General features: G+C 37.3%; 4 protein-coding genes across 5 annotated transcripts in view; 2 read left to right on the top strand and 2 right to left on the bottom strand.

Moving 5' to 3' along the window:
* Window positions 1–118, top strand: part of LOC137643285 (uncharacterized) — a 35,269-nt gene extending 35,151 nt beyond the window's left edge. The window contains exon 6 of the mRNA XM_068376124.1: window positions 1–118. This exon is cut by the window's left edge and continues 119 nt beyond it. Within this exon, the coding sequence (XP_068232225.1) occupies window positions 1–118 (118 nt within the window).
* LOC137642735 (titin homolog) overlaps window positions 1–24,795 on the top strand; it is a 29,868-nt gene extending 5,073 nt beyond the window's left edge. For both annotated transcript variants that reach the window (XM_068375566.1, XM_068375565.1), the window contains exons 2-5: window positions 3,367–4,843; window positions 5,233–5,423; window positions 10,333–10,447; window positions 15,104–24,795. In XM_068375566.1, coding sequence (XP_068231667.1) covers window positions 3,410–4,843; window positions 5,233–5,423; window positions 10,333–10,447; window positions 15,104–23,395 — 10,032 coding nt within the window. In that variant the 5' untranslated portion in view covers window positions 3,367–3,409 and the 3' untranslated portion in view covers window positions 23,396–24,795. The remainder of the gene's footprint in view (window positions 1–3,366; window positions 4,844–5,232; window positions 5,424–10,332; window positions 10,448–15,103) is intronic.
* Window positions 24,796–49,129: 24,334 nt separating this feature from the next.
* On the bottom strand, window positions 49,130–65,246 carry LOC137642733 (mucin-3A-like). Its single transcript, XM_068375563.1, has 5 exons — window positions 65,147–65,246; window positions 63,620–63,919; window positions 60,510–60,721; window positions 54,949–58,166; window positions 49,130–49,563 (listed from the first exon to the last, which is right to left on the bottom strand). Exons 2-5 carry the CDS (start codon window positions 63,785–63,787, stop codon window positions 49,538–49,540), a joined length of 3,624 nt encoding a protein of 1,207 aa, XP_068231664.1. The 5' UTR covers window positions 63,788–63,919; window positions 65,147–65,246; the 3' UTR covers window positions 49,130–49,537.
* Window positions 51,539–54,938, bottom strand: LOC137642734 (uncharacterized). The gene has a single exon (XM_068375564.1). The coding sequence runs from the start codon at window positions 54,887–54,889 to the stop codon at window positions 51,641–51,643; it is 3,249 nt and encodes a 1,082-aa protein (XP_068231665.1). The 5' UTR covers window positions 54,890–54,938; the 3' UTR covers window positions 51,539–51,640.
* Window positions 65,247–72,089: the final 6,843 nt, after the last annotated feature.

Raw genomic sequence — 72,089 nt, 5'->3', positions numbered from 1 at the left:
GATGAAGTCAGGAGTACCTCATACCCCTCGAGGATTATTAGGTCTTACCTCTCCAGATAGCGAAGTTGCTAATACCTTCTCTCCTAAGAGGTCTTCGTCTCAGGCTCACAAAGATTAACGTATTGTATTACGTTTGGAGCATCAACCAAGAGTTGGTTCTGGCTCTGCAAAGCGTCCACAGTCCTACAAACTCTCCTCCCGTCCACTCTCCCACAAGTCTTCAGAGATGCATCCGCTATACTACAATCCTATCGAATGCGGCCCAGTGTTCGTGTTTTAGAAGGACACACCGCCGCTTCTAGTGTTTGCCCCCCAGCTGTTTGCCCGATGGATCATCATTCTGTACGGACTCCGTCTTCCCCTCCAGCCATTTGGTTATAAGATAATACTCGTCATTCAGGTTATTCACAACCTCGTTCGACCTTTCATAAGCATGATGCTTCAGTTTTAGGAGTATCTCCCTTACCGCAAACTACATGCAGTATAGGAAACAATGCACTGATCCTTATCCTCCGTTTCCTTACCTTATTCCTCTTGATCGGGTGATTGCAGCCCCTAAGAATCTGAGACCTCTCTCGCCTCCAGAGCTGCTACAAGTTTATAGCCATCGACCTCATCCCCGCATCACTACTGTTGATAAAACGGAACGCTTAAAGGGGAATGTAGGTTGACAAGAATCTATTTCTCTTTTACTCCAGTTAAGAACATTAAGACTTATCCTCCTCCCCCAACTTGACATTCTGACCCTACTTCTACTGATCGTGTGGCTAGATTTAGTCGTTCATGTTCTTCAGTTTCTTCAACTCACAACAAAGGATATTCCGGTGGTGTAAGAATCCTTGCCAGTTTCCTAAACAGGACCCTTCTCATATTCCACCTCCATCAGTTAGACCTAGGGTCGCTTTGCATAGCTCATCATCTCCCATCATCATCAAAAACTCTCCAAAGTTTCCTCTCGAGGTGAAATCTTCTGACCACACAAGAGTTGTTTCTCTAGAGGTTCCTACTTCAGGCATAGGGAAAGAGTTGCTGTACCTCAGCATCATTAGACAAATTAATGGCATTAGGGAAGCCCCCCTTGAACCTGTTGTTTGGAGATGTACTCTCTCAGACGGGTTATTCCCGAAAGTTCAGTATTCACAACATAATCTAGATTATCCATGGTCTCAACAGGCTCTTGACACCTTGTGAGGAGAGGAGAAGTACATCATCAAACAAGGAGGCTCCATGTCTCACCTCCTTTGTCAATTGGTGGTGGGGATGCATCATTGGGTGTTAATGAATGCCATTTGCCTCACAGCCTGTTTCATCCTAGGGAAGAAGAACATGTTAGCAATCTAAGCTGACTAAGGATAATACAGTAGTTGGTTCAGAATGATCTTTGAATCAGCTAGTGGCGAGAGAACACCTGACTGTGGGGTTCCCCGATCATCAATATGTTTACTACTTACCTCAACCACAAACTAGAGTCTATTGTTCTCAGTTCAGGATTCAGCAGCAGTGATGGAAAATGCATTCCAACACAACTAGGATGGATTGAATATTTACACCTTTCCCCTGTTCTGTCTGATTTGCCAGGTCTTGAAAAAATCAGAATGTCACAAGACCTCAGAGTAATGCAAGTGCTACCAAGGTAGCCTCAAGTGGAATGGCACCCGTACCCTCTAGATTTGCTCAGAAAAGTTCCACAAGAACTTCCAAATTGGTCTACCCTTCTCTGACAACCACATGTGAAAACGTTCCACATAGCAGTAGAGTGCCCGTCTCTTTCACGTCATCATATCGCCAAGGGTTGGCAGAAGATCTTACCATACAGGAGGAAGTTCAGAAGGTCTACGACAGCTCTCCTGGCTTCTTCAGTAGACTCTTTCTTGCAAGGAAGGTGTCTGAAGGCTGAAGACAGGTCATAGACCTCTCAGCGCTCAATAAATTCATCTGTCAAACATCCTTCAGGAAGACTACAGCCACAGTCAGGCAAGCAACAAGTCCTCAAGACTTTCATGATGACCCTCAATCTGAAAGACACCTACTTTCAGATCCCAGTTCATACTCCTTCCAGGAAGTACCTCTGGGTAGTGGTAGAAGGGAAGGTCATCGGGTTCAAGGTCCTCTGTTTTGGCTTGTCGACAATGCCCAAGTCTTCACAAGGGTCTTCAAGTTAGTCTCTTTGTTGTCGCACAACAATGGGATCCTGCTCCATTACCTGGATGACTGGTTGATTTTGGTGGAGTCGGAAAAAGAACCCTTCCGTGCCTGATTCCAGATTTCTATCGTTTCAAGTTATGAGTCTTAGGGACGTAACTGATGATCCCGACCAGCTTTTATTGTTTCCTGAGAAAATACTAAGGTTCTGTCTCAAGCTTACGAGGACTGTAAGACCTTGCCTGCAGCCTCTCTTTGTGAGCACGAGGAGATCCAAGAAGATATCTAGGAATACAATCTCGTTCTGGCTGAGTGGGTATCGATTGATAGCTCACTTCCCTTTTCCAAGAAGGCACATGAGTTAGAGCTCACTACATGAGAGGTATAAGTACCTCTCTAGCCTTCAGAAGGAATTTCTCTGTGATGTAGTTCTCCAGCCAAGGGCCTGGAAGCATCAGACAATATTCACCGCCCACTGCTACTTGTAGGACCTGACCCATGTGTCCCTAAACGCATTCTCATTAGGGGCTATTGTAGCTGCTCAGCAGGTGGTATAGCTACTTCAGCTCCTCTCACATGACTAGTAACTGCGGGTCGATGGCTGAGGGTCGTATAAGACTGGGATGAAAGTACAATAAAGAATGATTGGCCTTTTCTTTTTTGGGGTACAGCACCAAAAAATTTCACTAGCAAGACTTGATCTCACAGTCAGGAAAGCCCAATCTGCTCATATGTACTCCATCAAGCACGGGAGTCTTTTCCCCCACACTCCTTAAGAGGGTGAGTGTGATGTAGCCAGACAAACCCATAACCATAAGTGGTCTTAAAGTCTCAGCATGCACAATTACTGTACTTGTTAGGTCTACTGCATACAATTCTAGTTCAAGTACAACATTTTTTAATGGCCAAAAACGTGCAAACCTGGTGGTTTTCGTTTGAGAAATCACTAAGTGTAAGGGACCCCTACTCTCTTAAGCATCCACGATGTTTGAGTTTCAAGTTCCCAGGTTTAGTTTCAAACCAGTTGGAAAGGGGACTTCCTTCCACTTATGGATGAGTCTCCCAAGTAAGGGATGATGGTTTGTATTCATGTATTTGCTGCATTCTATTATCCTTAATAAAGGACTCAGATTTGTTCTTTATAGTTAGGAAAAATACAAACAACTGTACTTTCAAAATGTGATACTTTTAGATACTGTATTTATGTTAATATTTTTCTTACAGACTTGGTTTTACTAGAACAAGATAAGTCCTTCATGAATAGAAAATGGAGAATCATGAGTCGAATGATGACGATCTCTTAGACTCTTCTACAAGCCGCAAACTTCATGAAGATTTGAGAAATAATACCAATGATTCTATAGACGATACTGATATATATTTTGAACTTGGTACATATCCTGCAGATGGTGGAGGAACAGATGTACCACAGGTGTCTTTATGTGAAAATAACACCAAAGCTGTAGAGATAGGTGATGCAATACATAATAATGATATTCCAAATGAGAAAAATGAAAAGGGTGGAAAGTGTCACAATACTAACGATGAAAGAAAAGATTCATCCACAGAACAGAAGGGAAATCCAGATCAAATGAATGTTGATAACTGTGTGAGTAAAAAGAAAACTGAAAATAGTAAAAGTAACAATACTGATGTAAGATATGTTACAAGGTGTGCAAAGAGAACAATTTTAAAAGAGAAAAATTCTGCAGCTGGGGAAGAAAAACTCCAAGGTAAAGAACACCTATCAGCAAAATGTGTGGAAAAAGAACAGCATACTGCAAGGAAGCATATTAAAAATGCCCACAAGGAAGAGAGAAAAATTGCCCGGCCTAAAAATAATGACATAGAATTTGTTTTATCTCGTCTAATGGAAATTCATGAATATAAAGCAGTTGACAATAAAACCAATTCTGAAAAAGTGGCCATAGAAAAAACTAAGACACCAGAGAATGAAAATGTGACTGCAAAGTCTGATAATGATAATCTACAGATTACCACGAATGACAGAAAAGCAAGTCGTACAAGGAAGGAAGACGGTAACAATAGTTGTGATGTGAATTCGAGAGATAGACGTAAGAGTAGTGATGCAAATATGACGGAGGAAGATGGAAGTACTACAAGAATATCTCGCAGGACTAAAACATCTAAAGAAGGCAATAAAACAGTCGTAAGAGTAAGCCCAAGGATACAAGCAATGCAAGCTTTGAAACTTAAAATCCATCAGCAGCAAAGTCAAAGTTCTAGCAGCAAAAACACTTCAAAAGACATTAGCAATAACACTGCATTGCCTTCTAAGGCAATATGTATATCTGATAAGGATCAGGCTAAGGCATCAAACATTACTATAAAAAGTCAACCAGACACCAAAGTTCTGTCTGAATCATTTCAGGCTATCAATAAATTACTTGGTAATATCATGGAAACTCCTTGTGTAAAATTACCAGTAGCTGGTAATGCTAAAACAAGTTTAGAATTAGAGAGTGTTCAAGATTCCTCAAAACCTGATTCCAAGGCATTAAAAAATAAACTGGAACTCATGCATGAGAAACCTGTAAGTAGTACTTCCCGTGCTATGTCTCCACGAAAGAATCTTTTTGCTGAACCACAGCCTCTGAGAAGAAGTCCCAGGAAGCAGATGAAAAACACCCAATCATTGGATCTTTATGAAGACTTCCTAATCACAAGAAATGAAGAGAAGGTTAGTGTTTTTTCTCTTACATTTGTTATAATAGAAAATTTCCATGTTTAATCATAGGCAGCATAAATTGAATTATATACTTTATTTGGGTCTTATGAATTATGAACATACAAATAGTTTAAAATTTTACACTGTGAAAAGAGCTTAATAAAGTTTATGTTTATTAAAGTATCAGTTTTCTGTTCGATAAATAAAGTATTTGCACATGTAGGAAGTACAGACCATTGCTTTCAAGATCCTAACATTATTATGCTTTAAAGGAAAACTACCTCGAGAATTTACATGAAACAGTTCCTATGCTTCTAGGAAAATCTTGTAATTTTTTAATTTATTATGGTTATTGTCTTAGTTATTTACTTTGAAAATTGATTATAATATACAATTTTCAGAAAGAGAAAGCATTGTCTGCCAAGCAGTCTGAGATCGCAGCTATTCAAGCAAAGTTAGACGAAGCATTGGCAAGATGTAAAGCGTTAGATGAAGACAACAAAACTATTCTCACAAACATGTCATCTCTATGGAAGACAGCTATGGCACAGCTTCAGGAAAAATGTAGAATAATAAACCATCTGCAGAGAGAGTAAGTCATGTCACTACATTACTATATTTTTCTTCATTACATATGCTTTTTGACTAAGGATGGATTTTTCATTGAACCCAATAACTTAAAAAAAAAAAAAAAAAAGTTGGGTTGCATCATTGATATGTGAATGCTGTTTTGTGATAAAGTATAAATTGAATTCTAAAATTCTGTCATCCAATTAAATTTGGCCTATTCTTGATGAATTCAAATTAAAACAGGCAGCACCTCGTCCAATTGAGTATTTCCCACATTCATCCATGAAAAGGAGTTAGTACTTGTTAGTATCACTCATTAGCTATACAAATTAGCTTATGGAATGTTTAAATTATATTTGTGGTTATTTTTCAAACAGATCACATTATTGTATTTCAACTTATTATAGAAATACTGGTAATACTAATTGAATGCTTAAATCATCTTAGATGAACATCTTTAAACCCTTAAGTAGTGATCCCAAAACTTTTTGGATGCCTTTCCCTTGGGCTTCAAGGCCACAACAGTATTTGACCAACTCCAACCCCAATACACACTTATGAATTATATACACCACCTTCTTGTTTTAAGCATAGGGTTAGTGCTTAAATGCTTCAGGTTTGCATAGAACAAGTGGGGAGTGATTAACTTCCAGGAAGGTTTCTGCAAATTTCTTGAATTTCAACACCCTGTCGGCAGATGGAAATGCTCTTGCTTCGGCCAAATCAGTTGCCATACCTAGATATCTGATATTTTAAGGGATGAGGCTGGACTTCTCTAAGTTCAGCTAAAACCACAACTCCTTACAGAAGTCGATGAGGTCTCAGTGCTTTGCAAGCAAGGCTAAAGACCCTACCAGGAGTAGCCAGTTGTCCAGATACCTTAGAAGCCTGATACCCATGGCATGAGCCCAGGTTGAGACAAGGGTAAAGCCCTGAGATGCTGTGGAAAGGCCAAAGCACAGCACCTTGAAGTGGAAGATCCTGTCTGAACGGGAACCGCAGGTACTTCCTTAATCCTGGATGGATGGGGACCTGAAAATACGCATCTTTCAGGTCTGTAATCAACAGGAATTTGTTCTTCCTAATGGGCCGAAGAAGAGTGGCCGAAGTCTCCACGTTGAACCTTGTTTGGAAGACAAACAGTTTTAAATTGGACAAGTCTTTGACGTTTCTCCAACCTCCCGTCCACTTCTCTACTAAGAAGAGATTGCTGAATAAGCCTGGGTAGTCGTCTAAGACTTCCTTTACGGCTCCTTTGGCCAACATCTTGGACACCACCTCTTGTAAAAGTAGGTCCTTTGCTAATCTCAAATAATATGGCACATATAGACATGTTAGCCTGGACATGTATCAAACATGAAATTAAAGAATGTGTATTGTTACAAACAACTTACGTGCAGTTTGCTTGGAAGGAGCAGAATCAACAAAACTACTTGGAAAACTCAGTCTAGCCAAAGTCATTTCTTAAGACTTGCATATTGGCTATCTTTACATTTTTATAGGTTTTTAAATCTTTGTATTTTTCTGTTGAACACATACCTTTGTGTTTATTTTATCATTTCCTGGATGCTGTAATATGTACAATAAAGTTTTTTAAAAGGCCCCAAATGATTAGTTATATTTTATTATAGGATTTCCATTTCTCATTAACCCTAACTTGTCACTTCCATCAATCTCATCAAAGTCTAGTTTGTCCTTGGAGTGATTTTCAAAGAAAAATTTTTGACAACTCTTTAAGGCTTGTGTCTCCCATAGAATGAGGTTGTAACTTGGGTGATGGAGGAGAGCGAGATTGTAGTATGGGAAGTCAATGCAAGCAAGGTTATAAGTTGGGACGTGCAAGGACCAGATCTGGGAAGCTGAGGGTTTTTCTGAGGTAAACAAAGCCATTGACTTAAGGGGGTTAAGCAGCTTTTGTCTTTCCCTCACCCTCCCTTCCAAACCTTCGTCGTTCACAAGTATCATTGCTTCCTGAATCATCAAAACGCTCATTGTGATAATACTGTACAGTAAATCTCGCCTTCACAAAAGTAGTTTTCAAAGTGATGAAGGTGTAGATCCCTCCATGTTCATTTTAGTCTTCATCGAATAAATCTGAAATTTGCCAAGTGTGATTTTCTCCACACTCTTCGCCATTACTTTTTTCTCATCAGCCATGTTTTCTATTTTATTTAATATACAGTACTTCAAACAGTATTCAAGCATATCAGAAAACACTTTGCATCAATAAAAATTGCAATAACATTCAGAAATGCCAGAAAATATTCGACAAAAAAAAGTTATGCAAAAGCTCTCCAACAACAACATATTATTATTATTACTAGCCAAGCTACAACCCTAGTTGGAAAAGCAAGATGCTATAAGCCTAAGGGCTCCAACAGGGAAAAATATCCCAGTGAGGATAGGAAATAAGGAAATAAATAAATGATGAGAACAAATTAACAATAAATCATTCTAAATACAGTAACAACGTCAACACATATATCATATAAAAATTATAAAAAGACTTAAGTCAGCCTGTTTAACATAAAAACATTTGCTGCAACTTTGAACTTTTGAAGTTCTACTGATTCAACTACCCAATTAGGAAGATCATTCCACAACTTGGTTACAGCTGGAATAAAACTTCTAGAATACTGTGTAGTATTGAGTCTCATGATGGAAAAGCCTGGCTATTAGAATTAACTGCCTGCCTAGTATTACGAACCAGATGAAATTGTCCACGAATATCTAAATGTAAAGGATGGTCAGAGTTATGAAAAATCTTATGCAACATGCATAATGAACTAATAGAACGACGGTGCCAAAGATCAATATCTAGATCAGGAATAAGAAATTTAATAGACCGTAAGTTTCTGTCCAACAAATTATGATGAGAATCAGCAGAGGAAGACCAGACAGGAGGAAAAATACTCAAAACAAGGTAGAATGAAAGAATTAAAACACTTCAGAATAGATTGATCACCGAAAATCTTGAAAGACTTTCTCAATAAGCCAATTTTTTGTGCAATCGAAGAAGACACAGACCTAATGTGTTTCTCAAAAGTAAATTTGCTGTCGAGAATCACCTAAAATTTTTTAGAGTCATACAAAGTTAAAGAGACATTATCAATACTGAGATCCAGATGTTGAGGAGCCACTGTCCTTGACCAACTTACAATCATACTTTGAGTTTTGTTAGGCTTCAACTTCAAACCCCATAATTTGCACCATGCACTAATTTTAGCATGATCTCTATTAAAGGATTCTGCAACCCCAGATCTAAATTCAGGGGATGGAATTGTTGCAAAGAAAGTAGGATCATCTGCATATGCAACAAGCTTGTTTTCTAGGCCAAACCACATGTCATGTGTATATAGTATGGAAAGTAATGGGCCACGAACACTACCCTGTGGAACACCAGATATCACATCCCTATACTCACTTTGGTGCCCATCAACAACTCTTTGAGATCTATTACTTAAAAAATCAATAATAATGCTAAGAAACAACCCACCCACTCCCAACTGTTTGAGTTTGAAAACAAGGGCCTCATGATTGACATGGTCAAAGGCAGCACTAAAATCAAGGCCAATCATACGAACTTCCTGACCACAATCAAGGGCATCTCATGCTCCAAGGCCTTTACGAAAACCAAATTGCAAACTAGGGAATAGATGATTACCTTCAGCAAACCTATTAAGATGTTTTGCCAAAAGACATTCAAAAACTTTAGATCAAGCAATAAGATAAACTAAATGAGTGGATGGAGGCCTACTGCACATACACTACTGCTATCTTTTTTCCAACCGGTTACGCTGGAGTTGTCAGTCTCGTTTTCTTGGGATTTTTCTCACAACATAAGTATTTGATAGAGCACTCACAGCAAAAAATTTACGGACACAGAAACAAGTCATTGGAACACCTAGGGTTAATTTTAAATTTACTGAATAATTTTTCATAAATAGTTGTCGAGTTGCAATTGATGTTACATTACTAATTTCAGCATTTCCATTACCACCCTTTCTACCCATTCAGATAGCTATTACTTGATATTATAATGGAAAAGCAATGTTATATTTATTTCCATGAACCTACTTCTTCCTAAGCATTTCAGTCATTCATAGTCACAGCTTTTGCTTTACTCAACCTTTTTTGCTCATTATGACAAGTTGGCAATGACATTACAACCAGATGTGTTACGGAAGGTGTGTACTTAAAAATGTTCATGTTTGCAAATATTCATTGTATTTTTGACAACTTTGCTTATTAAGTCAGTCCCATGCTTATTGTGATATTTTGTGATTTCTTTAATAAATACAGTGCTGTTTTATTACGTCCGTCAACGAAGTTTGGAGGAGATTATGTTTTTGCCCCTGTTTGTTTGTTTGTGAATAACTTCCTGTCCACAATTTTAATCATAGCATAGTGAAACTTACAGGTATTAATTGTTATGCAGAGACGTGGAAGCGATTCAATTTTGAAAGTCCTAGGTCAAAGGTCAAAGTCGAGCAAAAGGTCGACTGAATTAACCCTGACCTTAATCCCTAGTTCACACATGGTTGTCACACACGGAAAGGCATGCTGGTTTTGAGAAATGAGCTGCCATGGCAGAGGTCTGCTGTCTGCACTCTGAGTTTTAAGTTCTTGCTATTTTTCTTTCTTTTTTCCTTACTGTGATTTAAATGGGACAAAGTCAAAGATGTGTGAAACACTGGTTTTTACTACAAAGACTTTATCTTTAAATTTTAGTTTGTTCCGTAACTGGAATACAAACCTATGCTATTTATTTAGGGGTATTACTTTCTGCGAAGCTGAAAATAATACCCCTAAATAAATAGCAAAGGTTTGTATCGTTAGGAAAAAGACAAATTATCTACGAATTTGCCATTTTTATTCCTCTAAGATATAGTATAGTGTAGAGTCATTTCATATATTTTTTTCCTTTCCAGGAAAGAAGGTATTATATTTCGACGTGCTATGCGCCAAGTTCCCCGAGACGAATTGGATAGGATTATTTCTCGTATAGCTGCCTACAATAATGAAGAGATAGCATCGTTTTTGGAGGTAATATTCATGTATTTTTACATTTTTTCTTTCATATTTTTCTGCTACTTGTTTCCTAATTCTAAAGTTTTTACTCTATTTTTCTCTCAAAATTAGGACCTTGTGTTGTCAGACCTGTAATCACTGAATCATTCCAACTAATAGATCCAAGGTGTTTCTGGATATCTGTTGAGTGTAAATATGTAGTTTATTCTAAGCCAACCCTCCCTAATCTATTTAGAACAGATACTAATTCAGTAACATAGCTCGTAACAACTCTCTAGCTCTCATATTTATAAAAATTTAAGGAATAAACAGTAAGACACATACATATTAATGTAAAGCTTTAAAGCAGGGGTGGCCAACCTTTTGTTTCCCATGCACCAATTTTTTTCACTTCCAATTCAGATGCGCCACACAAACTTTAACCCCCTTTCGATCCCTAAGTATGGTGATTTGGACATATCTGGTGGTTATACATATAATAATTTGTATGTATATATATATATATATATATATATATATATATATATATATATATATATATATATATATATATATATATATATATATATATATACACATGTATATGTATGAGGACAGATGTAGCAGCTGTGAAGGAAATGATTTAACATGGATACAAGATAAACTGTACTTACTTTATTGACACTGAATTTGCAACGACAATATTCATTATTTATTCCTGAGAGTTCTAATAAAAATATATGAACATAATTAGCAGTTTTAAAGAGAAGTAATTTCACATGCAGGAAAAATAAACAACTTTGTTTAATGAGACTTTTGATTTTGCTTTGCTTTCACTAAATCTGTAATATTAGGAGTTAAATTAGTAACCGTGAGCAACAGACAGCTCTTCAGATTTGAATCGGATAGTCGTGACCTCAGTTCTTGATCATTTTCAGTGATGAAAACATTTGCCCGCATCTGTATGTTGTTCCAAAGCGACAGGAATAACTTTGGGTAAATTTTCTAAATCCTGGAAAATGATCACCTGTTGACAATCGCCAAAAATTAAACATTTCAGACGCACTTGGAAGTGAGGGAAGTTCATTAAATTTACTCTTCAGCATTGAATTTGATTTTAGATCAATAAGTTCCATCTGTATATTACTAAGCATCTTCAGAATGTTATGTTTAGTAAGCGAAACTGGATTTATAAATGCAAGCATGTAAAATCACTAAAACGGCTATCAAAGGCTGCTAGTAGTAATATGATTTTTTCAATGAATATTGTAAAGTTGGTATATGATGAAGGTATTATGTGTGTCTAAACTCTAACACAAATATAGAAATTTTGTATTTTGAGTAATTAGAAGAAAAATTGCAGGACATAGCGGAAGGTCCCCTTAAATTATTTTTGTATTTTTTCAAAAAATCAGTTTTATTATTATTATTTTTTTTTATGAGCAGGCTTGTTTTTTTTTTTCTTTTATTATCTGTTGGGTATAATGCGCCACTTGTAATCGTGCAATGCGCCATTGTTGGCGCATGCGCCATAGGTTGGCCACCCCTGCTTTAAAGTGATTAAAATATAATATAACTACACAGTGCATCAAAAGCAAAAGCACAGAAAAGGAAAGCTTTTGAAAGTGTATGATCTTAGTGTGTGAATATTTGAGGCTGGCGTACGGTAGGAAGATCGCAAAACAAATTATGAATTGGAGGAGAGATATGGTGTCCAAAAGCTGGGAAAAAGGCTGTTATCCCAAACAATGGGAAGGTCTGAACTTCTGATGAGAATGTTTGAGGAACAGTAGGACTGAAAAGCAGTAGGTATGGAAGTTGAAGAAAAAATACCCAGGAAGGACTTGAAAATTGCAGAAAATTCAATAGATGAAGACCTCGACTTGATGGTAATTTAAGCAGATAGAATACAGCATGGAGAGAATGTATTTCACATCTAATCCCATACATGGAAGAGCTTGTGTAAAAAAAAAATTTTTGATGCTGAGCCTCATGACTGAACACACACTTGATAGATACGATTCATCGTGTGACATTAAATTTCTAAGCCAAGATAAAATAGAGTAATGGAAATATACTGTACATCTACATACATAATATTCCTGAGTACTGTATTGGTATTCGGCCGTATCAATACAGTATTCTTATTTAAACCAGTGCTGAAGTTCTACGAGTTTTATAATAAACATCCTTCAAAGAACGCTGAATTAATAACAATACTGACAGCATAAATTAAAGTTGTCAATGTGAGAGCCAAAGACTGTATTGAAATATATGACATGACAGGGGCAAAAGACCCAGATGGAATTAGGAGTGGGAAAGCAAGCATAGCTGAAGAAGAAGGAGTCATTTGGAGTAGTATTAAAGCTCCTGGTAACAACAGGTTAGTAGACTGAGAGTGGGATCAACATAAAAAATGTCAATGAGCCAGGCACTGTGGGCAAGCTAGCACTGTTCCTGGAGCAGTCTATGTAGTAGCCATAGCAGGCATATAAGCCAGAAACATTGGGGTTGTCTTCTCAGTATGGCAGGAGCCTGGCAAAAGGGCTGGTTGGCTTGCAGACAGCAGAACATCACCAGGAGATAATAGTCTTACATTCACAGAAAAGCCAGACATCAAGCATGGCAGAAAAGATTACAATGTGGAGAACAGTAGTATACTTGCCCTTATATACCCGATACATCATTGTCGGGTGAAAGAACATCATCATTTTATCTATCTCTCAATACTTACCACCAGCTGACGCTAATGGTAGTCAACAATAGAAAAAAAAATACCATCGAAACTAATAAGAAATAAGGGTTTTGACGAAAGGAAAAACTTTTTTGGCCGTGTTTGCGGGATCCCCTAACACTTTACAGTAAAGGCTAGAATAAGGAATCCAATACAACGTGATATGCTAAGAAATATTGTCTTCCCTGTCCTGTGTTCAGTGTGCTGTATCAATGTGCAAGGCACAGACTCGGTGAGTATAAGGGAGGCCTACTTCTTTGGGCTCTATTGACTCTATCACAGCAAATTTAAAGCTGAATTCACCTCCCAACTAACTGAACGTCATATAATGAGAACTTTTACAGTATTAATGCTGAAGACAAAGCTTACCCAGGTGTTTGTGTGCACCCTGTAACCAACTCTTGGGTAAGCATTGTATTCAACAATAGTACTTGTTCTCAGTGGGTAAAGTGTAGTCATTCTCGGTAGGTGAAATGTAGTCAATCAGCAGACAAACTCAGCATTGGAAATAAGCTGACGAGTTCAATAAAGCTTGAACCTGTGGGTTTCCCTTATACACAATGATTCCATACCTTTACATTGATATACTGGTGTAAAGACAGAGAAGACAATATTTCTTTGGTATACAGTATTGGATTCCCTATTCTAGCTTTTAGAGGAAAGTCTTTGGGAGATGATACAGCAGCCCAACCGCAAAAGAATCTGATTCATAAAACTTTGTGCAAATTTTTTTTTAATTTTCTTTTTTTTTCAGTAGTACAGATGCAACAGCATAAGTAATACAGATAAAACATTTTTCATCTGCCAGTGGTGTGACACATATAGTTGGCATTCCTTATCCCTGGATATTATGTTCAGAGGCCCCTGTGGATGTCAGCGGATAATGGGAATGGAAAATCTTTGTATAGTTTAGTAAAAAGATATCTTAAATTTACATATGTAGTAATAATAAATGTAATACAGTACCTTATAATAATAATATTGCTGGTGATATTTTTCATTTTTTATGAAACAAATATAATACTCAACTTGGAAGCAGGGATCTCTAAAACGTTGGACATCTTCCAAAAAACACAGAGCAAAACAAAACACGTCTGACCAACGTAAGTGCTGAGGAGGAATGAGGATGGGGGGTGGGGAGATGTAGGGGTAGAGAGGGGGTATGTTGATGAAGGAGAAGTCTAATTGGTGAGGGATCTATGGTCGTGGTTCAATCACGTCCCATTTTTCTATACCGACACTCAAAGAGTGAGCGAGCTAGGTTTATTCCTGGCATTCCATGCATCTCTTTTTCTCTGGTATATTCAGCAATAATTATGCCTTAGAAATGGTGCTAGAGGAGCATTTCACGGAGCGTCACAGGTCCCTCGCCCAGAAATAGATTATTCCTTCGTCAAAATCCCCTTTTTAAACAAAGCCATTAATTACAGTATACAGTATAGTTGTGAGCAAATACTTCCAGTCCCATGAGTCTTCTATCTCACATACAGTTTAAACAGAAAGTGAGGTCGGTGACTCACATACCTATGGATCCATATGGCACATGCATAGTAAGACTATTTTCAGAATGACAAACAAAGGACATTTACGACACAAATATATGCATTTACAGTACATAGCCTACAGTAGTTGTGATTGTATTGAAAAAAAAAAAAAAAAAACTTCTTGTATTATTAAGCAATGACTGTGATTTTCAGGGGTCAGAAAAATTGCAATTTACAGGTTGCAGTACAGTACAGTACATATTTTACGGTGTTTTTATGAGGGAAAATATATACCATAAGTAAGTGATTCATTGATATTCTGGAATTAATTTTATCACAAAACTTATTACTTTACTTTAGCTCACTTTTGCATCACATATAAATAGGCCCTGTAGAAGCAATGAGTTTGTTATGAGAAAAAAAATTGTTCTTTTCTAATTAGTTATTCATAAATTTTCTTTTACTTTGTCTCAGAGCTTCGGAAAAGAAAATCCTGAATGCAATTGTGGAGCCACATTGACGAAACCTGTCGAGTCAAAGATGACAGCGAAGAAAATTAAAGAGTCTGTTATGGGCAGCAAAGTTAATGACCTTACAGAAAGTCAAGCTCGTTTACTTCAGTTGTCTCTTGGGAAACAAGGTGAAAAAATTTCCACTTCTGTGAACACCGGTAAATTCAAGAGCCCCAAAACCCCCAAAATTAAAGGAAAAGAGGGGCATTTTGTAAGATATTCTCCAAGAAAATGTAAATCTAGTAGAGGTAACTCTATATATGAATTTAGAAAAGGTAAATCTAAACATAAATTATGTAGAGCATCTTTAGAGAGGAGATTTTCAAAGAGTGTAGAAAAGCCTTGCAGTAAAAGAGTAAGAACAAGAACGGATTATGAAAATTTCGAAAGACATTCTCGAGAAGATGCGGATAGGAAGAAAAACAGGGCAGATAATGAAAATTCTGACAGAGTGTCTCGGGAAACTTTAGATTGGCGAAAAAGCAGAACAGATTTTGAAAATTTGGATAAACATTCTAGAGATGATGCCGATACCAGGAACAGATACATATCTACACGACAGGGAAGGAGGGAGGAAGAATATTCAGGTGAAAGCAGTTACACCAAAAGTAGAAATGATCATTCTGACAGGCAAACAAGAAAAGGTGAAAGGGATTTCCCTTCTGGGGTTAAAGACAGAATTAAGGATCTGCATGAAAGTGCCTCTGTTGAACACAGCAGTCATTCTACAAATAGATCTAAAGATGACAGAGAGTTTTCAGAAACTGTCAAGAAAAGTCAAACGAGACAATATGATGGTTATGAAAACAAAAATGACGCCAGTATTAGAGATCAGCGTGTACTTGAGGATAAAGAAAGCTTAATTAGAAATAGCAGGCAATTGGAAAGCCAAAGAGGCACAAATCAGAGGGATCCACGTTTGAATAATCTTAGAGTTTCACATCAAGAAGCTTTAGAAGCTTCTTTAGCCGAAACGAATGTTCTCTGCCAATCATTGTATGGACAAAGAATGTTAAAAAAGCTTGAAATGGAGAAAAAACTTAAATCTCCTGAGGAATGCCTTAATGTAAGTAATATAACAAGCATATCAGCCAATAAAACATTATCTAAATCTGAAGTACATGTGACAAAGCAGGACTGTAACCAGAGAGAATCAAATGAAAAAGAAGTAGAAAGCCATTCCCAGAACAAAAAAATACCATGTGCTTATACACCAAATGATCAGAAGACAGATCAGTTTGTAAACGGAAAACAGACAACTAATGCAAGTTACGATGACAAAGGTAACTTTAGAGAAGACAGTGAACTAAAGACAGCAGATAGGGCTGCTGAAAACGGTTGCAATACTGTAATAGAAAGAGTTGTCAGAAGTAAATCATCATATAAAATGAACCAGGAAAAAGATTATGGACTTGAAGGAAGGAAATGGGAATGTAACAATGCTTCTAGTGAAACAAGAGGCAAAAATAGTTCTAATAAAGAAACAGAACTGTGTTTGAGGCGAGAAGATCTCTCTATGAACCAGGAAAAAGATTATGGACTTGAAGGAAGGAAATGGGAATGTAAAAGTGCTTCTAGTGAAACAAGAGGCAAAAATAGTTCTAATAAAGAAACAGAACTGTGTTTGAGGCGAGAAGATCTCTCTATGAACCAGGAAAAAGATTATGGACTTGAAGGAAGGAAATGGGAATGTAAAAGTGCTTCTAGTGAAACAAGAGGCAAAAATAGTTCTAATAAAGAAACAGAACTGTGTTTGAGGCAAGAGGATCTCTCTATGAACCAGGAAAAAGATTATGGACTTGAAGGAAGGAAATGGGAATGTAACAGTGCTTCTAGTGAAACAAGAGGCAAAAATAGTTCTAATAAAGAAACAGAACTGTGTTTGAGGCGAGAAGATCTCTCTATGAACCAGGAAAAAGATTATGGACTTGAAGGAAGGAAATGGGAATGTAACAGTGCTTCTAGTGAAACAAGAGACAAAAATAGTTCTAATAAAGAAACAGAACTGTGTTTGAGGCAAGAAGATCTCTCTAATGTTGCACGAGATTTTATTCCAGCTGAAGTTGCTCATAAAGCTGACAAACAGCCTTTGAAAAACAGTTTTGATAAGTCATGTAGATCAAATGACAAAGTATTCAATCAAATTATTCCAGAGAATGAAAATTCAACTAGGCTGTTAAATAATGTGTGTCCATCAGAGGAAAGAAGTGCAAGCCCTCCAGAATCTCAACGAAGAGATGATTTTAAACTGACCAAATTTGTGACTCATAAGAGTAAATCAGTTGTTTTACCTGAAGATTTGAGTAAAGCCTATGAATTTCAGACAACCTGTTCAGAGATAGAAGGTACAGTTGACAATGATACACCTTTTCAAAGTAACAGAGATAGGATGTCACAGATCACAGTTGGTGAAATGGGACATGTTCACATTTGTTCAAATAAACAAACTGGAATTACCTCTAACGATGATTCAAGTTGTATGGAAAATTTGTTTCGTGGGGGTGAATTTGACCAAAGTAATTTGGTATATAGGGAAAGTTGCTCTGGGGAGAATCCTGTCAATTCTCTTAATGTTCATAATGAAAGCATGGATTCAGCCCCTAGTGGTGTTAATATAACCCCTGATTTACTCTCTCCAAATGAAGATCCTGGAGAAATTGAAGTAGTGTGCGAAGTTATAGTTAATAAAGATACCTTGTCAAAATTGTCAAAGAGTCGTAAGAAGAGAATAAATCCAGTGATAAATGCTCAAGAAGTCACTGGTAAGTCAAGCAGAGAAATGACAGTATTTCAAATACAAGAGGAGGAAAAAACTCTTAATCAAGCATTTATGGAAACTGTTTTAGATACAATACAAATTATAACTAGGGATGAAGATGCTCAAAATGACTGGGTAGATATTGAAACACTCTCAGATGAAGAATCATCAGATTATTTGAAGACTAGAACTACCAAAGTAAGTGAAAGAAATGAGAATTTGGTTGAAGGTGGAGCTATGTTTTCAGGGTCTGTTGAATGTGATCTTACTACAAGAGAAAAAAATACAGAAAGTCTATGTGAGATTGAGAACAACACAGTTGAACATTGTCAAACAAATAACAGAGAAGCAATGGATGGAGAAAGACCTACTTATGCATTGGAATGTCCTCAAGCAATGCAAATGCAAGCCTCGGAAGTCACTGATCGAGAGAAACTATGCACTGTCAGGGAGATCAGTGGCAGCAAAGCAATTGATATTAATGCTCATCTGAATGAAGGAAATGAGGTTTTAGATATTGAAAAATTGAAACAGATCATTGATTACAGTAAAGAATTTTATCTGGATCCAGCCAACAAACAGAACCATAGAATATCAGATGAAAGAAATATATCTCAAAGGAAACTTAATGATAATAATTACCAGAAGATGTTGCCAGAATCTACGGTTAAAGATACCTCGATAGGTAAGGGATATAGTAGAACTAGAAATCAAACCGGGAGCTCTGCAGAAACAAGAGGATTCAAGGAAATGACTGTTTCTAAGGAGACTACAAATGAGTATATAAATATGCCTGGAGATCATTGCAACATACTTGAAACCTCTACTTCCAGTGAAGTGATTAAGGGCCCTGTAAATCTTGCAGATAATGTGAATGAACAAGTAGCAATTCTTTCTAAGATAACAGAACTAGAGAAGGAAAATGAAGATCATGAGAGACAAAAGCTCGTTGACAGAACAACTTCAATTCCTACTGCTAAGAATGTAGTTGAGAGAGACACACAATCAACAGAAAAGGAAGGTCAATCAAGACATTTACGGACTGGAGAAAGAAAAAGTACATCCCCTGATTTGGATAGTACTGCTCAGAGTAGAATGAAATCATTTCCCGATGTTTCTAAAACTTCAGTTTCTGCAGATGCAAGAGGAAAGTACAAAAATGATAGTGGAAATGAAGCAGTATCTTTATCAAAGACTAAGGAAGCAAAAGAGAAAATTGCTTCACATGACAAGGAAAGTATTGATCAAGATGAATCAAAATTACATTGTGGTTCATCAAAAACCATTCCAGACAATATGGATCATTCTGACTCTGAAGATGATAGAAGATACACAGACATGTTTAATGAAATGAAAGCATCTTCCACCTTCCCAGAGATAAACATTATGAAGCTTCCTAGAATAAAGAAACTAAGTAAAACTTCCATAGATGAGCAAAAGATGCAAAAAGAAAGTCAGAGTCCATTAATTTGTGGGGAGAAGATTTATAGAGAAAAAAATCCTAGAAATATAAATAATTCCCATAAGAGAGGATTTTCTCCACCAAAAACAAGGAGGTCTCCTGTTAAGCCTTCAGAACCACAAAATTTGAAGAGGTGTTCATTGCGAGAAAACCCGCGCTCGCAACCATCCAGGTCTCCTAGTCCTGTAAATTCTGGGCCCCAGATAGGATCACATGGGCAAGCCAATCGAAAGCTCTCACCTTTGAGGAATTCTGATAAGGGAAGATCATCAAATTCAAACCCTGAAAGACTATTACCATCTAGAAGAAGTAAGGGAAGTCAACTCTCTCAAAAGGATGAACAACAAGGAAGAATTAAACCAAAGGGCAGAAATAAGAGAGGAAGAAATCCGAGACCAAATGAAAAAAGACGTCCGATATCTCCAAGTCCTGAGAGACCTAGAACCCGTAGTAATGTACGTTCTACAGAAAGTGAACAACATGAGAAAAGCAGGAAGAGAAGGCGAAGTCCAAGTCCAAGAAGAAATGATACCTCGACATCTGCTAAAGGTCATGAAAGAACAAATGATACAGATAGGCCGACAAAAAGAAAAAAGATGAATGGTAAAGTCTCTTACCGTGAGATCTTCGGGTCAGATGATGAGTTGGAAGACTCTCCTAAACAAAGACTTCATCGTCGATCAACATTACAACAATCTAACAGAAGAAAAATGAGCCAGAGGCTGAGGAGTGGAGAGGAAAGACATTCTCCACAAGATGAATTTAAGTGTTTAGAAGAAAATAAGAAAAAAACTCTTAAGAGAGAGGATAAGGGCAAGGTAGAATACCTAGATGAAATAGAAAAGAAAAGTGATATTGCAGGAAAATTAACTTCCAAAGTGCTTCCTGTTGATAGAAAACTTTTGCAATCAAAATTACACCATCTAATTCAAGGAGAACATGGAGGTGAAAAAGAAGAAGGTGAACTTTATGAAGAGGACGAGAAAGAAGAAGGTGAACTTTATGAAGAGGACGAGAAAGGAGAACGTGAACCTTATGAAGAGGACGAGAAAGAAGGTGAACTTGAGGAAGAGGAAGAGAAAGAAGAAGGTGAACTTGAGGAAGAGAAAGAAGAAGGTGAACTTGAGGAAGAGGAAGAGAAAGAAGAAGGTGAGCTTGAGGAAGAGGAAGAGTCTGATGAAGAGTTAAAAAAGAAACTTTCTAAATTATCTAAAAAAGTGAGAAACACAAAGGCCGACAATACTAGACACAATCATAGATCTGAAAAAGTGAGACACACAGAGTCCACCAAAAATAAACAAAGTCACTCACTTGAAAAAGTGAGAAGCACAGAGTCCACCAAAAATAAACAAAGTCACTCACTTGAAAAAGTGAGAAGCACAGAGTCCACCAAAAATAAACAAAGTCACTCACTTGAAAAAGTGAGAAGCACAGAGTCCATCAAAAATAAACAAAGTCACTCAATTGAAAAAGTAAAAGGCACAGAGTCCATCAAAAATAAACAAAGTCACTCAATTGAAAAAGTGAAAAGCACAGAGGCCACCAGTAATAAACAAAGTCACAGACTAATTAACAATAGCAGAGATCATGGTAATCAAGATGATGCTCTAAAAAGTATAACTAAGGACGACGATTGTGAAAAATCATCGAGCAATAGTTGGGATGCAGGGAATTCTAATAGTAAAATTAAGGAGGGCCAAAGTAATATCCACATCACCAACCATCAGATCAGTACACTTGAATTGGAAACAAAAGCTGTAAATCAACAGCATCAATTATCTAAAACTGAAATATCTGTACAGAAAACAAGTCCTTCAGCTAAAGATATGCTGATAACAGATGAAGTTGAATGTGTTAAAAAATCTCAAGGTGCTCATTCAAAATCAAAACCATTGAAAAACTTGATGGAAGAAGATACTACATTTTACCCCAATGATCTGTACCAAACAAAAGTACCTGATTGCATCCCTAATCAAATTAATTCCACTAATAGTCGCACATCAGGAAGTGATGATACCATTGACATGATAATGAAAAAACATAATGAATCCTGGCCGCAAGATATTGTGGACTCAAGCGATGATTCTGAAATGTCTCTTTTGCAGTTTATCGATGATAAACCAGATGGAGAGGGTGAAGAGAAAATAAAGTCAATAGTAAACAAAGATCAAGTTGGAGAATTATGTAATCCTGCAGAAGCAACATCCATAAATGAAAATTGCACTAATGAGTTTTTCAGAGTTTTTGATACAGGAAGCAGTTCAAAAGCAAAAGTTGATAATCATGTATCAAGAGAATGCCCCGAGACACTTGTAGAGGACTCGCATGGATCAGAATTAAGTAGAGAGTTTACAGAAGAAAACAATTTCACAGAGAGGGAACGCTATGTAAAAGATGTTAGTCGTCTAGAATTTGACTTACAGTTGAGTAATTCACTAACACCGCCAGGAGATGTGAATGATGGAATTATATTTCAAGAAAAAGAAGATAATGAATTGAATACGAGGACTCAACGTTTAGGAGTAAACAAGAAAAATGAAATTCATATCTCATCACATACTGAGACTGTCATAGAAACAGAAGATAAAGCCACTGAACTTAATAACCATGTAAAAAATTCAGGAAATCTTTGTCAAGATAAAGAGGTGACAGGTGATAATGTTGATGAAGCAGTTATCAGAAATATTCCAGATACATTTGTTGATAATTCAGAGGGTTCTGGTATTTTAGAACAGAGTGGTCACATAAACCTTCAACACTTGCATGATGAAATTCAGGGTAATATACTTCGTTTAGTGGAAGGCTCCCATGGTATTTCTCAAATGCCGCTTTGTGAGGAATCAGAAGGTAGTCTTGTTTCTCCAAGCAAGGTTACTGAGGCAAATTTAACGCCTATGCCATCTCCATTAACAGATGAGGATTCTGACAGCTCAGATACAAGAAGCAGTTGCAGTGGATGTAGCAAATGTGGCAATGAAGATAGTGATAGCAGTAGCAGTGACAGTAGCAGCAGTAGTGCGAATTCAAATTCAAATATTGGAGGTGGTGCGGATGGAAATTTAGATCATGAACTACAAATCCCTTATCCTCATATTCACCATACTGAAAAATCACTGGACAAATCAAGTAGACGGACTCCAGTAAAATCATCTCACCAGAGCTCCCATAAGTCTCCAAGAAAAACACCCTGCAAAACACCACGGAAGACACCCTGCAAGAAAACTAATAAAACGCCAGCAAAGTCCTCCCCATCAGTTTCAGGAAGTGAGAAAGATTCCAGGCATATTGATGCATCTGATACAGAATCAAATAAATCCACACCAGCTGAATTAAACACTATCTCCATTTCCGATTACAATGAAGGTATTAAGGACACTTCAGATAACTTCAATAAGAAATCATATGCATATATAGAGCACAGGGATACAAAGGTATCTCAAGAGAATGTGGAAAATGCACAAAGTACATCAACCAGATCATTATCCAGTGAAAGTGCTCAGGTAACTTATTCAGATTTACCAGTTTCATCTCAACCTGTGACTTTTAAAAATCGTGTTGGTAAAAAAACAAATCGACCAAATCTTGGAGTTAACTCAAATGCTAGTCTCATCAAAGTTGTATATGATGATAACTCAGATTGGTCCAGACCTGTCACACCTGCCAAAGAAGTGGAAACATCTTTTCAGAAACGGAAACTGTCACCAACGAATTCAGTGGAAATGGAAGGTCCAGTTGGCAAAAGGATAAAAGTTACTTCATCTAACTTGCCAGAAGGTAAGAATGAAAGTTTCTCAAGTAGCTTGAACTCTTCAGGAAAAGAAAAAAAATGCACTGAAATTAGTCATACTGATAGCAGATTAAAAGATGAAAAAGTTATTCAAATAAAAAGGAAAAATGTTCGACGACAGTTGAACTTGGGTTTCTCGACTTGCGACTCTTCCCGTGTTATGGTTACCGCAGTACAATCAACGTCTCCCCAGAAATCTAAGGCAGTGGGTTCCCCCAAGAAAGATAAGTGTAAAGAACATGATTAAACCACTAGGGAAATTCTAAGTGAGAGATGAGATTTTTATTTTATCAAAAATGTTGATGTTTCATAGTATTACCTTGACTTAGTTGTTTTTCATTTAAGGTGTATGGTTTATAGCAGATACTGTTTTTGTTTGTGGTGGGTTTGAAACCAGTGAAACTTTACCAGTTTTGGCTTATTTTATTTTAGCAATGACATACTGTACTGACTTGCAAATATTTAGGCTACAGTACAGTATATACATGAAGGGTTACATAGATATGTGTTCCAAGTATGTATTGATTGCATGCACATAATGATACATCTATTAGATTGCTGCACATGTTTTAATTGGATTTTGTTTTGCCTAACCAAACTTATATGTCCTGAGTTGCAAGCTTTTGAAATATTTACACACACAGGTACTATACTGTATATAGGAGGAATGAATAGTACTTTAGTATGATATTCCATTGAACAGTTGGAAATAATATATTAGGCTGAAAAACTGTGATATTTACATTTGTGTGTGTGTTTTTTTTAGTGCCTGTTATGGCACATTTTAGTGCAGAGTCAAGTATTAGATAAAAGGAACACAGGATTAAGTAATTCCCTTTGCTAAGTATCCCACCAATAGATAACTCTTGCTTTGTGTGATTTAGTTATTTCATCCTAATTCTTGTTACTGTATTAATGGATGCTCTTTCTTTCCTCACCTCTTCATTTCTTTGCCTTTACATGTTTCGTGCTATGCTTTTGTTTTGTGTCAGTGACAAATTATACACATATTTTTGCAATTTTTATGCCCAATAGAAGGTAGAAAGCAAATTCTTTGCATAGAATGCTTTATAATTCTCCATTTGGTTTCACATACTAACCAGATGATGTATCAAAAAGGTATATGGAATTTTTTTATTTGTACATTAGTACGGTAGAAGGGTATTTCGGATAATTAAGGTTTTGCCAAGGTTGTTTCAAGTTGATAATTAGCCTGTCTTTGTACATAAATTTACTTTTTTTTTTTTTTTTTGTAGTTTTGCTATACAAAACAATTGTAAAGCGTACCATTTTTTTTTTTAATGATTACCATTTCTATTTTAATGTATAATGGTGGACATTTGTAAAAGTGTAGAATGCAATACCTTACTAGTTATGTTTTCCAAGTTGGGACAAAGATGGCAGAAAAAATTATGTAATAAATTAATCAGTTTTTTGTAGTGGACTGACAGAGGAGGCTGGCAGGAGGGGGTGGGTTTCAAATCTTTGGTTCATTGACAATAACTTCCGTTGAATTAGGAATAAGTTCTTCCAGGGTATCATGACATACAGTATCTCAAGCTCCCTGTGAATAGTATTTCCCTCTCAAATGATCTTTATACTTTGAAGTGTTCCTCGTTCAAGTCCTGTATGCAATAACCAATTAGGTCTTACATTTTAAGGAAAATGACAAAAAAAGGTGGCTATTTTTGCTAATACAAAAATAAATAAAATAATCAGATGAAAATCACCATCTAATGATGCTTTTCATGAAGTTGTAGGTGCCTCGCTTGGATAGAAAGCTCCTCTTATAAAATCCATCAAGCTTTATGTTGTATACTGTAATGAATGATTAACTAAGAAATGCCATAATCTAGTGAGGTTTTTGGCATAAATAAAATTAAAAATGCATTTTTGTGCCAACATCTGATTGATTGCTCTTCTCTTCAGAAATGGTTTGGACAAAGAGAGAATGAAATGTATGATATTTGTAGATGTGGCTTAAATTCCATATGTTCTCATCTTCCAGCCATCTTGATCCGTTTGTCAGATTATGGACACGATGCATCTTTTCAGTTTCAACATTTTTGATGATTTCCCCGGTGTACTTTTGCCATAACTTCTATTAGAGCTTTATAATGAAATATTAAAATACCGTAAATCAGATTAAATCAAGATTAGAACTAACTTTATTATGATTGGATTGAATTTATGAATTTAGGATATATAGCCTGGTGCAGTGTCCTGCCGTTACACTATAAAGTAAAAGTTGAAGAGGTTAAATAGCACGATGGGAGAAACAAAGTGCGGACGTAAAGTAAAAGGAAACAAAGCAAGTGCAGTGAGGGGCTGAAGGAATGTTGCAAAGACCCTTAAATAATGCCAGTATCACAAGGTACACTGATGGCATTACCTCATCTTGTGGTAATTTTATAAGGTGTCAGCCCAACTTAAAACATATTTATTATTTTCCCTAAATTGAAAATATGAAATTAATTTTTTTTTTTTTCAATCTCAATTACTTAAGTCTTCCATAGTATGTTTACTGTTGTAATTAAGGTAATTTTATTTTGATTCCGTATTCCACCTATAATTCTGGACCATAACTTGATTGCAAAATACAAATCAAAATCATATACAGTAATGCATTGTAAATGTGTTTTAGAGAAAATGTTGTTTGTCAGACTTACAGTTTAATCCTTGCATGTAAGCAATTCACCACTAAAGTACAACTACAGTAAAGGAAGAACTGCAGTTGCACTTTGGTGTGAAAGTAAAAACAGGTTGAGCATCAAAATAGGAGTTGAGGTTGAGTAAGGACTGAAAAGTGATTGCAACAAGGGGCTGAAAGGTCTCCTACAGAAACTTAAAAAATATTGGTTGATTGTATTATGTATATATCCAAAACACAGTCCTTAAAGTAGAACTTCATCAAATAGCAAAAAGGTTTTGTATTCACATAAAGAGTTAATAAATGCTGTTTTTAGAAAAGCCATTTTTAATATTAAAACAAGTCATACTTCTTAGCTATTAATGCTTTTCATTTTAGAAAAAAAATGTTTCAAGTATAAAAGTCCTGCATCAGTTGTAGAACGCAAGCTAGTAAGAGTGATGTTTGGGAGGGGAATATATTAGTTCAAGTTACATCATTAAATTTGTGATCCTTGATATGGGATACAAATGCTAAAAAAAGAGCAATAATAAACACTTGATCCAACTGTGGTGATGTTGCATACAAATAATGTGCAATAATGATCAGTGGAGCAATTCATTCAGGTATTGGAAGAAAAGTAAAGCCTCAAGAAGTTTCTCCAAAGACACTTGTATATTATTATTTCAGGCCCATTACTTTTCAACCCAATACTATTTATAAAGGATTTTTGTTTACCCTCTGAACTGGAACTTTTATGTTTTCATTACTGGTTTATTATATTTAGACCATTAAAAGGAACCTCTAGATTTCTTTGGTACTGTACTGTGAAATATATCAACATTTTATAAGGTTGTACAGTCACTGATCATAGGAATTGAGTTTTGCTGTACAATGTTGTAAATTCTTTTGTATCATATTTTTATATTTTCTTATTGTATAATACAGTGCATATTAATATAGTATGGCGGCCAATGCAAATATGTACCTGAATGATAACTTTAAGGATTTGTATTATATCATGTTTTTGTAAAAATTGTAATAAATAACAAAGTTATCAGATAATTTATTTAACCCTTTAGTTAATTAATCTCCCTTTTTTTAGTTTTAGTGCTGTAACGTGAAATTACGTCCAGCAATACGGTTTTAATGGTCTTTATAGTAAGCATTTGTTTAAGGCAGTCACAACCTAAAATCATTCTCATCAATCATTGCTATCTTCAAGACATTTCCATTTCGAAACTCACATGAGGGTCTTGAAATTAAATAGTTAAACTGAGATTTCTTTAATAAAGGTAGTAAATTCTTAAGTGGTAGCATACAACATGGAGTCAAGTGAGGTAAGACTATGCAGTTACGTATGTTATTTTAAGGCTGAGAGAATGAGAACCTAATGCCTTTCCCTATTCTACACTGAACGTAAATAAGAATAAGGGGTGAATGTAGTTCGTTGGAATATGTGTAAGCTTTCTTATTACTGTACTTCTCAAATAAATTTTCTTTATGGGGAAAATATTGTTTGTCTGTCTGAAATACGTTGTTATGAAGCTATTTTTACGATTCGCAAAACATGATTTAAAGTTACCTTGCCAGGAGTGAAGCCAGTTGGGAAGCAAACACAGGGTTGAGACTACGTCTTAGGATAAGTTAAGAATAGCACCCTCATACGTAAGGATAAAGCTCCTAGGTTAGGTGGTGTTCTTGTATTTTTTTCCCTTTTAAAATGTTTTTAATTAATAACTTTTGAAATTTTTAAGCCTGATCTGTCCCAAGCAACTACAAAGGCTCCAGAATAAGAAGGAAGCAAAAGCTTTGCCTCATAAAAGTTGTTAGATTTTAGAAATTTGCAAGTAAGCTTACAAACTTGGAGCTCTTTAAGAGTGCATTATCATTTCGGCGAAGCTGAAAACTAGTCGAAACTAAAGTTGAACAGGGATCAACTACCCACTGCTAGTTAGCGGGGGTAGCAAAGAGTATGTTTATCCCCTGCTCCCACCAGCACTGGTGACTAACCGTCACTTTTTAATTAGCACAGGATTTTAAGGGAGTTGTTGCTGATAGGACAGTATGATTAAAGAGCTCCAGGTTTGTATGCTAGGGAAAATACAAATTACTTCCAAATTTGTCATTTGTCCCGACGCAAAATACAAACCTTTTGCAAGTGCAGACTCACCTTTAGGTGGGTGAAAGTCCTGTCCAACTAGCTGGAAACTGTCCAGGGATGGCCTCTAGTTCTAGATGACTTAGGGATTCTTGCACCACGTTATCCGCTTCGGATGACGGCCTGAGTAATGAATTGCTCGAAGGGAAAAGAGATTTATTAGAATTGTGTTGAGAACCTTTTAGCAAATCACATAAAAATTGCATACTAAACCGGTTTCCCACTGATAGGAGGTAGGGATCATAACCTCCCACTAGGTAGGCAGGCAACTTACAGAGCGTGACACCTACCCACAGTAAATCCATGTCAGCTGTTAAGACCCCCTTGGATGCTGAACCCCAAGAGAGGGAAGGATGAAAGTAAGAAGTAGCCAATCACACATTCATCCTAGACTTACCCTGCAGGTAATCTCTACCCTGCATCTTCTGCTACTTCCCCCCTAAGAGAGCTGAGGTACTGGATCACATTGTGAGCTGCCACCACAGGACCTATTGAGAAAGTATCTAGGCTCCTGTGGGTTATGTCCTGCAGGTAATGAGCAGTGAAGGTTGATTGGCGCTTCCATCTACCTGCGAGTACCTGCTGTATTGAGAAGTCCTTTTTGAATGCCAGAGAGGTGCTAACCCCTCTGAAGTCGTGTGCAGAGGGGCATCTACCCAATTGTAGAATATCCTGAGCCATGGCCCTTTCTATCACATGCCAGATCCATGAGGAGATAAGAGTTTTTCCTGACTCTCCTCTTGGTCCTTTCCGTGCTTATGAAGAACCAACTGATCTGAGGTCTGGCTCTTCTCGTTCTCTTAAGATACAACCTCAGCGCTCTTACGAGGCATACTAAGAGTTGATCAGGATTGTCTGCTACTGACTGAAGGCTCCCAATCTGGAAAGAGCCAAACCTACTGTATGGTCAGCTACCGCCGGATTTTGAGTCTGCTACAAACTCCGGAACGAAACTGAGAGTGACCTGCCCCCGTCATCCTTAAATGGGCTACATCGTAGGAAAGGCCAGGGCTAACAAGAAGGCCATCTTTAGCATCAAGTCCTTGTATGAGGTCTGTCTTTGAGGCTCATAGTGCTCCTTTCAGAGAACGTAAAACTTTAGCAATGTTCCACAGGGGTGGCCTAATTTCTGACTGAGGGCAAGATCACTCAACGTATTGAAGCAAGACGGACAATTCGTCGAGGAGGAAATGTTTACTCCGTTCAATTCAAAGACCAGGCTTAGAGAAAGCTTTTTACTGCCAAAACTAAATATGACAAATTCAGAGATATTTTCATAACGATACAAACCTTTAGCTACTCATAAGAGGTTAGTACTTTTGGCAAAGCTGAAAGGATGAGCCATTAAAATTTTAGCAAGGATTAACTACCCATTCCGCTGGTTAGCAAGGGTAGGGGGGTTAGCTTGCTGTCGCTCCCGCTCAGACACTAGTGATTTAGCTCTCTTTTCTTGGAGGTAGGATTTCAAGGGAGATAGGGATGGCGGGTAAGCTAAAGATCTGTATCGGGAAAATACAAATTATCTCCGATTTTGTCATTTGTTCCGTAACTGGAATACAAACCTACGCTATCTATTATGGGTGACTCACCCATTAGGAGGTGGACGTTCCTGCCAAACTGGCTTTTAGCTTTCCCTAGGGGCTCCCTATTTTGAATAGGATTGTACCAAAAATAAGGAGTCCCTGCACCTCGCTAAACCTTGCTAAGCAAGGCCCGCATACTATGCAAGCTGTGTGTTGAGATGTTTAGAAGTGACTGTCTAGGTAAAAGTTATTCCGAGTCTTTGTAGGAAAACTGTTGTAACCAGGACTTAACCAATACCACCTCACCAGGGTATGGGGATGCAACAGTATTAACTTAATACTAGGAACACAGGAAGCATGGTTTACCTGCAGTGGTTTGAGGTCAGCTTATGCATAGAACCCAGGATGCTGCTTTTCCCAAAAGAGGGGAGGATGAAGAAAAGAATAAGAGCCAGTTAAACCTTTTCTTTCACACAGACTAAAACCAGGTAATAGTGCCCCAAACCTTCTGCTACTTGTCCAACAAGGAGCTTCAGGTATTATACCAGCTGTTGTACAGCCACCACAGGTCGAAAGAGAACATATCGAGCCTCCTGTGGGGCACGTCTTGCAGGTAGTGGGCTGTGAACATGTTTTGACGTTTCCACATCCCAGCCTGTAGAACCTGCGTCACAGAGAAGTTTCTTTTGAAAGCCAGAGACGTAGCTACGCACCTGATATTGTGGGCTCTGGGGCGACATGAAGCAGAGGGTCTGGATTCAGGGCATGGTCTATGACCTTGCAAATCCAGGTAGAGATGGTGTTCTTAGTGACCCTCCTCTTGTTCCTCTATGTGCTGACGAAAAGTGCACACACACCAGGACGGGCTGCGGCTGTTCTCTTGAGGTACAGCCTCAAACTCCTCACTGGGTAGAGCAAGAGATGATCAGGGTCCCCAGTTACAGAGCGGAGACTCAAAATCCGGAAGGAGTCGAATCGGGGATCCGCTACTCCCGAATTTTGAGTCTTGGCTACAAACTTAGGGATGATGTCGAAGTTCACTAACTCGCTTGGCCGAAGCTAAAGCTAGTAGGAACACCGTCTTCAAAGTGAGGTGGCGATCTGCTGCCTGGCATAATGGTTCATAGGGAGGTCTCTTTAGTGACCTGAGAACTTGAACCACGTTCCATGGGGGAGGTGTCACTTCAGACTGAAGACAGGTAAGTACGTAACATCGTATGAGTAAGGAAAGTTCTAGCGATGAGGACATATCAATTCCGTTGAGTCTTTGAGTCTATGGGCTAGGCTTAAGGCTGAGTCATAGCCTTTAACTACCGAGACTGAAAGGCGTATTTCCTCACACAAATACACGAGGAACTCCACTATTGCTGGAATAGTGGCATCGAATGGAGAGATAACCCTTCCACAACAACCAGCCACAAAAGATCTTCCACTTTGCCTGGTAGACTGCTGCTGATGATTTCCGCAGGTATCTAGAAATCCTGCTGGCAACTTGTTGCGAAAATCCTCTGAGTGAGGGATGCTGGATTGTCTCCAGGCGTGAAGTTGTAGCAAAGCTACAGCTTTGTGGAAGATGTTGGCATGTGGTTGTTTGAGTAGATTGTGTCAAGGAGAGAGTTCTCTTGAAGACTGTCAGGAGTTGCAGAAGGTCCAGAAACCATTCGCATGATGCCATGGCGGAGCTATGAGAGTCATTGAAAGGTTGACCGATGTTCAGGCCTTATTGAGTACCTTCCTCATCAGACAGAATAGGAGAAAGGAGTAAACGTCGATGTTGTCCCACCATTGTTGGAATGCATCTTGCTAGAGAGCTTTGGGGTCTGGGACTGGGGAGCAGTATATGGGGACCTGATGTTCAGGGGCGTTGTGAAGAGATCCACAGTCGGAGAACCCCACAAAATCAGGACTATGTTGGCTACAAGATGATTCAAAGACCACTCGGTACTCACTATCTGAGATGCTCTGCTCAGGTTGTCGTCGAGGACATTCCTCTTGGCTGGAATGAAGCGTGCCGATAGTGGTATCGAGTGAATCCGGCTCATCTCAGTATCTCTACTTCCAGATGGAATAGGGGCTGCGAAAAGGTACCTTCTTGTTTATTGAAGCAAGCCACTACTGTGGTGTCACTCATCACCACCACTAAGCGGCTCACCAGGAACTGGTGGAACTGTTGAAGGGCCAGAAAAATGGCCTTCATCTCTAAGAGATTTATGTGGAAGTACTCTTCTGACTCTCATCAGAGGCCTGAGGTTGTGTGGTGCAGCACGTGGGCCTGCCACCCTTTTTTTTAATCATCTGAGAGTAGCATCAAATATGGGGGGAGGACGAGAAGATCCACTCCCTTTCGTAGGTTCTGGTCTGACACACACCATTCCAGGTCCATCTGTTCCGCTGATCCCACAGGGACTTAGAGTCGCCACTACAGAGATCAAATTCTGAGGCAACCATTGGGAACTAGACAGGCTAGAGATGAAAGCATCCGAGAAGACGTAACCACGTCTGGGCTGAAGTTCTTCTCGTCTGAGAAAGGGTCTTGCGACCTTCCTCAGCCTCATTATCCTGTCGTCTGATGGGAAGGCTTTGAGGAGATTAGTGTCTATCATCATGGCTAGGTATACCAGTCTCTGCATAAGAAGCAGGGCGGACTTCTTGAGGTTTACCATGATACCCAGATCTTGGCAAAGCCTCAGAAGTTTGTCTCGGTGTTGAAGAAGGGTTGCTACCGAGACTGCTAGGATTAGCCAGTTGTCCAGATAATGGAGACGGATGCCAATCCTGTGTGCCCAAGATGATACTAGGGTGAACACTCTGGTGAAGACTTGAGATGCTGAGGAAGGACCAAAGCACAGCACCTTGAACTGGTATTTCCTGTAGTCTAGGAAGAATCTCAAGTACTTCCTTGAAGACGGATGGATTGGGATCTGGAAGTATGCATCCTTTAGGTCCAGTGTGCACATGAAGTCCTGTAGTTTTACGCTTGTCTGACTGTGCCTACCGTCTTCATACTGAGCGGAGTTTGCTTGACCAACTTGTTCAGAGCTGAGAGGTTGATGACTGGTCTCCAGCCTCCTGACATCTTTTTCATAAGAAAGAGTTGACTGAAGAAGCCTGGGGAATCGTCGAGGACCTCATGGAGAGCTCCCTTCTTCAACAGGGTCTGGACTTCTGCCCGGAGGGCTAGCCCTTTGCTGATTCCATCGCAAAGGATTCTATTGACACTGGATTCCTGATCAGGGGATCGAGAGATGTTGTGAACGGGACACGATACCCTGAACGAATCATGGAGATCGTCCAGGGCTCAGCCCCGAGTTGCTTCCACCTGTCCCTGCAACTTTGTAGGTATCCCCCGACTGGTGGACAAGCGGGGGAAAGCCTTTCCTAGCATTTGCAGCCTCAGCCACTTTCTCAAGGAAATTTTTCTCCCCTGGAGGACATAGTGCTTTTCCCGTCTTTGGTCAGGAAGGGTTTTTTGGACACCGTTGTCTTCGCTGCTGACTTGTTCTTCATGATCTTCGTTACACGGGACTGCTGAGGAGCTGGTGGTCTATAGGGCTTGGATGTCAAAGCCTTATGGAGGAGGGAGTCCTTGTGGGACTTCCTCCATCTCTCAGCAGCATGTTCCATGTTCTTTTGCTCAAACAGAGAGGATCCCTACAAAGAGGAGTTCCTGAGCCTATCGATCTCGGCATTTGGGACCTGCTGTTTGAACCTCTAGACACCGCAACTCGACGTTTGAGAATGGAGTTTGCCAATAAGTTCAAGAGTTGATGGGCGAGAAACTCAATGGTGCGTGTGCCTGAGAGAAGGAAAGTTCCAATCGCTTTCCTTGTGCGTTCCTTGGAGAAATCCTCGGTTTGAACCAGGGTCCACAACCACAGATCAAGCCATGAAGTTGCATGCATGGCATACTTCATGACCTTCTGTTTGAAGATCTCTCATGCCGAGAACGAGACCTGACGGCTGGAGAACCTATTTAGAGAGACTCCCTTGGTGAGCTCTTCCCGCGAGCGATGGAGAGGAAGAGCTGGACGTGGCTCGTCCAAAATCTCAAAATACCTCCTCTGCTGGACGCGAGGAGGTGGGAGAAGCTTGGCGTTAGTGCCGGAACGTTGGGAGGAGGAGAGCTCGGAGAGCTGTTGGGTGATCTTAGACCAGGCACTCTTTAGCCCTTGAGACCAGGGCAAGGCTACACTGGTCTTTGAGGCCTTCTGAGTGTCAATGACACGGTCTAAGACTGTGTCTTTGCCCTCTCATGAAGGTATCTCCTGGTCGGTAAACCTGTTGAATACCCTAATAAGAGTCAGAACTTGCCAGAATGTGTGTTCTGACTCTTTCTGCTCCCCCTCCGAAGTGGGACTAGCAGCGAAGTCGCCTTCTTCTATCCCAGAGAGCTTCTCTCGGGGAGGGTCGCAGGCATCCCCAGAGTGACTAGTGGTTCCTGTAGGCCTGGAGGTCATTGAAGAGGACCTTGGGAGAGTCTTTGAGTCCTTACACTCGAGAGAACAATCTAACCTGCGGATGGGAAAGGTGTTCCTTGAGAGGCACAAGAAGCATGCTTCAAATCATGTACTCCCACTGCCAACTACAACATGGAGCGAGGGAGAGCAGCATCGTCAGCAAAGAAGAGCATGACTGAAGTCTAGCTCTGGCTAGGCCGCAAGTGGTCTTCTCTCCGAAGAAAACGCAGTGAGCGAGCGACATCAACATCCAAACAAAGAAGTAGTATTCACAGGAGGACGAATCCCCTAAGGTGGAGGCTGGGTTGCTGCACTCGGAGAAGCAGATGAGGCCACCAGCCTCTGGGTTATCTGGCATCAAAAGGGAAGAGACCGTGAGAGAAGGTTTCTCCGCCCTCAAGAAACGCTGCACTACGCTCACACAAAAACAGAAACACTGAAACTGTAATGATAAATGAATATTTATATATATATATATATATATATATATATATATATATATATATATATATATATATATATATATATATATATATATATAAATATTACATGAATATTTAAATATATATAAAACACAAGTACTGTAAGTAGTAAAAACCAAAGTCAAAGGCCAAACAAAGTTGAGTGGAGAGAGAGACTAACGTCTATTCTGACCGAGCCAAAAGTAAAAAGTGACGATACAACACAGGTGTGTGTGAGCGGGGTAGCCGGCTATTCCCCTTACCCCGCCACTCTGCTAACCAGCGAGTGGGTGGTTATATACTTCGCTAAAAGCCTTATGGCTAGACTTCCAGATTTGCCGAGAGTAATATCCCTATAAATACCAATGGCTTGTATTAATGTCAGAACAAATGATAAATCATAGAAACATGATATAAAATCCACTTGATATTGACAATTACTGAAATACTGATTTGCAGATACAGTATACAGTCAGCTTTCCTTATTTAAATGGAGGGATAGGTAACAGAGACAGGCGCAAAAAGCAAGAATATATAAATACTTCCTGCCATAGGGTGGATTAACTCCAAACCACCTACCAACTCACTACCCATTGCCTACGCACGGTCAACTAACACACTAAGTAACCAACTGTACTGCCTAATAAAAGTTTTGTATTAATGAATCAACACATTTTAGTAAATGTACAGTCCATGTACATACTTTTACTACATTTTCGGTAAGACTACAGTACATATAACACGAGTTATCGCCACACTTATACATACAGTATAACAAGAAAACACTGCAGTTCTTATCTAACGACAGTTGCTGATACTGTAGTGTAAATCACGGTTATATATGAAGGGCTACAGTACTATTACCACAGAACAGCTTAATTAGTTCAGGCAAGACTCATAAGAACTTGCTGTTTTCAGCAGGTTGAATCACATCGTTCAATCTCACCGTACACGTAGCCTATACCAACATTACTACTGTACTGCAAAGTGCAGTATTTTGTATACGCACATTGTTGTACAGTAGTTAATATAACAATACTGTAACACTAATACTGCACACAATGAATACACACAGTTCTATGCAGTAAGTCTGAGGCATGATACAACTCCTATACCTACATTACTACTGTACTGCAAAGTGCGGTATTTTGTATACGCATATTATTGTACAGTAGTTAATATAACAACAATGTAATACTAATACTGCACACAATGAATACACAAATTTCTATGCAGTAAGTCTGAGACATGATACAACTCTTGAGCAGTTGACAATTTGGAGTGTGGGGTAGCATAATGTACGTACCCTATTTTATACTACAATTACTGTAAACACACTGGATATGTATATGATTTTTACAAACCTTTTTTTACAGCAATGTAATTCTGTACAAAAAAGACTGAAGGGGGGGATAAATACGCGCAAAGGGATGATGCGAGACTGAAGCCTAGTCAGCGAGAAATGGGGGATTGTGCTGTGTGGAGAGGGAAACAGCGCGAAGCATGCCGGGTGCAAAGGGCCATGAGAGTATATACTTATCACAAAACCATGAATATGGGATTTTTCTTTAATAGGTTACAGTGGAACCTCTACATCCGAACGTATCTACATCCGAATTTTCCAACATCCTAAGTAAAATTCGAGCAAATTTTTGACTCTACACCCGAATTTTATTTCGACACACGAAGTAAGCAATTTTCGTCGTACCAGTTGTATCCGAATTTTTCGACACGCGAAGTACAATTTGAACACGTTCCTACTCTACACCCAAATTTTTTTTTTCGACACCCGAAGTAAACAATACTCGTACTCGTAGTCGGTGCTCATAGCGCCTGAAGTGATTTTTATTTCCGCCGATAGAAGGCAGCACTTCGACCTCAGAGGGACCCTCAATTAGCGCGGCTCGGGTCAGTCCTCTGTTCTCATCGGCTTCTTGCGGTTGTGCCCTGTGAGTTCTGCTATTAACTGTGTTTTTATCGTGATTTTTTACGTGCATCCTTTTACGGTAATTTACGTAAAGTATGGGTCCTAAAAGGCTTAGTTTTGCAAGTGGTAGTGGTAGTGGTGAGAAAAGGAAGGAAATGCTTTCTTTAGACGTAAAGCAGGAAATTATTGAAAAACATGAGCGTGGCGTCCGCGTGAGTGAACTTGCTAAACAGTATGGCCGTAATATGTCGACAATCTCGACAATCCTTAAACAGAAGGAAGCTATTAAAGCAGTGAAACCTTCTAAGGGGATCACCATTATTTCAAAACGCCGTAGCCCTATCATAGAAGAGATGGAACGACTTCTGCTAGTGTGGATCAAGGACAGAGAGATCGTTGGCGACACCATCACTGAAACCGTCATCTGCGAGAAGGTGCACGCCATCTTCACGGACTTGAAGGAGGAGAGCTCTGGGGGTGATGCTGGAGAAAGTTCAACCGAACCTTCCTCAGATGATTTCAAGGCATCTCATGGGTGGTTTGAGAAATTTAAGAAACGGTCCGGGATTCATTCAGTTGTTCGCCATGGAGAGGCTGCTAGTGCGGACACAAAGGCTGCAGCTGACTTTGTCAAGAAATTCGAAAGGATCGTGCTGGAAGAAGGCTACGTAGAGCAGCAAGTGTTTAATTGTGATGAAATCGGGCTGTTTTGGAAGAAGATGCCCAGTCGAACCTACATCACCGCCGAAGAGAAGAAATTGCCTGGGCATAAGCCAATGAAGGATCGGTTGACTCTTGCCCTATGTGCCAATGCTAGCGGGGACTTTAAAGTCAAGCCCTTACTGGTTTACCATTCCGAGAAACCTAGGGCCTTTAAGGCACACAACGTCGATAAGGACCAGCTTCATGTTTTCTGGCGATCCAACTCGAAGGCCTGGGTCACTAGGCAGTTCTTTGTGCAATGGGTTAACCAAGTTTTCGGCTCTTCTGTGAAGAAGTATCTTCATGAACAGAAATTGCCTTTAAAGTGCCTGCTATGCCTTGACAATGCACCCGCTCACGCCCCCGGACTTGAAGATGATATCTTCGATGAATTAAAGTTCATAAAGGTGCTGTATCTTCCACCGAATACCACCTCTATCCTCCAGCCCATGGACCAGCAAGTCATCTCTAATTTTAAGAAGCTGTACACCAAGCACTTATTTAAGCAGTGTTTTAATGTCACGCAAAGCACCAACTTAACTTTGCGTGAATTTTGGAGGAGCCACTTCAACATCGTGCACTGCTTGAAGATCATAGGTTAGGCTTGGGTGGGATTAACTCGACGGATCCTCAATTCTGCCTGGAAGAAGCTGTGGCCTGATGCAGTTTCTTCCCGAGATTTCGAAGGTTTTGACCCCGAACCTGATCCCATGGTGGGTGCAGCAGAAGACGTAGAGGAAATCGTCTCCCTTGGCAAGTCCATGGGTCTGGAGGTCGACGCAGATGACGTTACGGAACTCGTCGCCGAACATCACGACGAACTTACCACAGAGGAGCTCAAGGAACTCCATGGTATGTCTGAGCACATGAGTGATGACGAGGAAGGGAGCGAGGAGGTAGAACATGTGTTAGGTTCGGCGCATATAAAAGAGGTGTTAGGAAAATATCAAGACGTGGTCGACTTCATCGACAAATACCACCCGAAAAAATTGCAGGTTTGTCGTGTAGTTTCGCAGTTCGATGATGTTTGCCTAACTCACTTTAGAAACATTCTGAAAAGCCGTACCAAGCAACTATCTATCGATAATTTCTTTAAAAAAACTATGAAGCGAATTCGTGATGAAGAGGATGTAAGTGATTCGAAGAAAACGGCAAAGAGTGAAGCGGAAGAAAGTGAAACAAAGAAAACGACAAAGAGTGAAGCGAAAGAAATTCAATCAATTTTAAGTGTAGAGAGTGAAAGTGATTAAAATTAATCATCAAAAAGAAAAAAAAGAAAATGTAAAAAAAAATATAAAATATATAAAAAAAAAGAAAATAAGCTAAGTTATGTTAAAGTTCACTTAGTGTAAGTTAGAATAAGTTACGGTAGTGTACGTTTATCGTAGTTAACCTCTCTACCTCCTCGCCGCCCATACGTCTCCTCTCTGCTTAGCAAGACCAACAACACCTGCGCTGGAGTTTCTAAGGTAAAGTGACGCTAAAAACCCGTTTCTTAATTATCATTTTTGGCTAATTCTTCTTTTTTACATGTCTATTATCTAATTTAGTGTGCATTATTCTCATGGGAAATTATGTGTAGTAGTTTATTAAGAAGTTATCATAGGTTTTTGGGCTCAACCACGGATTAATCCTATTTCAATGTATTCTTATGGGAAAATTCGTTTCGACATCCGAACATTTTCTACATCCGAAGTTGGTTCTGGAACGGATTAAATTCATATGTAGAGGTACCACTGTATATGGTTATCTGTATTGCAAATGACTGAATGCGCAAACATCATGGGCTGACTGATATCAGGTTCCAATGAGATCTGAACGGTACGAGATTCTTATTTTTATCAATGCCTTATGGGCAAGAAGGACAAGCCTTATTTTGTTTTTTAATGATGAATTTGGGGAATGAGGATAATACACAAACTTGATTGATTCATTTGTTTCAAGTTTTTCCAATAAATTGCGATTCGGAAGTTTAGGGGTACCTTCAGGAAATTGGCTTCACCTGACACTGTTCTCTGTTGACTCTTCCTAAATAAGTAAAGTTAGCAGTAAACATAATGGTTCAAAACCACCAGCTTCAGTTGACAATGATAATGATAAACTTGATGATTCAAAGCATTGGGTTGTTGGAGTTCTGGCAACCAACTACTGTACAAGTAATGACCTATAATTCTAGTGTGATCAAGTCAACATTTCTTATATCATTAGATATAAATGTCACTGAATATTTTGTCCTTCCTTATGGAAATGTTCTAAGAGTACTTCACACAGGAGGATAACTCAACCTTTTTAACTTCTTACTGTAGGCCTATTTTGAATCAGGTAAGGATAAAAGGCATAGCCTAAGTACATACATGATTAATTAAAGGATTCTGAGGTGATAGGATGTTGTAAGCTAGGTTAATGAACAAGGGGGATTGCACAATAAAGCTGGAATCCCACTAGGCTTTTTTTTCACCAACAGCAAGCCGTTGCCACCCAAAATGGAAAACTAAGAGCATGTTGCTCGAGACATTGCCTTCCCAACTGGACGGGAAGCAGCTAGCACAAATCGCGAGCATGGCTTTGGAAGTAAACAAAAAAGGTGATTGCTGCAGAAAGGACGTACTCTTGCTTAGCAATCTTGGGTCCAACAAGCCCCAAAAGATAATAAAAGTCTGCTTTGTTCATCCTGTGAGAGTTGTAGAATTCTTCAATTCACCTAATATTGAGAATACATATTACTGCAACAGTTACAACATTTCTGGGCGCCATGATAATGTAAGGTGATCGGTTTTGTTTACACTTTTTCCTATTTACTCCTTGAACTGTGAGATCATAGTGTTACACTAAAACACTAGCGTCGGCTGGAAGTTGGCGAAAACCTTGAGCCAGAAATGACAAGTGTGATTCCAGCATAAGTAAAAGGACCCAGCACCCTAGGTTAGGTTAGGTTATGTGGCATCATCCTATGTTTAACATCACTGTAAAACACAAATTTTCCAAAGTGGTCTCTTGTTTATTAGGGCTTTCAAGAGGGTCCTGTATCTAAAACAATGCCTTTCCAGTTGAAATTAATCCCAGACTCATTCAAAACCCAGACTAATGCGTAGATAAATGTTCGGTAAATGTGCAGGAGAAGGGCGCACCCGTTTTTCAAGTACTAACGACGAAAAACGCAAAAAACGACCAGATTGGTGTTGCACATCGCATAGAAACATGAAGAAATGAACCTTCTACTACAATTATGGGGGACCCTAGTGGGAAACAGGGTTTTTGGGTGGGGGGGGAGGAGGAGAAAAGTGATTTTCGGGGCACTGCCGAACCTAATACAACCACCTAACCTAACCTAGGGCCCTGTACCCCTACCTAGGCCTAGCAGGGGGGGGGGCTCTGACCCCCCTGCGACACCCCCCTTAAGGCCAGTGATTTTTAGGGCACTACCTAACCTAATAGTACAACCACCTAACCTAACCTAGGGCCCTGTACCCCTACCTAGCCCTAGCGGGGATTAGTTTGATCGTCGATATTTCGACTGTTATTGAATTTCACTAAATTATCTCACTCGTATACCACTATTTACATACATTCCTACACATTCTAGTAAAAACACATTGAATATCACTGATATTTTCATGCGGCCCTCTCCTAGACATTAACCAAATGTTCTTTTTAAGTCCAGAATCCAGGCCTGATCTGAAACAAATTTTCCACAGTACAAAACACTGAAATACTTAAGCTCCACCATGTCACCTAGGTTTCTTTTATTAAACAACTTGCCCCAATGCAACCATGGGCATTAATTAAAATTGCATCATACTCATGTTAAGGTTAGTTTTCCACCCATTTTTAAAATATGAAGGTGTTTCCCTAATACATATCACTAGTTATTCTGGAAAAATATGAATACTTGCCAATTACTATATCATGTGTCTATAACCTTATCACTTGACAATTGTATGCTACACCAAGGTGTAAAACCTCATCAAAATCAGAAATCCATAATTATGTCATTAGTAGGCTTATCTGGACGGCAGGCCAATTACACCGTCTATCTAGAATATTTCATAAAAATATAACCAAAGCTCTATATTATCTTAAAAATATGAGGTCAAAATTATTCAAACTAGATGTTTATTTGTCTAGTGTGAATAATTTCAATCTGATTTTGTTTTATTCAACAGGTTTCGTGTCTTAGGGTGACAGAAAATTCCTATACTATTATTGTGATTATACAGAAAATTATATTATATTATATATATATATATATATATATATATATATATATATATATATATATATATATATATATATATATATATATATATATGATAAATTTTGCACATTTAGACGTGTTTTTCATATTCAAATAAGCCATATATATTTTTGATACATTAGGCTAATGTCTGGATTCTCTTAACGACCTCGGGATCAGAGCCCCAGGCGAAATCACACAAAGAAAAGAGCTTGTGACCGCCCGGGAATCGAACCCTGGTCGGTAAGCTTGTATAGACAGTGACTAAACCACTTGGCCACGTGGTTTAGTCACTGTCTATACAAGCTTGCCGACCAGGGTTCGATTCCTGGGCGGTCACAAGCTCTTGTCTTTGTGTGATTTCGCCTGAGGCTCTGATCCCGAGGTCGTTAAGAGAATCCAGACATTAATATATCAAAAATATATATGGCTTATTTGAATATGTGTATATATATATATATATATATATATATATATATATATATATATATATATATATATATATATATATATATATATATATATATATATATATACACATATATATATACACATATATATATATATATATATATATATATATATATATATATATATATATATATATATATATATATATCTGAGATGGGACACCTTGACATGGTGATAGGGTTTGTGTATCGCCATGATTAGCAAAGCTGTACTAGTCAGGGCAACCAATACTAAGTTGGTTTGTCTTAAGCGATAAAACTACAGTTTCCCACCAACACCAATCTACAGTGGCCAGCATGGTGATGAAAATGGCCAAACCCAGACATGACTATGAACGTATTTGAGGCTTTTGTCCTGCAGTGGATTAGAAACAGCTGCATTTGCTGCTGATATTAAAAATATTATACAGTATATATATATATATATATATATATATATATATATATATATATATATATATATATATATATATATATATATATATATATATATATATACTGTATAGTGTACTGTAAATATAAACAATAATGCAAGAGATCAAAATTCAAGGATTGTACAGCTTAACAAGAGCAGCTTCCTCATCAAACTTAGCCTAGATATCTAACCATAAATTCACCATCAATAAAATAATGAATGCCATGGGCTTCTTAAATAATAATAATAATAATAATAACAATGTTTTTTCATGAATAATATAAGAAAACTACAGTATGCCTATAAGATAAATTGTTAATATAGAACAGATAGTTTGAATGGTATGAAATTGAATTAAAATACGTATTGTGGAATTGTTAATTTAATGTCAACACAACCACAGACTGTTGAAAGTTCACATAACGAAAATAATGCTAAAAAATTGAATATGGTATTCTCCAATACAAAAAAAATTATAATATTAATATTACTGAATACCGGAGGACTGACCCAGGCGGAGGATTGACCCACAATCTCTGGTAAAACTGACCCAGAGTTGTTTGGAGGACTGACCCACAATGTTTATTTTCTTTTCTAAAGATAATTCTTTGGTATTACATGATTTTATTAAGGAAAAGTTTAATATTTCATTGATATTTTACTTACTGTTTTTTATCAAATATTTTATGTGTTCATAGGGTATGTATATGTAATTAAAAAGGGTACAGAACCTAACAAACCCACCTAACCTAACCTAGAAGTTCCCAGGTCACACCCCTATCCAAAGTTCCACCTGCAAATATAAAAAATCTATCAATGACTGTTATAAAAGTTTTTATTACAACATATAAGTGTTAATGTTATATGGAATCCATGTTATATTTAATCAAATAACTTTAATAATAAATGCACTATAGTATAAATAAAGATCGTGGGTCAGTCCTCCAAACCACTCTGGGTGTTTTAGAGAGCTTATGGGTCAATGATCAATCCTCCGCCTGGGTCGGTCAGTCCTCCGGTTACCATATTACTGCAGTGCAGTAAAGGATTTCCACTTTACAGATATTAACAACGATACAATTAGGATAATATTACTGAACTCCTATGAAAGGCGTGAAGTCAGTGTTCATTCATAACGATTATTGCAGTTCCCAACTCCCAACACCTCCTAATTCAGGGACAGTTCCAATTTTATTTCTTAAGGGAATGGGTTGTCATTTGCCAACCTTACATTTCGGTATTAGTTTATTTATGGACATTAATAATGTAGCGTATTTTAACTTAGTTCTCTATGTTAAGGAAGTGTTTTGTAGTATTTCTGTATAATATTATCTGTCGCAAATGCCTAGTTCTTTATATATCGACGATCAAACTCACGCTACTCATGTCTTCCTCCCAGATTTTTTCTAAGTCTGTTGTTATTGTTGACTGTGTCTTGTTTTAGCTAAAATGAGCCCTGTAAGCACTATAATCCGCAGACAAACTAGTCCACTATGACGTTTGGCCAATTACAGCGCCTATCCACTATGACGTTACAGGTTTGGCCAATCACAGCGCGACAATACATTATCTTACCCAGGTCTTTCATTTCGTTCTTAGACATGGAGGCCATAGCAAGCACGTCATCTCATATTGCACAAGAAGTTGAAATTCCATCTTCTTGTCCTGACTGTTTCCTAACTTACAATGAATTTGTTGTAACTTATTCGGGGAATATTGAAAAACTAGTGGATTTGTGCCAGAGACACAATTTAATTTTACAAAATAAAAATTGTCCTGCATGTCAAGGAACCTTCGCAACGGTTTCACGTTTTCCTCAAAGCAGCAGCACATCTTTATGAACCAACAGTTTAAGGTAAGCTTCATTAATTTATAGAGTATATTATAATGGTGATAGTATAACGATGTATACAGCAGTACCATCACTTTGGATTTGGTTTCATGGATGTGTTAGGTAGTGGCCGTAAGGGTCACAGGGGCTAGGCCTAGGTAGGGGTACAGGGCCCTAGGTTAGGTGGTTGTATTAGGTTTGGTAGTGCCCCGAAAATCAGTGTGGCCTTAAGGGGGGTCGCAGGGGGGGCGGAGCCCCCAGGGTAGGCCTAGGTAGGGGTACAGGGCCCCTAGGCTAGGTTAGGTGGGTTTATTAGGTTCAATAGTGCCCTGAAAATCACTGTGGCCTTAAGGGGCGGTCACAATGGGGGCAGAGCTCCCCCCCCCCCGGTAGGGCTAGGTAGGGGTATAGGGGAAGGGGTGGTGGAAGGATAAGTATTAATTTACAATGGAAATAAACCTGAAAATCATTCAAATCACATCATAATACAACAGAAAAACCTATATTTTAAGTTGAAAGCAATTAATGTCCATAAGTAAAAAAAATACCTACGTTTCTAACTTTCTAAGAACTCTGGTATTAATGCACCAGGAAAATCGTATCTCCATGAGGAAAATGGTTATAAAAGGGTCTCATGTGGTAATCCGACGTGCACGGGTCCCCAACTCTAATAAAGAACAGGAATTATGTCAAGAATATACAGCCTTGGCTAACTCATTAAGTTATCATTCATGGAGATGTTATAAGTTACTATACTACTTCCGTGTCAGGGTTGCCAGGTTTTCCAAATGAGAAAAGGCCAACGTCTGATCAACTGCAGCTTTAGAAGGCCAACCTAATAGTAGAAAAAGACCGAAAATATAGCATTTAAGGACCGGCTAACAATTTGCAATAAGGCCAAATGTGGGTATCTGGCACAAAAAAGGCCGAATTTTGAGTTTTATGGACCGAAAAAGGCCAACCTGGCAATCCTGCTCCGTGTTATCATCGAACTTTTTATTGGTCCTGAAATTTCCCATAATTATCATGATCTGTACCACAGCAATTATATTCCTAGACTATACAACATTTTGTTCTCATCACGAATCAAATAGAAGTAATTTATCTCCGCCAAACGCTAAGTTTACATTCATTGAGTTTTGCCGCCATATTCGACGTGCCTTCCCTTGTGTAAAACAAGGCCATAATTGTCGTCAAATAAGATCAGCATCAATAAATTTGAACTTTTGTTAACATCTAAATAGTCTGTAAACGACCATGCTTAAATAAAATATGTAATATTCACCTCGCAGATAAAAAATTAAAAGACCGCGAATAACCCGCTACACAAGTCACTGACACACATAACCTTATAACTGACTCTTGCTCCAAGAAATCTAAGTTCCAGTTTCCAGATAAAAATCTTTATTACAAAAAAAAGTTTAGCCATAACTGTGATGTATTTTAAGACATTGCTATAGTAGATATGTCATTTTAAAAGAAAGCAAACAATTTAATGATTTTATTAATTCCAGGTAATGTGTTATCTATTTACTTTTTAAGTCTTAACTAACCTCTATTGTCTCTTTTAAAATACTTTATTATACTGGGAAGAGTATGTGACAGGTAAAAGCGTTGTTACATTGCAGATAAAATTACATTTGATCATCTCTACACTGAAGTAATCGATTAATAAAAAATGCATTTTAATTTTTATGAACCAGTTTTTTTTTTTTTTTTTTTTTTTTTTTGATAAAGTATTACAAAATTTCATTAAAAAGGTTATGCTGTAAATAAGGATCTCTGGACTGAGGTAATGGATTAATAAGAATGCATTTTAATCTTTATGAACCAGTTTAAATGTTTTTTTTTTTTATTAATGATTTATTAATAAATTTTATTAAAAAAGGTTATGCTATAAACAAGCCTTCAATTTGGGATGAAGAATCCATGATATTGACTGTTGACTGTTGTAACTATGTGCAAGTTTATGGTTGTGATGGCCTATTGGGAACGTCCATGAGTGGTGATCTCCCGAACTGGGGTTCGAGTTCCGGTCAAGCTCGATAGTTTCTTGTAGTGTCTGCAGCCTCACCGTTCTTGTGAGATAAAGATGAGGGTTTTAGGGAACCTGTAGGTCTACCTGCTTCTGCTGAATCATCACTCATCAGCAGCCATTGTTTGGCCCTTCCCTAGTCCTAGCTTAAATGGAGAGGGCCTTGGGCATTGATCTCATATATATATATATATATATATATATATATATATATATATATATATATATATATATATATATATATATATATATATATATAAAGGCAGTCTAGGTCTCTAAGGCTTTGTCACTGTTTCTTGCCTCTGCCATTCATAATTGGTCTTTAAACTTTAAATCAGTGCACGGCCACTGATGAACATTACTGAATGACTATTTAATCGCCCCTTCGGACCCTAAGTTTGAAGGTTTAAAGGCCACTCATGAATGGCAGAGGCAAGGGACACTGACATTGCCCTATCGAGCAGGACAATGCTCTAGAGACTGACCATATCTACGCATGATCAGCGCCTAATGACCCTCTCCACCCAAGCTAGGACCAAGGAGAGTCAGACAATGACTACTGATGTCTCAGCAGGTAGACCTATAGGCTCCCCCAAACACCCCATTCTTAGCATACAGCAACCAAAGGAACTAACGAGTTTGAGCGGGACTCGAACCACAGTCTGGCGTTCACCAATCAGAGACGTTACCACATCGGCTACCACAACCCTTAATTACTTTTAATCTTATCACTGTAGGCTACTACCATCTGCGTCCTGTCATCCATCTTGCTGCCCTACCTTTATAACTTTAACTTCAGAGTACAGGCCTCTGCAGTTATGCCAGTGCGCTGAATGGCTTCCTGGGCACACCGAATGCCCCTGGTAGTATGGTCCAAATTTATAAATAAACATAAAAAATACTTACACAGTTATCTTATATTAATCTGGAAAAGATAAACACAGATGGTATAGGATGCAATCTTGATTGTTTGTTATCTCAAAAAGTATGTGTAGGCTCATAGATATTGCCATCAGTTATGAAAATGTAAAGAAAATGCTATGGCGCTGTCTTAATTGAATAAAATAAAATCAACTAGCAAAGAATGAACAGGAAAATATAGAGCGAAAATCAAAGTTTATATGTGAAAGATCTATTTTAACGTCCTTACTAATCTTAAAAATATGAAATATTTTTATTTCACTGCTTCTCGCCTATACTCTCTCTCTCTCTCTCTCTCTCTCTCTCTCTCTCTCTCTCTCTCTCTCTCTCTCTCTCTCTCTCTCTCACTGACCTATTTTCCCCTGTTGAAGCCCTAGGGCTTGTAGCATCGGGCTTTTCCAACTAGGGTTGTGGCTTCTAGCTAGTACTAATGATAATAGGTAGTAGGTGGGCCAAGATACCAGCTACCCGTTGAGATGCCACCGCTAGAGTTGTTGGGTGTTTTGACTGACCAGGCAGTACTATACTGTATCCTTCTGTGGCTAAGGCTCATTTTCCCTTTGCCTACACATCGAATAGTCTGGTCTAGTCTTCACGCATTCTCTTCTTTCTTCATACAACTCACGATACACACGAAAAAAAAATTCAATCTTGGCTTAACTACTGCACTGTAATTGTTTAATGGCTTAACTATTTTCCACTTGGTAAGTGTAGAAAATACTTTTTAGCTATGGTAAGCAGTTCTTCCAGGAGAAGGACACTCCAAGATAAAAAAGATTAAAAAAAATCTCTATCCTTGGGTAGCGCCATAGCCTCTGTACCATAATCTTCCACTGAGGACACACCCAGGTACACTATTCTCTGTTTCCTTCTTTCCTTCCCTCACTGGGCTATTTTCCCTATTGGAGCCCATAGGCTTAAAAACAGCATGTTTTTCCTACTAGGGTGGTAGCATAGCTACTACTACTACTACTACTATTGATAATAATAATAATAATAATAATAATAATAATAATAATAATAATAATAATAATAACTGAGAATAGAACTTTAGCATTACAAAAAAAAAAAAGTTTATTATCTTGCAAAGAATCTTGAATTAATGAAGATAACACTTCAAATTCTGCCAACTCCTATACTTACAAACGTAAAGAAAAGAATCTATTTACTTGCTTTAGCCTGAGGATTGTTTTCCTAGTCATGTATTATTATTATTATTATTATTATTATTATTATTATCATTATTATTATTATTATTATTATTATTATTATTATTATTATTATTATTATTATTATTATTTCTACTTGCTAAGCTACAACCCTAGTTGGAAAAGCAGGATTGTATAAGACCAAGGGCTTCAACAGGGAAAATAGCTCAGTGAGAAAAGGAAATAAATACATTTTGAAATGTCCTTCTTTTAGAAGAGCTGCTTACGATAGCTGAAGTCTCTTCTATCTTTACCTAGAGGTAAGTAGTCACTGAACAATTGTAGTGCAGTAGCTAACCTCTTGAGTGAAGAAGAGTTGTTTGGTAATCTCAGTGTTGTAAAGTGCATGAGGACAGAGGAGAACGTGTAAGAATAGGTCAGACTATTCGGTGTATGTGTAGGCAAAGAAAAATGAGCCGTAATCAGAGATAGGGATCCAAAGTAATACTGTCTGGCCAGTCAAAGCAGCCAATAACTTTCTAGTGGTAGTATATCAACGGGGAGTTGGTGCCCTACCAGCCTACTACCTATCACACGGAGTAGCCCTGTGTCGCACAGGACCTACAAGGTCATGTATTTATTTTTTTTTTTCAAGAGGAGCCCCTTGACTTCTGTTTATTTCCTCTCTTTCTTTCCTTTTATAAATAATTCTTGGTCAAAGGGGGGACGAAGCACTTTTTCACCACGTGTTCCTTCTTGATTAAATTTTCATTTGAATTATCTAGAAGATTGCTGTAACTTAGAACACTCATACAGATACGACTTTACTTAAAATGTTCCATGACATAGAGGTTTTACAAATTAGAGTCAATTGTTTTAATCCAATTTTATTATAAATAAATGACAACGTAACATATCATTAGGGCTAATTACATTCTCGTTGTACTAATTTCTACCTAATGTTCAAATGATACTTATAAAGAATAGGCAATTTATGTAAAATGCCCAACAGATATACTGGAACAACCACTCAAATAAGATTAAAATTAAAGACACACATCTACACTTCTTAGTCAAAGAAGATAATTACAGCATATGATAAATTTGACAGGATTCAAAACTGTCATAAACTCATCTTACTTTATACATCATTCCAGTAAAATGTGGTCAAGTTTTGCACTCAATGCAGTAAAGGGCTGATATAATATAAGTAACCAAAGCACATACAGAGATACACTTGAACCTCCATCTAAATCTGTTAAAATTTTCTTGAATTACGCTGAGGTAATCAACACCATGGTTTTTGCATACATTGAATACATAGCTTGTGCACAAAACAAATATCCAATTTGATCACTTCAAATAAAGGATTAAGTTCATTCAGGCTTGAGGCTGACTCATAATCTCCACCAAGACAGGGACGAAATCCTCTTGCTCGCTGCAATGGTTACCAGCCACCTAAGTCCTGCCTCTCTCTAGTAAACCTTCCCGGTGGCAGGATCTACGAATGTGATAAATAATTCTTTGTGTTAAAGGAGTGACAGTTATGATATGGCGTCTGTTGAGCTTCATGCAAATCAAGTACAATTGGAAAAGATGAAATGTTTAATTCTTTTGTACTGTTTTCAATCAATTTTCGTTATGGAATTAGTGAATTCTGGAGAAAATAACTCCTTTATTAGGATGAATTATGCTAAAAACTCTGTCTTATCGCATATTTATAATGAAATATATTGAAAAATGTGATGAATAATAGAAAAAATATATATTCCTGATTCCCAACAATTGTTGGATTTCAATTAAATTAGTTAAATGATTTCTAAACATTAGTGACTTGGTGGCTGGATGAAACATTGCCGAGAAGAGTGATACTATTCCCACTCAGCCATAACCGTTGAATTCATACTTGTTAAAAAATGCCCAAATCATCAGGTAAGCAATATTTAATTGCAAATGACCTAGCCCATCTTGATGTTGCAAAGTACCTCATTCCAGGTTCCTGGAAATGAGATCTATGCTGGAAAGTTCCCAGCGAAAAGTTATGAAAGTTAGTCAGTAGGTCTAACTCTTATGCTGTTGGAATGCAAACATGTCAACGTCATAACTTTCGAAATAAATTTAATTTGATTTCATGAAATTAAAGGGCTTAGAAAATGGCCAATCATCAAAGAAACATATATCTGTTTCATTGAAAGGAACAACAGGCTAAGATTATTAAACAAGAACAATAAAGAAAGGTTTTTGAGCTTTCATAAAGTTCCGAAGATGAACTGGGGAGAGATTGCAAAGTAAGAAACACTATACATGAATAAAACTGTCTATTTTTTTTCAAATAAATGACTAAAGAAGAATCCCAAAGAAAGTTTTCCAATTAAACTAGAATTATGAAATCTATGTTTTGTGATAAAGAAAGATAATGAGGGATACAAAAGTACAGTTGTGACCTAGATTTACTCAAAGTTTTATGGAGTTTTTGATGTCCAAGTGGCACATTTAGAATTTCTGAACCTCAGGAGGATAATGGCTTTTTAAAGACCTGAAACTTATAAATGTTTTCTCTTTTTAAGCTCAATAAATGAACAGAAAATATCACTGGTATTTACGCTACGTGGAACTCGGGAGACGGAAATTAAGTATTGTAACTATTTTTTTTTCCGGACAGATATTGAATTTAGAAGGAAACTGGAGGAACACAGCAGGGAGGTCAAACTTCATTTTAAAGAGGCTTCTCTATAAGGTCTATACTCCTATTTCTGGCTATATGATATGCTAATATACAAATATTCTTAACAGAAAGAAGAATGTAGAAAGTGATCAGTTAACGAAAATTTAAGTGAAAATACTTGTACATTCTCAGAAATGGAAAATACAAATTTATATCAAAATTGGAAGTATATTGATGGTTATGTATAGTGTAGTCAACAATAAAATAAATGATGGGAAACTAGGCTTTGGTGCAAGAAGTTTCATTTTGAAGTAGGTTACATAAACAAATCAATCATTCAGACCCTAAGTAACAAGCATGTCTGGTTACAAAGAAGCATTGACCATTATAGTGTTATGCACTGTCAATGTTATGAAACTACTCTATTTTATATATACACTATCAGTAACACTAATTGCGAATTAGGCTGTCAATATCAGAAACGAAGGAATCCATTTCACAGCATTGCATAATAAAAAAAAAATATACTATAGGCCTACTCAATTTTTTTTATGAGGCGCATTTGCACTGACTCGCAGCGGTGCCCTTTTAGCTCGGAAAAGTTTCCTACTCTCTGATTGGTCAGAATTATCTTGTCCAACCAATCAGCGATCAGGAAACTTTTCCGAGCTAAATGGGCACCCTTGCGAGTCGGTGCAAATCTGCCTCCCTTAAAAGAATTGACTATAGAAATTGGTGAAAACTGAAAATCAATTTTGATCTTATAAACTACTGTGAACCATCTAGTGATGGTTTCAGGTAACGAATTCGTTCTATTCAACAATATCATACATGATTTACTTTTATAAATCTTATTCTTAAGAAATACTGGAACGGTTATGGGTTGAAAACAAAGAAAATATATAACACCAGATTATAGAGATGATATATAGGGACAGTTCCATGCTAAAATACAGTATGGATATGAAGGATGGTTATTGAATACAAATGGATAAGGACAAGTTCTCTTTTGAAGTCGTCCGTCATGAGTGCAGTGATTGTATTCTCTGCAACAATTGCCAAGGAGGCAAGATGGGTAGTTGCCTTGCACTTCGCACTGTTTGACAGTTTTACCACCAGTTGGGCAATCTGTTGCACGGAGGCACACGGGATATATTGGGTCAGTATTAAATACAAGACCGCCTGAACATTGCAATATTAAAGGTTTGTATGTTTTCCCTGTGGCAGGCTGGCATTGTATAAATTCTGGGCAACAATCTTTGCATTTCGGAAACCTCCCTGGATGGCGACAGTGAGTAGCATTGGCTGTTGGACCGTACTTTTGGGGATCGTATGGACAATCGTGCGGTGGCACACAATAAGGATAGGTGGATATTGGATTAAATACCAGTCCTTCGGGGCACTGCTTCCTTGTCTTTATTAATTTGTCCCCCTGATGATAACAATAATCATAAGATGAAATGCATCGCTCGCTGCTTGCAAAGTAACCAGCATGGTGGCAATATGCAATGCTTGAAATGATAGATACAATTTGTGACGGGGGAGTGGATGCGTGAGACTGGGGTTTCCCACAAGATGTAACACAAGGTATATGATTACTACAGGTCGAGTAATTAGCATTGAATATCGGCCTTCCGGCTGGACACTCCATGCGCACTGGAGACAAGATTCCTTCGGATAAAGTACAGTAGTAGTAGAAATGACAGTTCCTTGGATCAGGAATAACCGTGTTCAATATTTTGCAAGATACCAGGCAAGGATCAGGAGTAGCAGTAGTACTAACAACTGCAGTTGTCTCCTTTAAAGATTCTTCTTGGACAGGGGCTAGGTTAGAGCACGGATTATAGCAGGTACCCTTGGCTACGCATTGCTTTTCATCAACATCAAATATGGGAGAATGAAAAGGACATTTGCTTCTAACTGGCTGGGGAATTAGACCACTGAGGTGTATACATACATAGTAATAATGGCAGTCAGTTAAATCAGGAAGCAGTGTGCCTTGTTTCTTGCATTCAGGAAAACATTTTATTGGGCTGGGCAGAGTTGTACTGGAGGAACTTGAGGTATTGATTTCTTGAGAGCTTGTAACCATAGTAAAAGCTGTGACTGATGAAGATGATAAAGTTGTTTTATGTGGGTTTGCAGTTACACCACTAAGAGAAGAAGTGCTCATAAGCTTGGGGGTTATTTCATCTGAATAAATTTCACTCAAAGTTGACACTGATTCAGAGTCCTCTGTATAATCTGTGAACTCTGAAGGAATATCAGTATAGTACGAAAAATCTTCATTAGATGTTATATCTTCTAATGGTTGCACTGTAGTACTTAACAAAGCAGGAAGAGCCAAAGTTTCCTCTATTCCAGTTGGTGAATGAAGAATGGTAGTCATAAGGTCCTGTGACGTCAGGTTGGTAATATCTGATGAGTCAGTTGAGATATTGTGACTCAGATCTGTGTAGTTCAGTTGTGATGCAATAGTTTTATTACATATTTTGATACAAGGGACATTTGTCTGACAGCTTTTCGTATTCAAATGGAAAACAGGCCTCTCTAATGGACACTTGACTTTAGTAACATACTTTTTCCCCTGTGTAATCATGCAAACATAGTAAGCATGACAATCCCGTGGATCATGGGTGATTGTGTTGTGACTCTCACATACTGGCATACAGTCCTCGTTGCTCAAAGGAACTAAATCGTCAGTGAATGTTTGAGGTGTAGTGTCTGTGACATTTTCCATTTCAGATATTTCATCAATTCCATTTAAATGTGATAGGGTTGTTGTATGATTGTCATCTTGAACAGCATCCAGTGAATTTTCCGTAAGTACATCTACAGTAGAATTACTTGTGTTTGAGCAAACAGTGTTACACTTAGTATCTGCAATGCAACTTCCAACCATATTGTCAAAAACACTTTTATCTTTGGGGCACTTCATTTTGATGGGTGTTAGGCTTCCAGTTTCTGTAAGCGTGCAGATGTGATAGGCATGGCAGTCAGTTGGATCATATACTAAGGTATCTGGTTTTTTGCATATTGGAAGGCAATTATCTTCTGTATCTGTGGTAGAAAATGTGAAAGATTCTGTTGATGATGCAGGAAACACTGTTGGTTTGGTACATCGTGTATTGCAATTAACGAATTTTGAACATTCCATGCTTACTGGGTCAAAGAAAGGTTTAGTTCTTGGACACTTTCCACGAACAGGTTCAAGAGTCAGGTCATTGAGAAATATGCAGATATAGTAGCGAGTACAGTCAGATGGATCTGGCACAGAAGAATAAGGAATCAAACATTTAGGATTGCAGTCGGTATTCATGATATCTGTTGGAGCTGTTGGGGAGATGGTAACAGGTTTCTGGCATGTTACAACACATGGAGCCTTTGCTTGGCACCGTCCCTCATCACGACTGAAAACCGGTCGATTCGCAGGACACGCAATTCTTCTAGGTTTTGATATAATATCATTTAAGAAATGACAAACATAGAAGTAGTGGCAATCTGTAGGGTCTGGTAGCCAAGAATCGGGAACTAAACATGTTGGACTACACTCTGACGGATTATCATTAGTTGACAAAACGATTTCATAATTTGGATGTGAAAAAGTAGAAGGAAGGGTTTGATAGCTTTCATTTTTGGTTATTAACTCCTCTTCATGTACAGTGTAGAAACCAGTAGAAATTGGAGGAGGATTAGGAGTGGTGTTTGCAGAACTGATTGTGGGGAAAGTGGTAGAAATACTAGATGAGGTTGATATTGACAACGATGATGATGATGACACTGACGATGATGGAGATGTTTCTGGATGAGCTTCTGTAGTCGTCATAGAAATATTATTTAGTGGACACTTAACCTTACAGATGGCATTGCTTTTACACTTCCTAGTCTCCAAAACAAAGACAGGACGTCTCATTGGACACTTGATCCGTATGGGATGCAATGTTAGATTCTTTGCAATCTTACATAGATAATAGTAATGGCAGTCTGTTGGATCTGCTTCCTTTACATATGGTGCATTACAAGTGACATCACATGGATTTAAGAATGTCTGGTTTGATGGTGCATGTGGAATATCCATATTGATATTTGATGAAACTGTTGTAAGTGATTCTGTACCTAATGCACTATTGTTCACCCCTATTTTTGAGTGCATATTACCCATGAGAAAATCTACTGGCAATATATTTTGGTTAGTGTATTCTAAAGTTACCGAGTTCATACCTTGTGTTATTGTTTTAGTTGCTGCTGTTGCTGAAAATAGCACATCATAAGTAGTGGAAACTCCTTTCTCGGGGCAACGTGGGCGGCACTTGATTCCTCTTAGGCACATCTTGAGAGTGGGGCTGAAGGTTGGCATAACAGAAGGGCATACATAAGATTTTGCAACTACCTCACCTCTGAACATTACACATTTATAATATTTAGAACAGTCCTTTGGGTTGGGAAAACGAGTGTTGGGAACGAGACACGTCTGAGGCTTACAGTCCTCTGGATTTTGATCTATGTCAGGTAAGATATCCGTAGCTTGTATAGTAGTCAAATGAGAGGTAGAAGTATATGATGATGTCAGCAAATCAGAAGGTGGGGTAACTGAGGAGCTGCCAAGTGTCTGAGTAATAAATGGTAAAACTGGTGTAATGATAACTGGGGGAACCATTTCAGATACATTAGTGACTCCAGCTGAAATACTTGATGAGTCAACTGTATGCATTGGTTGAATTACAGCTTCCATAGTGCTAGGGACATTTGTAACCCCACTAATGAAAGAATAACTTTGGGTTTCTTGTAAATGACTTTCAGTTGTCAAAGTAGAGGTGTGGGTGACACCTGTAATTAAAGATAAACTTTGTGAGATTAACGGCTGGCTTTCAAGATCTAATGTAGGTATTTGGGTGATACCAGTAATGAAAGAATAGCTCTGAGTAGTTGATGTAGGTGTTTGGGTGACACCAGTAATAAAAGAATAGTTTTGAGAGGATGAAAACTGACTTTCAGTAGTTAATGTAGGTATCAGGGTGACGCCAGTAATGAAAGAATGACTTTCAGTTGTTAATGTAGGTATTAGAGTGACACCAGTAATGAAAGAATTACTTTGGGTAGTTAATGTAGGTATTTGAGTGACACCAGAAATGAAAGAATAACTTTCAGTAGTTAATGTAGGTATCTGAGTGACACCAGTAATGAAAGAATGATTTGCAGTTGTTAATGTAGGTATTTGGGTGACACCAGTAATGAAAGAGTAACTTTGTGTAGTTAATGAAGGTGTTTGAGTGACGCCAGTAATGAAAGAGTAACTTTGAGTGGTTAATGAAGGTGTTTGAGTGACACCAGTAATGAAAGAGTAACTTTGTGTAGTTAATGAAGGTGTTTGAGTGACACCAGTAATGAAAGAGTAACTTTGTGTAGTTAATGAAGGTATTTGAGTGACACCAGTAATGAAAGAGTAACTTTGTGTAGTTAATGAAGGTATTTGAGTGACACCAGTAATGAAAGAATGACTTTCAGTAGTTAATGTAGGTATCTGAGTGACACCAGTAATGAAAGAGTGACTTTCAGTAGTTAATGTAGGTATCTGAGTGACACCAGTAAAGAAAGAATGATTTGCAGTTGTTAATGTAGGTATTTGGGTGACACCAGTAATGAAAGAGTAACTTTGTGTAGTTAATGAAGGTATTTGAGTGACACCAGTAATGAAAGAATGACTTTCAGTAGTTAATGAAGGTATCTGAGTGACACCAGTAATGAAAGAGTGACTTTGAGTAGTTAATGAAGGTATTTGAGTGACACCAGTAATGAATGAGTGACTTTGAGTAGTTAATGAAGGTATTTGAGTGACACCAGTAATGAAAGAATAACTTTCAGTAGTTAATGAAGGTATTTGAGTGACACCAGTAATGAAAGAGTGACTTTCAGTAGTTAATGAAGGTATTTGAGTGACACCAGTGATGAAAGAATGACTTTCAGTAGTTAATGAAGGTATTTGAGTGACACCAGAAATGAAAGAATAACTTTCAGTAGTTAATGAAGGTATTTGAGTGACACCAGTAATGAAAGAGTGACTTTGAGAAGTTAATGAAGGTATTTGAGTGACACCAGTAATGAAAGAGTGACTTTGAGTAGTTAATGAAGGTATTTGAGTGACACCAGTAATGAAAGAGTGACTTTGAGTAGTTAATGAAGGTATTTGAGTGACACCAGTAATGAAAGAGTGACTTTGAGTAGTTAATGTAGGTATTAGAGTGACACCAGTAATGAAAGAGTGACTTTCAGTAGTTAATGTAGGTATTAGAGTGACACCAGTAATGAAAGAGTGACTTTGAGTAGTTAATGAAGGTATTTGAGTGACACCAGTAATGAAAGAGTGACTTTGAGTTGTTGATGTAGGTATTTGAATTACACCAGTAATTAAAGAAGGACTTTCAGTTGTTAATGAAGGTATTTGAGTGACACCAGTAATTAAAGAAGGACTTTCAGTTGTTAATGAAGGTATTTGAGTGACACCAGTAATAAAAGAGTGACTGTGAGTAGTTAATGAAGGTATCTGAATGACACCAGTAATGAAAGAGTAACTTTGAGTAGTTAATGAAGGTATCTGAGTGACACCGGTAAGGAAAGAATGACTTTGGAATGATGACGGTGATAGTGTTTCATCTACCATGGTAAGAGGTATATGAGTTACCCCAGATATAAAACTATAATCCTCCGATGTTTGTGATTGTGGTTTATCTGGCAGAGTTTCAGTGACGTTAGTGATACTAGTGCTGCTATTGCTTCCTAATGTAACTGTTGGTCTGTGATTCAAAGTAGAGTTGCAATTACTCTGTGGAGCTACTGCTGTGACCGTGCCAGGTAAATTGACTGGAAGCACAGATGTAGCTAAGATAGGTGTCTGGGTATCAGAGGGTAAAGCTGCTGGAATGTCCGTTGTAGCAGTAGAGAGAAGGAGAGGTGTCGAGCTGCTATTGCCTTCTAATGTAACTGTTGGTCTGTGATTCAAAGTAGAGTTGCAGTTACTTTGTGGGCCTACTGCTGTGACCGTGCCAGGTAAATTGACTGGAAGCACAGATGTAGCTAAGATAGATGTCTGGGTATCAGAGGGTAAAGCTTCTGGAATGTCCGTTGTAGCAGTAGAGAGAAGGAGAGGTGTCGATGAATATTCAGAGTTTGAAGAGTCATTTCCATTCAGAAAATGCACAGCAGTCACTGATTGCATTTGGCTGATTTGGACAGGTTCCAACTCCCTGATAAAATCATTGGCCCTAACATGAGGATCTGCCAATGGACGATCTTTACGTGCTACTTCGAATGGTGTAGAATGTAGTGGGACTACGGAGCATTGATGGCCATTGTACGTAACACTTTCCAATGTGCTAGAGAAAAGGCCATGATGACTGCAAGATACATGACAGTGGCCTCTACGCGAGCAACGCTGCAGGTTCCTGTAATATGCATAAAAAATTGTACATTCAAGTAAAAACAGAAAGGAACTTATCTTTATGAAAATGAAAAAAATATGATAGAAAATGTAATTACCTTTTCTATCATAATTCTGATAAATATGAAACATCAACAGTTTAAATATGGTAGCATACTCAACATACAAAATAATCTCGTAGATATTCTTATATCATGTCACTTTGTGTGTTAGTCTTTGTTCCCCTGTTTTTTCTTTTACAATTCAATTAGAAACTTTCCCTCAGACCCCTAGTTTCAGATATGTGTTATAAGCAAAAATTTACAGATGTTATATGCAGTTTAAACCAAGCATACTACCAAATGGATATTGGAATTTTACACCAAAATATAAGTATTCTAACATTATTTCACCTAAACCAGGCTTTGATAGACGGCATTCTTTCACAACAACGTTGTATTCACTGGCATATTTTATATTGTGAATCGAGAAGAGTTTAGTATAAAGGTAATGAGAAAAGTATTCAAGATATCAGAATGATAGGTGGAAAAGTTAGAAAACAGATGAAACTTGTGTCGTAAGTTTCAACTCTTTCTTCACACGACTGTTTCTAATAAAAATATAAACAAATCCACTGGAAAGGAAGGAATAAAATGCGCTGATTAGATAATATTGAAAAATTTTGTTACAAGTTTAGAGGAAGATGAATTTCTATCTTTGCAAGGAACATCTGTTTTGTCACAGGTATCATAAATGACGAGCAGCGTATGCACTTAAAGGTTTAAAGGTTTCTCATGAATGTCAGAGGCAAGGAACAGTGACACTACCCTAGCAAGCAGGACAATGCCCTAGAGACTGACCATATATTATACGATCAGCCCCCAAGCCCCTGTCCACCCAAGCTAGGACCAGGGAGGGTCAGGTAATGGCTGTTGATGACTCAACAAATAGGCCTATAGGGTCCCCCAAACCTCCTCAATCTTAGCTGACAAGGATGGTAAGGTTGCAGACACTAAAGGCACTAACGAGTCTGAGCGGGACTCGAAATCCCGTCTGGCAAACACCAGGCAGAGACGTTACCAATCAGGCCACAACAACCCCTAAAGATTTCCACTGAAAGATGACTGGGAGACACTCACATCATGGAACAATATGTATGATCTGTTCTTTACTATATTAGCCACATGAAGCAAATGGAGAAAACTAACCCTCCTCCATGCAATAACTAAGATAAAACCAAGAGACCAATTTTACTGATAAGGTGGTATATCGGGTAGATATATTTTGAATGAGAATTAAAGCAAATCATATTTCTTAGAGTACTTCTACCGTGACTTTACTCCTGCCCAGATTTTAGAGATCTAAATTCCAGTAGGTCTGTTTGCCTTTTCGTGGTAACAAATAACATTTAGCCTTTATAATTAGCTGGCCAACTGCAGATTGGTGATGGTGGGAGACTTTCGTCTGATCGCTCACAGCAAACCAACCTAGTGTCCATGGCCTTGACTAGTATAGCTTTTCTGATCATGGCGATACGCAAACCCGACCTTTTACCAAGTTAAGGTATCTCCACTCGGAAAGGAACAAGATCCTTTAAATATTCCCAAAGTATAGGTAGTAGGTTGGCCTGGGCACCAGCCGCCCGTTGAAATACTACCGCTTGAGAGTTATGGGGTCCTTTGACTGGCCAGACAGTACTACATAGGACCCTTCTCTCTGGTTACGGTTCTTTCCCTTTGCCTACACAGACACCGAATAGTCTGGCCTATCCTTTACAGATTCTCCTCTGTCCTCATACACCTGACAACACTGTGATTACTAGACAATTCTTCTTCACCCAAGGGGTTAACTATTGCACTGTAATTGTTCAGTGGCTACTTTCCTCTTGGTAAGGGTAGAAGAGAGACTTTAGCTATGGTAAGCAGCTCTTCTAGGAGAAGGACACTCCAAAATCAAACCATTGTCCTCTATTCTTGGGTAGTGCCATAGCCTCTGTACCATGGTCTTACACTGCCTTGGGTTAGAGTTCTCTTGCTTGATGGTACACTCGGGCACACTTTTCTATCTAGTTTCTCTTCCTCTTGTTCTGTTAAAGTTTTTATAGTTTAAATAGGAAATATTTATTTTAGTATTGTTAATATTCGTAAAATTTTTATTTTTCCTTATTTCCTTTCCTTACTGGGCTATTTTCCCTGTTGGGGCCCATGGGCTTGTAGTATCCTGCTTTTCCAACTAGGGTTGTAGCTTAGCATTTAATAATAATAATAATAATATTCTATTAATAGAGAAGGCATGCCATCTACCACCACTAACAGACCAATAAATATAATAAAAATAGCATCTTTGTATATCGAAAACAAGATATTACCTATTATAAACATCCCCTTCGCTAGGGCAAGAGCATCTCAGGAGAACCATCACATCCGAAGCAGGATTCGCAGTGTCCCTCGTAGCCAAGACACGAATGCCTCCATTTCCGCTGGATCTCGAAACGGTCTTGCAGACGAAGAAGTGGCTGCAGGAGGCCCGGTCTGGGAAGAGGTCGTTCTCCTGGAGGCAGGTGGGTAAGCACTCGTTGCTCTGGAAGATGAGGAGTGAGAGTGTGTGTGTGATGAGTGAAATGAAAATGATGCTATTTATTATTTGATGATGCATATTATTTTCCCTCCAAAACTTGGAATTATCTAAAAATACTCTTAGGCCTCATGCGTGTGTTTTGGATTAGTGAACAGTCTATTGTTTTATATATATATATATATATATATATATATATATATATATATATATATATATATATATATATATATATATGTATATACATATGTATATATATATATATATATATATATATATATATATATATATATATATATATATGAGCAAAACTCACAGGTTTGATGCATATACATCGCTAGCTAGCTAGATAGATAGATAGATAGGGTAATACTAACAGGTTTCCTAATGTTTTACTTTCTAAAGATGTATATGAATATTAATGAAAAGGGGTGGATATAATTACACAAAAAAGTGAAACTTATCTTACGCTATCAACAAAAGAACCCACTTATAGGTCCTATTCATTTATATGTTTTGGTTTCAGCACTACGTTTCCATTCAGATAGACAGATGTGATAGTGCAAGGCTTTGTAGACTGCAAACATTTCAACCCTTTCAATTCTTCGGTAATGGCTTTTCATATGTATGCAGATACAAAATAACTTTATTCAATTTGTTTTTATCTATCCGATAACACACCTTTAGGTAGAGAAAGAGATTAATAATTCACTGACAAATATTAGAGAAATCAATAAAACAAGTTCTTATTGTTTACTCAAGAAGCTGTACGAAATAAAACTTATTCAGTTTTTTTATGAAATTCTGAACAAACATAACATTTATCTATGGAACAATTGATAGTTAGCAGAAAAATTACCTGATGAATAAATAACAAATCTAAAAGCGTGAGGTCGTTTTAAAATGGAGAGCAGTCTTCAGTTCACTAATAGAAAGATACCACAAGATCACATTAAATATGCTGGTTACCTTATTAGCATAATAATTATAGCTATTATATCCTATGAGAAAATATTTTTCTTAATTTTGCTAATATTACCCATATTTTGGTGACCTTTATTAGCACATGAAAGTCCTTTTTTTATGTTTTATTCCTTTTTCCAGCACATATGCCTTATGTGTATTCTGCAAGAAAATCTTCAATGGTGTATTTGATGAGGAAAAAGTTTTGCATAACTTGAAGTTTTTCACACAATTTGATATGAATATTTCCATTTTGTGATAGTTAGTTAGTTATATATTACTTTGAAAAGTATCAGATTGCCATGATGTTTCATATATATGTACATACATAAATGAGTATATACATACTCACGAACACATACACCACACACACACATACACACACACACACACACACACACACACACATATATATATATATATATATATATATATATATATATATATATATATACATACTTTATATGTGCTTGTTTAGGTGCTGGAGTGTAAAATTACTATATCGGACTAAAGGGAAATTATGAAAGAGAAATGTACAGACACATTCAAGAACATATGAACTTTTTATTTCTATATAAGTACATTGGTTTCTATCTCTTAAAATAAGAACTGGCTTTCAAAAAAATAAAAGAAAAACGATTAAAATGTAGGCTATCTCTTTTGGGAACATCAGACCTTTGGTTGATTCAGCCTAACACAGGTGTTCTTTAATCTAACCCGATATTTTAATAACATAGTTATATCCAAGATCAAGAGCTTCGTTATACCACTTTCAGATATTTCATCTCGATAGATCACAATCTATCTTCAAAATCAGAATTTCTTTTCATGCATCCGTCTCCCGCATTCATTACAATATTCCATCCTCTAGAGGTGACTTTTTGTATCTAATTCTATTTAGTCCCTTTTTCTTTCCTTCCCTTTTCTTTATTCCTATTTTTTCTTAGGATTGAGACTTCATGAAGGCCTTAAGGGATACAACCTCATCAGTTTATGATATTATTATAGATAAATAATAAAAGAAATATAAGTAAAAAGAAAAAAAAATCTGGAACTGACTGACTGACAGTTCTTCTTCTTTGCCATTCATGCACATACTTTGACACCTTTAGGGCTTCCTCTGAAAGTACCCTGAACGCATTCTAAAAATCCTAATTTTCATATGAATAATCCCTAGCAGCTTTGAACCATTGTAAAGAATTTATCTTGATAAATGCTAGGCCTACTGTACATACATGAGTATGAAAAGAAGATTTCTGGAAGAAATTTGGTTGATGGCAAATTTTAACTACAAAAAAAGTAAAATTCTAGATTTTTAAAGAATGTTAATCTTTTTAATTGGTCACCACATACAATTATTTCAATCATTATCGTTATTGCAAAGGGTTAGCAATTTTTTTAATATCATTAATAGAACATTTACAAATGCTATCAAGGATAAAATTTCAAACAATTTACAGACACACACACACACACACACACACACACACATATATATATATATATATATATATATATATATATATATATACTGTATATATAGATAGATACACGCACACACACACACACACATATATATATATATATATATATATATATATATATATATATATATATATATTTTATATATATATATAGATAGATAGATAGATAGATAGATAGATGGATAGAGATACACATAAAACACACACACACACGCACACACACATTTTATATATATATATATATATATATATATATATATATATATATATATATATATATATATATATATGTACACACACACAAAACTCATAGATTCCTTACACAAGTTAAACTATCAGTAAAAAGGGATCATTTCTATATCTACTTGACGAATCAAATGTAAAAAATCATAAGGAGCCATAAAATAGTCTTCACCGAGCTTACAGTACATAGCAACATAACAAAACCAAGACTTACCTGCCCATTATCCACGTATTTCTTTGCTCCCTGGGAACTTCCATCGTTGTAAAGATTCCACCTTCCTTGGTCAACAGGTGTAGGACTAGCGGTCGCCGGAATTGACCAATGAAGAAGCCATGTGAATAGGCTTATAGTCGCGATGACTAGACTGAAATTCCTGGTCATGATTAGTGAGAACACTTTTACGTCCTTTTTATTAGTCTTTTTCTCAGTATTTCGCCCACTTTTCAGTCTTTATATACTGGCGGTATGACGATCAGTTGCGCTGGTCGCCAGAGGTCATCCCGCAAATCACTCCTTGAATTAAAAAGACAATTGCTTTGCTGGAAGGCGGTACTAGTAAACAGTTTGGGAGCCCCACCGGATTTCCGTTTCTCTTTTTGCATTTAATTATTATTTCTCTATAAAATTATTATTACATCTTTCTCAAACCCTTTTATTATTAGAATTCTTAATTCCAGTTCCATGAAGCAAACAGCCCATTATGTGCGTGTGTATGTTAGTGTGTTTGCAGTAATAGTAGGCCTAGGGTTTAATTAAGATTCGCTTAATTTTAATGTGTTTAGTCAACCTAAGCTGTGAATTATGCGTTATATAGTTAGTTGGCTAAGATGGGTTAGACAAGGGTGATAAATTATCAATTGCATTCTCTATAATACTATCTGAAAACTTGTTCTTCCTTGTAGAGTAAAAAAAAGCATACATGTATATATATATATATATATATATATATATATATATATATATATATATATATATATACAGTTTATATATATATATATATATATATATATATATATACAGTTCATATATATATATATATATATATATATATATATATATATATATATATATATATATACATATATATGTATGTGTGTGTACATATACAGTATATGGGTGTGTGTGTTTACGTACCAAAGTTATATCTTCAACACTAAAATATTTAATTTTCAACTACATTGTGATGCACTTACATTGAAATAAAAGAAAATTATGTAAACAAAGGAGTTATTTTTTTTTTCAATTATAAAGATATTTCGGAGAGTAGGAAAAATCTACCCAATATTTATTGTCCAAGTGTGATTATCATTTAAAATTAAGATTTTTTTTTTATTGATGTAGATGTCAAAACTCACATACAAACGTGCAAGACCAATAGAACAGACTTACATACAGTTCTGTATTTCTAGATAGTGTCACTTCACCTTAAAATTAAATCATATTATTATTCAAAGTTCTCGTGGTCATGAAAAAAATATGTCTTTTTCGGTTTAACTTTTGTTTGATTTTCCAGCAAACCAGAGTTCACCAAAGACAATTTCTCATTCCAGCCCAACTTTTAACTTTTCGGCTTCCAACTGCTCTGTTACTAAAACTGTTCTTTCCTTCTATTACGGCCTAATTAAAACATTCTGTTGTATCTTATTTATCTTATTAGTTCGACATAACTAAAACAGTTAAACTTTTCACGTCCCGAAAAGAAATAATCAGTTTGCAACTAGATATTAAAATCCTGCAAACCTAAAGCCGACCAATCACGATCGCGCCGAGGCACCTCTTCTTCCTCCGTCCAGGTCTGAGGAATCCCGCCGACTCTTTGCTACACATAACAACACTCTACCTTCCCACGTCCGTTTGAGGGTTTGTTTACCAGGACCCCCGAACGGGAGCGGGACGTCTTTTGTATACACATACACCTACGGGCGCTGACCCCTGTTCTTGGGCTGTAGGAAAGGGGCGTTCGCGCTTCCTTGGTTCTCCCGGCAGAAGATTCAAGATATCTTGTCATCCTGTTAAATCTTCCTAGATAGGGCGGCAATGTTATTTGCCATTTCACCGTCGTTTAGGTATATATATATATATATATATATATATATATATATATATATATATATATATATATATATATATATATATATATATATATATACATATGCATGTATATATATATATATATATATATATATATATATATATATATATACACATATGCATGTATATATATATATATATATATATATATATATATATATATATATATATACATATGCATGTATATATATATATATATATATATATATATATATATATATATATATATATATATATATATATATATATAATATATATATATATATATATATATATATATATATATATATATATATATATATATATATATATATATATATATATATATTTCACTACGTTGGTATCCGACCCCACCGTCTCTCTCTCTCTCTCTCTCTCTCTCTCTCTCTCTCTCTCTCTCTCTCTCTCTCTCTCTCTCTCTCAATAAAGGAATGCAGGTGGTCAAGTTTTAGAACCTCACGAAATCGTGTTAAAAAAAAAAAAAAACTTGGTGGACCTTGCAAGTAATTCGCCAGCAATTGAAATGATCACGTACAGTACTTTGTACTACATCAAGATGCCAATCCTAATTAAGCTTTAGTACCACAAATAAATGCAATCCGTAATACTTTTGTTCTAACTTGTGGGACAAACGATTACCTAAAACCGTAAGACGCACACATGCTTCGTTCTCTGCCCTCAAGGTAAGTCATTACTGTAATACACGACTCATGACCGAATGCCCTGTGCTCAAATTAAGTTTACTTTTCTTTACTGATAAAAAAGAAAATTGTTGTCTTCACATTTCCATTGTTCTACCTTACATAACTTAAGTATGGTAGAGTGTAGCACACAAACTACACTAGGCCTACTCATACCTATACCCTCAAGCTAAACAGAGAATGATATATAGCTGTCATAGTGCCGTAATTAGTAGCAAAACAAATGATTTATCCTCTCCTATATTGACCACCCTACAGTCGAAGCACAAACACGTCAGATATTAAAACAAGACTTATGCTTTTGTTAACAGATGTTATATGCATTTAGGTCCTAAGTTCATTGTGCATTGTAGAAAGCAACAGGTGTTAAAACCAAAGAATGAAATGCAGTTAAACGTATTTTGCTCATCCGGTAATAAATGTCTCGATACGTCATGTAAGCCTGACGCTTCGTGGCGTTATTTTCAGACGTTCATTGAAAATCAAAATCTTTTTGTAAGTAATTAATGGCCACGACGTCGTGTGTAAACACTCATACTTATTGCAAGTATGTTCTTGATAGTGTACCGAATATGTAAAGTTAGACACAGGAATTCCTGGCAAACCTTTCTCTGAGGAAGTGCGCCCTGCCGCATCCTTACTCTACGGCGAGTAACCAAACAAATAGTGCAGGAAAAGATAGTAGAGGTGGTGGGTGGGGCTAAATACAAGAACTCGCAGTGCAGTAAGGGTGCGACAGGGTGCACATCCTAAGAACGAAGTGTGCCAGGAATTCGTGTTTCCAACTGTACATAAGACGCAAGTTACTGGAATTGGATCTGAATAGATCATTATCAGTAATGAATCGTTATAATTACAAGCAATGGCGTTCACAAGCTTTTCAGTATGCCGATAGATTTACCACCGTTTCTGTTGATAATAGATCCCATGGAAAACAAAAACTATGCTATGAGATGTAACAGTATTACGAAATATGATCGTGATAAGGAGCTGATGATGGATAGTTTTAAGTATAAAAAAAAACACTTAGGTATTGATCCAGCCTTATGAACTGGATACTTTATCAGTGTACGAACAAACATTAAGGTTATCGCTTTACTCTACTTACTTTACTTTGATGGCTGCTTTTTCGGTCCCATACAGCAGGGGAACCCAACTCTCTACAGGACCTCCACTGTCGTTTTACCTTGTTCGTTCAGAGTATTTAACGTTTCAAATCGCGTATTGTTCATTTACTGTTCAATCCTCACTGCTGTACGATTATCTAAATAGGAAAGTCTTCAGTTTCCTCTTGAAAGCCTTAATGTCTTCAGTCATTCGAATGTTTTGTGGGAGCTTATTATGTAGTCTCGGGGCCGCATATTTAAAGGCTCTGGAGCCTAAAGTAGATATGTATCTAGGTTCCAACCGTTTGAAGCCATCTGTAACTATTCTCGTGTCGACACGATTTGTTGGCTGTGCAATATGTAGCATTTCTCTTAAGTATTTTGGACGACCGGTTCTGATAAATTGGTGGGTTATTGTACATATTTTAAATTCAATTCTCACTTTAATCGGCATCCAGTGTAAATCAATTGGTATAGGGGTGATCCTTTCTCTAGGTGGGACACCTTTTATCAGTCTTGCTCCTCTGTTTATTATGTTTCGTAATTTCCTAAGTTGCACTTTTGGTGAATTGTAATAAATAGAGATGCAGTAGTCAATATTGGTAAGAAGCTCATCATAGAAATCAAATAGGCAAAAATAGTTTTCCCCTCTGCACATCACCTGCATATAATCATGGCAGAAATTCTAACAAGGTGTTTACAAAGAGATAAGATACAGTTACTAAATTATTCTGGAGTTTTGCGCGTATTTCATATTTCCAAAATAAAAAATACCAGAATTCTAAAGCAAACAAACTTTACACACACACACACACACACACACACACACACATATATATATATATATATATATATATATATATATATATATATATATATATATATATATATTAGCCTATTACTAGCCAATCTATAACCCTAAACCTAAAAGCAGGATGCTATAAGCCCAAGGGTTCCAACAGGAATTAAAAAGCCAAGTGAGGAAAGGAAATAAAGAAATAAATAAACTACAAGAGAAGTAGTGAAGTTTTAAAATAAGACATTTTAAGAACAGTAACAACATTAAAATTGATTTTTCATATATAAGCCATATAAACTTCAAAAAAAAAAAAAGATAAAAGGAACGAGAAAGAAAGAATAGTGTGCCTAAATGTACTCTCAAGCAAGAAAACTCTACCACAAGACAATGGAAGACCATGGTACAGAGGCTATTGCACTACCCAAAACTAGAGAACAATGGTTTGACTTTGGAGGAGTTTCCTCCTAAAAGAGATGCTTGCCATAGCTAAAGAGTCTCGTCTACCCATACCAAGAGGAAAGTGACCACAGAACAACTACAGTGCAGTAGTTTACACCTTGAACGAAGAATTGTTTGCTAATCTCAGTGTTGTCAGGCATATGAGGGCAGAGGAGAATGTGGAAAGAATATGCCAGACTATTTGGTATATGTGTAAGCAAAGGAAAAAGGAGCCGTAACCAGAGAGAGGTATACAATATTGTGTTCTACTGTCTGGCCAGTCAAAGGACCCAATAACTCCCTAGCGGTAGTATCTCAATGGGTGGATGGTATTTGAATTTTTGCCAGCCATTAATTCCGTTTTCTTGTAATTTCTGTTACGACCGCAAGCTATTCTTTACTGAAAACGCAGACACAAAGGCTATAAATATAGGCCAAATTAAACAAACAATAAAGTACCGTATATACCTAGAATAGCTATAACGACAATGTGTTGTTCCATTTATTGTTATATCAAGCTTAAAAGGTAGAATTATCCAGTAATTTAAAGTTATTTTTTTCTCTCCATTCCGAAACTTGATCAACCGCCCTATCCACAGGTCAAATCCATCAACTCTCTCTCTCTCTCTCTCTCTCTCTCTCTCTCTCTCTCACTCTCTCTCTCTCTCTCTCTCTCTCTCTCTCCCTCTCTCTCTCTCTCTCTCTCTCTTCTTGCAAGGGGCCATTTGCTTTGTCGCCGGGAACGAAGTACTGATGACTCGAGAAGTCGGCGTCCAGTGTATGTTTTGGATTCCCACTCTTTGTTGGCCCGAAAGAAGGACGTCGTGGATTGACGTACAAGGGGTCTGTTTGACACGCCGTGAGCTAGACGAAAAGAAGTCAGCTGGGCACCAATGGGTGTTTGCCATTTAAACATTTTCTGGGGTTCTTGACCCTAGGAAACAGTAAGAAAAAGAGGGTGAGATGAAAAATACGAAGGGAGATGGGGGAGAAACACCACACAGCCGGATGGCAGAAGGTTGAAGATGGGAATATTTGCTCATAGTGAAGGAAGCATCTAGAAGAGAACTACTGAATAAAAGATATATTAATATTTGGGATAATTTTTCGATATATTCAAGCAGTCTGCAATAGTGACGAAATTGTATTTGTTTCACTCTTATTTTGCGCATAACTCATTATTATTATTATTATTATCAATATATATATTAATATATATATATATATATATATATATATATATATATATATATATGCTGTATGTGTGCATGTGTGTGTTTCAATATTACGCCGTTTCTCTTTACAGTGGAAGACTCCAGAAAATAACAGCACGAGTCACTATGCCATTCCTCTTTTATCAGTTGAATCACACTTACATCTACATAATTTACTCATCAACATCGCATCGAACCCCCTTCACATATTGCACCAGTCAATCCTATATCCCCTGCCCTCATGCGCTCCCTAAATATCAAGGCTCTTTCTCTCCAATGGGTCTTTCATGTGTCTATCTAACCCTTTCGAGATATTCCTCTACTCCTACCTCCTAGCACTTCTGAATTAAACACACTTTCACGAACTAATTGTCCTCATTCTTTCAATATGATCGAACCACCTCGAAATACTCTGTTCCATATTTAGACATATGCTAGGCTTTCAACCTTATTCTGCACATCTCCCTATTTCTCACCCTACCGGTTCTTCAAACCTCACATATTAGGCAACAATTCATCTCATCAGGTTCAAGTTTTTTTTTTTTTCCATCATCTATACCTCACTTCCACAGAGGAAATACTTTTCAAAAATCCCACGGACAACTCAAGTCTCTTAGCAATCTTTTGCACACATCCTGATACCTTTCATACCAAGACTTCAGAACATTCTAGCTTTCTGGTTCCTAGCAAGTATTTTTGGACGAATTCGCTTGTTTCATACTATTTTCCACCTCAAATGTAATGAATTAATTTCGAATAACTACTTCGCAATGAACTTAAGGAAATGGAGGTGTAATTAACTTTTTTTAAAGGGACTGCCTGATTCGAGGAGATTTACAACCCATGACATGATTGCTTGGTACTCATCACTGTGCGAAATTTGGTGAATATCATATTCGTCCTCTTTTCTGTTAATCTAAACTTGAATTGTAACTGGACTTGAATTTTAACTGCTAAATCAGCTTCTGAAGATTACTCAGTTACTAAAGCCAACGCTATGTGTGTGACCATACCTGTCATATATTTGGAGATCAAGAAAACTTGTCTCTAAGTATCTTTGTAGTTGTTATATTCTCAATTGTATTTTTTTTTTTTTAATCTAAGGAAAGGAGCAAATCGGGTTGTTCGTCTGACCGTTTCTCTCCAGCCAGCAAGTTTCCCAATTATCTTGGAATCCGTTTTTCCTGATCTCTATATTTCCCCTTTTCTTCAGAGGTCGAATTATATTTCCTAAAGTGCTATTATCTACTGAGTTTTTTTCGGATTAGGCAAGAGAAGGAAAACTAATGGACAGTCCACTTGGTCTCTATAAAATAAACTACGGTAAATAAGCTCTATGTTTAGTCTACTTTACGGGTTCTTAAAACGACACTTGTGAATGTTTCTAAGACTTACGGTAAACTATAGATAATTTAGAAAAAAAAAATTACTGCACATTAGAGTCATTGTTGACCCCTAATATTCCAAATTTGAAAACCGAATTCTTCGTAAAAAATCGTACCCCTTTCTACAAGAATAAACTTTAGTCCTTTAGAATATCTTCGAAAGTTTTTAATTGATACTTTCTGTACATTAGACCTTTACCTTTTATTTGAGTATCACTTACCTGACACCTCTTATTCTAATATGATGCGTGAGTCAATATTTGATAGTATTTTGTTTGGATTTCAATCTCGTGTACACGTGATAGGACATGTGATACTGGGTTTGTTTTATTGATATAAGGATTTTTTATTTCTTATATCAATATTCTATTTATTTTTTTGATTTTCTGCTTGAGTCTTTCTCTAGTGTTTGCGATCAATCACCTTCGCTTCTTTTGTGCTCGGAATTTCTCCGGTCTTCTATTTGTTTTTGTTTTTTTCTCGGCGCATTCGGTATAAATAATGCATAATCAGATAGTATTGTCAGGCTAGGAGGAACGTAGAGAGGAGACGTCCCCTTTTTTGTTTCATTTGTTTGATGTCGGCTACCCCCAAAAATTGGGGGAAGTGCTTTGGTATATATATGTATGTATGTATGTATGTATGTAAGTATGTATGTATGTATGTATATTATTATTATTATTATTATTATTATTATTATTATTATTATTATTATTATTATTATTATTATCATTATTAATCAATAGCCAAGCTACAAGCCTAGTTGGAAAAGCAAGATGTTATAAGCCCAATGGCTCCAACAGGGAAGAATAGCCCAGAGAGAAAAGGAAATAAGGAAATAAATAAACGATATAAGAAGTAATGGAAAATTAAAATAAAATATCTTAAAAACATTAACAATATTAAAACAGATAAATCATATACAGACTATAAAAAGACTTATGTCAGC

Source organism: Palaemon carinicauda, chromosome 6, assembly GCF_036898095.1.
Source record: "Palaemon carinicauda isolate YSFRI2023 chromosome 6, ASM3689809v2, whole genome shotgun sequence".
Taxonomy (NCBI): Eukaryota; Metazoa; Arthropoda; class Malacostraca; order Decapoda; family Palaemonidae; genus Palaemon; species Palaemon carinicauda.
Note: the sequence above shows the minus strand (reverse complement) of the source record. Positions and strands in the feature narration are given on the sequence as shown.

Bases quoted from the DNA above. Each gene is read 5' to 3' on its own strand.
- LOC137642734 (XM_068375564.1), bottom strand. From the start codon at position 54,889: ATGGGTAATATGCACTCAAAAATAGGGGTGAACAATAGTGCATTAGGT.
- LOC137642733 (XM_068375563.1), bottom strand. From the start codon at position 63,787: ATGACCAGGAATTTCAGTCTAGTCATCGCGACTATAAGCCTATTCACA. The intron at 60,722-63,619 runs GTAAGTCTTGGT...CTCATCTTCCAG, and splicing joins AATACGTGGATAATGGGCAG to AGCAACGAGTGCTTACCCAC. The intron at 49,564-54,948 runs GTATGAACTCGG...TCACATTCGTAG, and splicing joins AACTAAAACAATAACACAAG to ATCCTGCCACCGGGAAGGTT.